This window comes from Oryza glaberrima, chromosome 2 (assembly GCF_000147395.1).
Source record: "Oryza glaberrima chromosome 2, OglaRS2, whole genome shotgun sequence".
NCBI classification, from domain to species: domain Eukaryota; kingdom Viridiplantae; phylum Streptophyta; class Magnoliopsida; order Poales; family Poaceae; genus Oryza; species Oryza glaberrima.
Genome location: NC_068327.1, coordinates 18,440,729 through 18,512,817, shown reverse-complemented (window position 1 = coordinate 18,512,817; position 72,089 = coordinate 18,440,729). Strand labels below are relative to the sequence as shown.

At 40.4% G+C, this 72,089-nt stretch overlaps 1 protein-coding gene and 1 pseudogene across 1 annotated transcript; both read right to left on the bottom strand.

Annotated features, from left to right (window-relative positions):
- Positions 1-11,193: 11,193 nt before the first annotated feature.
- Positions 11,194-12,034, bottom strand: LOC127762034 (uncharacterized; annotated as a pseudogene).
- Positions 12,035-40,380: 28,346 nt separating this feature from the next.
- Positions 40,381-46,750, bottom strand: LOC127762310 (protein PAT1 homolog 1-like). The gene is made up of 5 exons (XM_052286783.1): positions 46,449-46,750; positions 45,931-46,097; positions 44,533-44,589; positions 43,712-43,781; positions 40,381-43,136 (listed from the first exon to the last, which is right to left on the bottom strand). The coding sequence occupies exons 1-5, from the start codon at positions 46,516-46,518 to the stop codon at positions 41,053-41,055; spliced, it is 2,448 nt and encodes an 815-aa protein (XP_052142743.1). The 5' UTR covers positions 46,519-46,750; the 3' UTR covers positions 40,381-41,052.
- Between the last annotated feature and the right edge of the window lie 25,339 nt (positions 46,751-72,089).

The window sequence follows — 72,089 nt, the reverse complement described above, 5'->3', positions numbered from 1 at the left end:
GTGCCTACGGATACCGTCAGGAGAGATAGAGCGCTGTCTCAGATCTCGCCGGATGCGGATTCGAGGAGAAAGGTGTAGGGATACGCATAGGCTACGATAGCATAAATCAAAATTTTCTATCACGTAAACCAGGAACCATGCAAGTATTAGATCATAGATCGTTACCACTCAATGCGCTGCGCAGCGGAAGAAGACGCTGAGAAGTCGAAGGAACTCTCGCGAAGTAGCGCGCGTCGATGTAGAGGAAGTAGTCGATCGCACCGGCTCGACCTTCTCCTCCTCGTGTGTTCTCCTCGCCGTACTCCCACACCGATCAGCACCGCAAACCAGCGGCGCCTCTACCGGTATCCACACGTACAGGGACGGAACGCCACGCACAGATGTGCTAGCACCCGCGCGCAGCTAGGGTTTTGCTCGGGGAGGGAAGTGACGGCTAGGGTTTCTCACGTGATGCAATGCCTCCGCCGGTCACACCCCTCACGAATATATAGGATCCATCACTCGGACCTCCAAGGTCCGTAGGACTCCTATTCGGATCCCTATCCGAATTAAGCTCATATTGGATCTCCATCCAATCCCCTTATTCCGGCCCATTAAACGTGCGACCCTATAGGTTCATATATACTCAGCTACGACCCAAAAACTCCTTTTCGTTCCACGCGTCAACAGCGGCCCCTAGCAGAACGTATTGACCCACCGGGCATACATAAAGATCATATCAGCTGAACCTCTAGTGTATACTTGTATAAACCCCTTTGCCTCACGATATCGATTAAGCTCAAGGCTAGATATGTGCCATCCTCTAATAGCTCAATCATCCACTTGAATTTGTTGATAGATTATATAACTTGTGATTGACTCCTCAATCACCTTTGGCATGGCCATGCACTTCCATAATCTACAACATCGAGGGGCCCAGAGATATCTCTCCATAGGAGGGGCAAATCCCATCTTGACTATTCATATCCTACTACATGTTTCATAGCATACTCGAAAACTACTTTTATAACTACCCAATTACGGAGTAGCGTTTAGCAGTCCCTAAGTAAGCTACTACACATGTTGGGAACCATGATAATCTCAGGTCTAAGGATTCAACACCAACACTAAATAAGATCACTGATGACACAACACATACGGCTCTTGCAGTGTCTCATATTGGGACTATCCAACAACATGTTCCCCAACATGTGTCCACATTATTAATTTGGTATCTCTATACCATAATCCATAAGACATGATCATCAATTAATACATGTGCTGATCATCTGAACATATTTGTTCCACATATGATATTTGATCAGGGATCCTTTAGAAATAGCAACACACAACATAAAGAGTCTCATGAAAGAATCACATATTCATTAACCAATAATGACTTTATCTATTTCAAGGAACAAAGTCGGATAAATATGTAAACATAGTGTGTGATACAATCATCTCTATGATTGCCTCTAGGGCATACCCTATTGTCGACTACGAGTCAGACCTTCAGACCGCCATGTCGATAACAGTTAGATAGGCTACCCCAAATATTGTACTGGTGTGATTATGATGAATAAAAGCAACGGCCGGCTTCGGCCAACAGGATGTAGGGTTATTACCTAATAATTCAGGGGCCCGAACCTGTATAAAAATCCTCGTCTCCATCTCTTTTACTACAATCTCGCATATATCCTAGTACCAATGATCCCCATACTATGCAAATACTGGAATCACGACATCAAACGTCGACACATAGAGTAATATTTAGTAATGTAAGCACAATGCCTAGATTATTAGATATCATTAAGTGGTGCTAGTCACCACAGATGTGTAGAGGTAGGACGCTGATGGTGACAGCTCAGTACGGGTATTCCTCCACGTGCGTATATAGGTCTAATAAAGGTTCCCGGTGCAGGTACTCCTCCGTATCTATAACTGGTTGGATAGCCATGACGGATTGTCGTAACGAACTCAGCAATCAGGGGTGGTTTTTGGATATACCAGAAGGGTATAGTTAGGAGGTATTAGCCACATAGTTGTATATTAGCAAGCGTATACTAAAATGACTATATACTAGAAGTATAGAAACGATGCTTTTCTTATTTCTTCTTCACTAAGCCTAGACTTATTAATTAGTAAGAGTATTCTAAACTGTTCCTTCTATGTGTCAACCTATCCTTACCTTGACTTGATTAAACCCTACATTAGACTTTGTTTTGCATAAGTGTGATATGAATTTATAGCATAGTACTCTCTGACCATAACTTTCCTTGGGATTAAGTAAATACGATACCCTGGAAATACTTTCGGGTAAAATAATACAACGGTATATCCGTGCACTTGCGAATTTATATTTGTAAACCATAAGAATATCGTCTAATATTTCTGGCACCATTGCGGGGGATTATATTCCTAGTAACATCGTTCAGAAATATCAACAATTTTACACTTACATTTATATCAAAATACCGTGTTTGTCCTATTCCCACGTTTTCTCAATCCTGCGATTCAAAGGGCCTTAAGTTTCCTCCAAAATCTCTATAGGATTGTCCATTCCATAGGAATTTCAAATGAATGGATATAATTCAATCCTTTGATTCAAATGCATTCATAGGAATTTTTTCTATAGGATTGAAATGCTCCAAAATTCCTATGTTTTAAAGGGGCCCTAAACTTTAAAACCCAATATTCAACCTCCAAACTTTACACTTATAGTAAGATGATTTTTGTTTTTATCAAATTTGCATACATATTGAATGGACTTGACTATGTGATATACACATTGGGGTACATGTTAAAATCCCTACTTAAATATTTCATCTTTACCTCTTTTTCTCTCACCCACAAATGAGTGCAAACATATACTTGGCATTACTATATTGTATAAATTGAGGACGGAAGTTGACAATTTTATGTTATATTAGTTACTCCCTCAGTCCGAAAAAAATATAATATAGTTTTAACTAATCAAATACATAGTAACCAAGAGATTAAAAAGACTACTATGCCCTTTATTAATACGGAGAGAAAACAAGAATGGGAGAAAACAAGGAGAAACGAGTACTATTGGTTCAATGGTTACAAATGATAAGAAATGGTCAAGCACTATTAAAGAAGTGTAGTGAATCACTCTAAAACTACACCCTTCTATAGACAAATTTTTAAGGCAAAAAACGTTACTACATTCCTTTTAAGGACGGGGGGAGTATTCAAAACCCTTGTTGAAGCTTCGAAATATGTAAAACAACTATCCAAAACTACTTTAGAGATAATATGAACGGTTTTACATCAGGTTGTATGTCCGATCCGGTTTTGAAGTTAGGTGCTAAATAAAATTATGTGTAAAGTTTAAGGTTATATATTGACTTTTTCCTTAATAATTCAATGACACGTTTTTCAGGCTTCTTAATTGTGCAATTTTCAAAAAACTTTTTGCATATGATTTTTGAAAAAAAATACTTTTCAACTTTATAGTAAGTTAATTCGTTTGTGCGCTCAAAACGATATCACAAGATTGCTTCGCTATTCAGCCATTTAGCTATTTAGAAAAAAAAACCTAAATAAGCTTGCTTCCCCCTTTTAATCTCAGGTACTTGCTAATCCACTTCTAACACGGGTAATCATGCAATAGTCCTATATTAAATAAAGACATATAGTCACCTAGAAATAACGTGAAAGTTTACATAGCCGTATAAGATTGTATTCTATACCATACTTTTCCAATTTCTATTTGCTCGTTTTCTTTATACACATTTCCCGTTCGGTTAAAAGTACAATTTTTTAAAAAAAAGTTCTACCAAAAAGTTGCTTAAAATTATATTAATTATTTTTTAAAACTTTTAGCTAATACTTAATTAATTATTCGTCTCTTTGTTTTGTGTGTTGAGGAATGGTTCTCAACCCCCAAACGAACACAGAGCCTAATCCCTACCAGAAGCTCCTTTCGTTTTTTTTCTTTTCAAGAAATCACTATCATAATACCTCTAAAAAGAAATCATACATCGCAACAGCGCGTTTAAACTTGCTACGTAAATATAAATAAACCGTAGTGGTACTTGCAGGTAGAGCAGCAACCATTTCTTTCCATGAACAAGCAGCATTTGCGTGAAAGTGAAATGCTTTTGGCATGACATGACCTTTGCTCTCCTTCTTTCTCTCCCTACTCTGAGATCCTTGATTAAATGGAAGATAGCGTCTTAAGCAGGTAACTGAGCCTTGGATAATTTACTTTTACCGGGAACCTGGGACAACAATTAAAAACAATCAATAGGTAGCTCGATCAATCTGGGCAGTTACGAAATGGTAATCATGTGAAATATTCTTTTAATAAGGGAATTAATAAATGACAAACTTTGGCCACTGCAATATATTAATACAAGAAATGTATGTATTAATTAGTACTAAAACTTTGGTAAAGGAGATACCAGACATGCATGCATCTGGTTCGGCACCGAAACGAACACGCCAGCCTTCTGTAGTTGTTTGGACGACGAAAATATAACCGAATTTCAGCTAGGAAATTAAGTAAGTTTGAATATGCCTTTTTGAAAAACGGTTTAGATCAATAATCATTTTGTTTTCGGGGTAAGTTTATATAAAATCTTTGTTCGGTCCACGAGAGAAAGGAAGTGATTCGTAAAAACTTTGTGGGGGGTGATTTTTGAGAAAACACGATTTTTGAGGGAGTACCACATATAAGGATATATATTTGGGTGTGTTCGCACCTTTTGGTTGAGAGCACTCCCATCGGTACGAAAAACGGAGCAATCCACTAACGCATGATTAATTAAGTATTAGCTATTTTTTTGAAAGATGGATTAATATGATTTTTTTAAATAACTTTTGTATAGAAATTTTTTTTAAAAAACACACCGTTTAGTAGTTTAAAAAGCATGCACGTGAAAAATAAGAGAGATGAATTGGGAAAACTGTGATAAGAACACAGCCAAATATATCCTCGAGTGCCATCCAGTTGGAGGGGATATTAAAAAAAATAAAAAAAATTCTTGACTAGAGAAAGTACTCCATCACACTCCACACCATGATACACCCGTACATACGTAGAGGAGGAAGAACCAACTCCAGTTGGTTTTGGACTTGCCTGCAAGCATAGCATTTCGTGCGGAGTAATCCAAAGCTACCTAGCGCCCCCTGCCGCCCTCTCTCACAGATATAGGAGTAGACGTTTTGCTCTTCTTCTTCCTGTGCTGCACGCGTTTGCCGTCGTTGGAAGCATACTACGCACATACTCCTCCTCTTTTAGAGAAAACCCACTTCTAGATATAGAAGTGTATGTCCACGTTTAGAGTGTGTTTGATAAATAGATTATGAGAGGTGAGAATAGGAAAGAGAAATGAATGAATGGCTAGGATTAAATAAGATACGAAGAAGCTAGGATAGGTACTCTGTTTTCCCAACTCTCTCTCCTATGGTTTTCCGCGCGCACGCTTTTCAAAACTACTAAATGGTGCCTTTTTTTTAAAAAAAAGTTTCTATACGAAACTTGCTTAAAAATCATATTGATCTATTTTTGAAAAAAAAACTAATACATAATTAATTACGCGTTAATAGACCGTCCCGTTTTTCATGCATGGGAGATGGGTTCCCAACACCCACCTCCAAACACAGCCTTAGAGGGTGGGATATAATTTCTCTATCCCATTTACCAAACAAACCCTTAGGTCGTAAAGGGTTGGAACCTTTCCTCTCCAACATGTAAAACAAAACACATGTTAGCGTATGATTAACTAAAATAAACTTTAAAAAATAAATTAATATGATTTTTAAAGCAACTTTTCTTTAGAAAAAATATATAAAAAACACATCGTTGAATAGTTTGGAAAACGTAAGCACCGAAAACGAGAGAGGTGAGTTAGGAAAAGAGGGGAAGAACACATCCTTACATTTGGAAGTAAGTTTATTTTTATTTTATTTTATGAACGGAAGGAGTATCTCGCTGATCCATTCATATGCGCATGAAGGTGTGGTCCAGGACAACACTACACAGACGTTACTATAGTGATCCAAATGCATGGAGGATCGATGTAGCCAAGGTTTTTCTTTGATCTGTGGATTTCAGCGGAGACCTTGCTTTCGATCCGTTGATCTTGTCTCCGATCGCGCGAGACTCTACAGCGTGTTTTCGTCCTATCCGTTTTCTGGGCGATCCCAAGCAAGCAGGGGGTAAGTTCCTTTCAATATTGTTTTATAATGATTTCTACTAAAGGAGAAATCAATTTACAGTATGCTTTTTTATCTTTTCTAATTTAATACGTCATATCCATTTATACTACTTAGTAAAATAAATTTTCTACTAGCGGTAAAACTTACTGTACATCATCGATTGTGATCATTTAATAGTGATAATTAATATATTTGTTAAAGAATATTACAAGTAAAAAGACCACCTTAAATTATACTATTTTTTAATAAATATATGGTCACTGCGTACTCGTATGTAAGAAGCCATGATCACTTAATTATACTAGTACAAGTTTTCCAAGGGAAACCATAAAATGGACCTGAAAAAATGCGCATTCCCGTGAAGTTCCTTTTTCGAGTAATGGATAAACTGGCCGATGCATCCGAGCTACGAAGAAAAACCGAGTAAAACCCATCTTAATTGAACGGTAGTTTCTCGGAGAAATCATTTTAGCAGAATTGTGAGATCGGAGGAATCATGTTAGCAGAATTACTAGATGGATGGATTGTTTATCGCATTTTTTTACCGGGACTTCAACACTACTAAGAAATGATATTTGCAAATGGCTAAAAGCCATTTCACAAACGACTGAGCGGCTCGCCTCCCCCGATATCTATAAAAATAGAAAAATTTTCAATCAGACACTCATGCGAGAAAACCTATTCTCGCAGACGGTCAGTTAATCCACCCACCTACGAAAAAGAATTACTAAAAAGTTAAAAAATTCCAAAAGTTGAAACTTTAGGTAGCTCTGATCCACGCCGTTGCCGCCATCATCGTTGCCGTCGCCGCAGTGCGTTGCTCCCACCGTCGCCGCCAAGGCCCCGCAGCTCCTGAGGCCAGCGGCGGCGGATCTAACCCTCCCGAGGCCGGCGCCGCCGGATTAGCCGCCACAGAGCTCCTAAGCGCCGGAATCGCCATCGCCGAGCTCCCTGTCGTTTCCAAGCTCTTTGGCGTCGGATCCACCATTCCTATACATGGACACCGTTGTTGATTGTACCGTCGTTGTCGCCCAAAGCGACGCACCTCTCCTTCTAGCACTTGAAGCAGTTGCTATCACCGCCTCTGCAACCCTAAGCGTCTAATTTTTTGTATATAGGTCTCTTAAGCGGTCAATTGTGAAAATAAATCTATTTTCGCATGCGGGGCTCTTAAGAAGCTCGCATGTGAAATTCAATTTTTATAGGTGGGCCTTTACTAGACACTCCGAAAAATAAAGGGGTATCAGCAAAAACCATTTTTTATAGCGTGACTATAAATCCAAAATGTTATTTAATAGATTAAGTCTATTTTGTAAGGGGAACATATCCTATGCACACAAACTTCCCGTGCACACTATGTGTACACCAACTAGCAAATGTCACAAAAAATTCTATAAAAAAATGGACATTTACTGCTATTCGTATTACACATATCTACAAAGTCCCATATTCAAATTTCTTATATTTTAGCCGTAACAAAAAAAAATCTGACAGTTTTAAGGGTAAAAATCTGTTAAAATTTTATCTTTTTTATTACGGCTAAAATATAATAAATTTGAAGATAAGATTTCACATGTAGGTGTAATACTATTCAGAGTATGTGTAGAATTTTTTCTGATATTTGCTAGTTGGTGTGCACGGAAGTTTGTGTGAATATGATATGTTCCCTTTTGTAAGGAAAGGCATTATTGGCAAAGTTAACATATGAAAGGGACTAGCGGTTATTTCTCGAGTACGTGTTAGCTATGTTATTGTTTGTTGCATTCAGTTTATTAATACTTTTTTTTTGTTTCCGCTCATGCAACAATTTCTAAACTGCTTTGCTTTTTTCACTAATCTACTTTGTATTTTACTTTTCAAGCTAGGTAATTGTTGCATGCCTTTTGTGCTAACAGGGCTTGGCATGTTGGAAACGTAAGAGGATATTTTTTTTTTTTTGAAAAAAAAAATTGCTAGCTAGTGAAATGGATCGGAGATGATGCTTAAATTTCTCGTGGAACTCGTACACGATTCCGTTGTTGTTCTAAGCTAAAGGATGCATGGTCCAGGCTCTAGGGCGTTTAATTTTACGTCTCCTTTTCGTGTTGACAGATTCGGAGCTGTGGAAACAGATAAGCAGCTATAGTACTGCTACTATGCGCATGCATTGTCACCTTCAATCAATTTCATCCATAAATCTCCAACAGTTCGATTAATTTATGCATTTGCCAATGGCGAAAACGATCTTTTTTCTTTTTCTTATTATTATTTGCAGGTATGTCTATATATATATTTCTCTGACAGTGACGGGAAACTCAACAAGAATCATGTTTGTTTTGATGAACACCATGATGACAATATCAAGAGCATGACATGCCAACCATGTTATGTAGGAGTACATGGGAAGGACGGTTCGGAGATTTCCCACAGCTTTGGATGATTTTGAATTTTAGAATTTGGTTCTAGATTAATCTAGGGATTTTTTCTGGGGGGTCACTTTCGTTATCCAGCTTTATTTTCATGGTTGCTAAGATGATAGACAAAAGGCCTGTCTAAAATTGCTCTAACAAATATTAAAATTAGGAAATACTGGAAAACTTACTGACACCTAAAATAAGTAATATGTACCATAATCATCCAGAAATCAAAGATGATTCCTTAATCAAAAGGCCAGATCACACATAAATGATTTTTCCCCTTTAACATACACAAATGATGTGTCATCTGATCAAGAAGAGGAAAAAAAGGGAGCACACAATCACCAGATCTTGGCTTGGACAAGATACAGAAAACCATAACATACTTGAACAAGAATACAGAAAGCACACAATCACCTTCTCATGGCATATACTCCCTTCATCTACTTTTGATAGTCATATTTCATCTTGAAACACAGACCAAGGATAAGTAATTCTACTTATCATTCATTTAAGTATGCTACTAGTCATTCCTCATAAACAAGCGATTCATTAATATTTACATTTCTCAAAGCCCATGTAACCAATCATGTGTGGAAGAATGGAGAGTCACGCATTAAATTCGAGAAAATCATTAAAATGATAGGTTGTTGGATTGAAATATGCCTATCAAAAATAAAATTTTTAGATTTGGAAATATTACTATCAAAAATAGATGGAGGGAGTACTAATCAACTTGCTAGAATTAATCCCCTTGATACTATTAGTGGCACAATCCATTTATGATCCCAACCACTTAATCCACCCAATCAGAGAGAGTGCAAAATAATGTGGGGTCTTAGCTGTGGCACTGAACAAAGTGACAAACCAACAACCATCCCCTACCTGGCCTTTTCTAATTAAGCCACCCTATCTCTACACAGACACACACCATCTATCTACTTACATCTATCACCTCATGTTCTCACCTACTAATTGATTAATACTAATCCTGCAATTAAATACATATCCTATGCAAGATAGGCACTTGTTCCCTCATTTCTTTTCCATAAAGTAGGGCTTTGTGGGGGGATGGCAGAACAAAGAATCCATTGTAATTAGCGGCTGGTGGTTGAAGCCTGAAAGTGAGAAAAGAAAGATCCCTGTTGGTACAATTCTCTCCGGTTTCAGAACTGGAATGGATCAACGAGTTGTCAGTTGTCACTGTTTGCTGGGTGAGTTGCTTGCAAGTAATGAGATTTGATAATGCCAGATCAGGTTAGTAAGGAAAGAAAGATCCCTGTTGGGAGGAATTTTTTGTGTCATTCGCTCTCTTCTCTTGGGTATATGTGTTTTATGTGCACTGTGACTAAAAAGTGGGCTTGATAGGGAAAGTTGATCAAGTACGAGTCCTTTTGGATATACTAGTTGTTATATCTTTGATTTTACAGCATGGCTTTACCTGCTTGTTTAATTTGAGCATAAACATAATCTCAAATTTTTATCTTTGGTATTCTTACAATTTCAAGCAGACAATTGTGGCCCCCCTAACATAAGAATAACAATTTTAATGTCGGTGCGCAATTCTAACAATCTGGCATATGCAGGTAATCTATGTTGGCTTATTTGAATTGCGGCCTTTGCATTTCAGAACCTAATTTTAGATTGACATGGAGGCTTTTTCGTCGCTTTCTATTTTCAGTTTTGGCTTTTGGAGGCTAAAAGTAGTAGTATAAAAGTTTTATGCTAAAAACTACTACATTCGTCCTAAATATAATAACTTTTGGCTATAAATCTGGATACACAGTTATTCAAATAAGAAAAAAGTACGAATTACCCCCCTGAACTATCGCGGTCGTCCGATTTACCCCCTAAACTACAAAACCAGATATTTTCACCCCTAACTATGCAAACCGGACAAATTACCCCCCTCAACCCAATCCGCGGTGGTTTTGGTCTACGTGGCGTACACGTGGCAATCCAGTCAGCATTTTATTGTGGGGCCCACCTGTCATATATATACTTTATCTATCTCATGTTTCTCTCTCCCCCCCCTCTCTCTCTCACTGTCGGGCTCAAGGCGGTCGGCGCGCATGGCGCCGCGTGGGGACGGGTGGAGGGAGGCGGCGGCGGGTCGACGAGCTCGGTCGGCTCTGGTGGTAGTCGGCGCGGACGGCGGCGCCCGTGGCCGGAGCTGGGTCGGCGCGCCTCGCCGCCTGCCTCTCCGCCACGGCCCCGCCTCGCCGCCGCCTCCGGCCACCGTCCGCATCTCCACCACGGCCGCCAAACTAGCTTCCAGCCAACCAAGCTAGAGAGATTGAAGCATGGAGAACGCGGCTTAGAACCTCGTAAGCAACGTTGGTCAGTTGCTGACCGAGGAATACCGGCAGCTCAACGGCGTCGGTAGCAAGGTCGCCGAGCTGGCCACCATGAACACCCTCCACCGCATGCAATCCGAGGCCGACGATGGCACCGTGGACCACTTCGTCCTGGAGTGGATGAAGTAGCTCCGCGAGCTCACCTATGACTCGGAGGACTGCATCGACCAATACCGCTCGTCCAGCTACAGCATATGAAGAAGAAGGCCCACTCCAGCCCCCTCCTCCTTCTCCGCATGGCGGCAACGTCGCGTACAGCTCGTAGAGACCACCTACGTTTGCTGCTCCTCGGTCTCCTTCTCCAGGTGCAAGAGCGTCGTCATCTTCACGGGGAACTAACAAAAGGAAAGGAATTCGTTAGTGTTAGTATCAGACCACGATCAAGAAAATAACCAAATCTCACAAAAAAGAAATGCATGCCGAACTTAACACCACCTGCTTGCCACGCTCTTCCCGCGCCGCTGCCTCGCCGTCGCCATCAGCGAGCGCCACGCCCGCCACGGCGTCAACCGTGCCACGCCGTTCCCAGTCCCTGCCTCCCCGGTGATGGCGGCGTCCGCGTCACCCACGCAGCTGCTCCACCACGCCAACAATGGCGGCGCCGCCGCCAGGCACCAGCAGGTGGTCAGCATCTGGGATGTGGTGGACGCCCTGGTTGAGCGTCTCAAGGCGCGGGACCGCCCGCCCCCACGCGTCGCCGTCCGATGCCCACCGCCCGCTCCCACGCGCCGCCGTCCACCGTCCGCCGCCCGCCCCTCCGTGCAGCGGGCAACCGGTAGGCTGCGACGGCCGCGATGCTGAGGCGGGAGGCCGCCGGGATAGAAGGTGGGCGCGGAGGAAATGGCGAGCGGCGGTCGCGGGAACGACCTCCTCCTCCGTCGCCGCTGTCTCCCTCTTCCGCCTCTCTTGCTCCTCCTCCCCGTCCTCCTCCTGACGCCGCTCCAGCTCCCGACGCACGCCTCCGTCCGCCGTCCCCCGTCCTCCTCCCGACGCTTCCGGCCATGGCTCGCCTCTCCGCCATGGCCGCCAGCGCCCGCCTCTCCCCCATCCCCTCCACCTCCCCACGCGCCGCGTGCGCGCCGACCGCCAGCCTGCCCCCGCGTCGCTGCCCATCGCCCTTCCCCGCGCCACGCCATGCGTGCCGGCCGCCGGCGTGCGCGCCGCTGCCGCTGACCGATGAAGAGAGAGAAAGAGAGAGATAGAGGAAGAGAGAAAGTGGAGTTTGACATGTGGGTCCCACCATTAAAAAAACTAAAATGCTGACTGGACTGCCACGTGTACGCCACGTAGACCAAAACCACCGCGGATTGGGTCGAGGGGGGTAATTCGTCTGGTTTACATAGTTGGGGGGTGAAGAATGTCCTGATTTTATGGTTCGGGGGGTAATTCGTACTTTTTCCTTCAAATAAAATGCTTATATTTTGATATGGAGGAAGTATTTTATGCTGCTTCTATTAATATCGTGTGACTCGGCTTATAAACAGTGGACAGAAAAAAATAAAAGCGGCTCGAAAGTAAGGCATGATCCTAAAGATGGCACAGTAGTATTTTTCATATAGGACATCATGAAAAATATGGATATGCCTAGATGTTGACGGGTTATACCGCGACTACAATATTAGGAAGTATCGGGGTACGATGGTGCTAAGGTATACATGAGATTAATGTTAAAGTGTTGGGAGACAAAAAGTTTTAAACAGGTTTGTGCCCCCTTATATGACAGGTAATATCCCTACTCCTATTGGCCGAAGTCGATGTTGCCTTTATATATCAGTATCATACGAGTATAATATGTGGAATAACCTAATCTAGTCTCCATCCTCGATATGAACTCGATGAGATTGGAGGTAGCGCCAGATCCCTCATGTCGGTCTTTGTGGCGCCAGATTAGGTATGTCTAGGGTTATATTGTTGTTTAGATCCGTATTGACTTGTATTGGTGTGCCCCCCTCCTACTAGAGAGTCTTGTATTTATACCTTCATATTCCCTTTGTCCAAGTAGAAATATGGAGACAAGTATAGATACGATCTGAGTAGTCTCTGTAGTATCCAACTAAAACTATGCTTCTCCTTTCTTATCCAAAACACCTTCCGTATAGGAGGCATGATTCCGTATAACCCGTCAACATTGGTGAACCCAACCCAAAACTAGTGCGTATGCCTTATTTGTGACACTATCACTAGACACTTTACGAAAACGACGGTTATTTACATGCGCTTGGACACTCTATTTGATATATCCGTTTTCTAAATATGTCACAAGAACTATTTGGTAACAAAAAGAAATACGTATGCGAGTATGACATATGGGACTGACTTCTATGAAGGGAAATAATATGATCAACCCATCTTCCGTTCCTTCCTTCACCCAGGGTTAACAATCTCAACGAAAACCATTTGATTTTTTAAAACTTTAAGCTTCTTGAACCAAGCTAAAGTCAGTTCTCTAGGAGAACTTTGAATGTTTTTTGAGAAACCCAAATTTGAAATAGTTAATCTGATTGAAATTTCTTGGTGTTCGATATCCTTAACAAGATTCTAAACCCTGCTTTTGCCCGATTATCCGAACATATAATTTTAATAGACATAATGTATTATAGCAAACAGGCGGAACTATTTGTGACCGCAGGACAATAGCCGATTTTGCCCTCGCCAAAGGCGCTACTAATATTAATCGCGCGGAGAGGATAAAGGACCAATTTGCCCTCATATCTTGTTTGAGCCAATGCATGGAGACTGATGGACCCTTCCCTATCCATCCGAATAACGCTCAGCTTCGACAATTAATCAACATGGTCGATTCTCCTTTTGCATCATCATCATAATATATAATGTCAGGCGATGAGACGAGCTAGTGGCCCCCATCCAAAACGCATATGCCCAGGGCCCCAGAGGCAGGAGGGCAGCTTAGATAGAATTTGACCCAATTATTTGGCTGCATTATTGCTAACAATAATGTCTTAGCATGAGAGCTCGTATATACCCCATAATCCTCCATGCATTTTTGCTGAACTGGACTGTCAAGGCCATGTGTTGGCCACCTGAACCTGAACATGAACCCCCCCTGAATTTCACCTCCTCCCGTATTTAGGTCTTCAGTTCTCCCTTTTCGGAGTTATTTTTTTAGTATTTTTTTTCGAAGCTACTGCTACACCTGTGCTCATGGACTAAGGGTGTGTTTATTTCGTGAAAAAAAAATTTAGGTGTCACATCAGATATTTGATTGCATGTCGGAAGGGGTTTTCGGGCACGAATAAAAAAACTAATTTCATAACTCGCGAATAAAAAAACTAATTTCATAACTCGTCTGGAAACCGCGAGACGAATCTTTTGAGCTCAATTAAGCCGTCATTAGCACATGTGGGTTACTGTATCACTTATGGCTAATCATGGACTAATTATGCTCAAAAGATTCATCTCACGATTTTCATGCAAACTGTGCAATTAGTTTTTTTATCTATATTTAATGCTTCATGCATGTGCGAATGATTCGATGTGACCTTTTTTTGGAAAAGAATTTTGGGAAGTAAACCAGGCCTAAATTCATCTGGTCTTCCACTGGAGCGGTGGGTCCCGCAACTCACTGGGGAGGCCCGGCCCCACCATTAGAAGGACAAGGAAACAAAAAGTAGAAGAAACAGATAAAGAAGCAGCTACCGTTCAAAAGCCTTTTCCCCGCATCTCTCTACTTTTAACGAAGCAGATATGATTTTGTTTCTTCGTGCTGTACGGGAACCAATCGGCGGAATAAATTTATTTACAGCGTTCGACTACGAGGATGATTTTTTTTTTTTCTGAAGGGTGTGTACCTATTAATACGAGTATCGGTATTCCCCATAGCTTTGGTGCTTTCCCTTTACCAATTACCATGACTAGTTGGGCAATATACTATGCATACTCCCTTCGATTTCATTTTAATTAATGCTTTAGATAATGGTACGCTCTACGAGATATATCTTTGATCTTATTTTTCTATTATAATATATATAATAAATAAATGTTTTCAAAGACAAATCTATATATGTTTTTCTAGTTTCTTTAAACTAAATATTTTTAAAATTATTGATGGTCAAAGTTATAAAAGTTATAAAAGTTTAACCTGAATCTTGTCCTCCAAAAGTTAATTACTGTATAACCAGAGGGAGTATGAGATATTTTCTTTGCGACGCTCGTATTTCCATCAGTGCGGCTTAGAATATGCTGCGCATATGCTCAGCTAGCTAGCCTACAATTCCCATATCCCCGAAAATAAGGAAGGGCATGCTAGGAGGACTCTTACTGTTCTCAAAAAAGAAAAATATTTTTTTTCAAAAAAAAGGGCTTACTTTTCTTTTTTTTTAAAAAAAAATCTAGGAGGACTCTACCTTCAGCTTCATATCTTATAGAGTTTATACTTGCATATACCTTTATAATATTAAGAGCATTTCACTAATTTCAAAAGGTTCTTGATATGATCTTAGAGCGTTGCCGATTAAGCTCTAATGATTTTCATAATTGAAAAAAAATAACATGCTAGAATGCAGCTTCAATGGTAATATAGCTCTCGTACATGACACATATGGACGGTGGTTATGAGCGGTAGCCCGTGGCAACGAATTCGGTACACTAGTGTATTTCCTCTATTTCAAATTAATTAATTATCGTTCTGGCATATATTACATTAAACTAGAAAATATGATCACTGGTGGAGAAAAAGTTTTTACTCCCGGTTCTAACCCCATGTACGAATCCGGGACTAAAGATCGCTATCTTTAGTCCCGGGTGCAAAAACCGTGAGTAAAAATACAGGACTAAATATCAGTCCCGGTTGGTAACACCAACCGGGACTAAAGAGGCTAGCTCCTGTTGCTACTTTATTATATTCTTTTCTTCATTGTTTTTAATATATTGATTCACTCTATCCCATCCCAAAATCTCAAATCAATCATCCCCGAATAGTCTCCAAATTCTCAAATCAATATCTCTAAATACATCACAAAATCTTAAAAAAATTACATCACAACTTCTACAAAATTCATCACAAATACATCACATATTCACATCACACACAAATCAAATACATCACATATTCACATCACACACAAATCATCTCAGATCCGAATCACAGATTCTCAACCAAAAAAAAAGAAAGAAGACGAACGGCCCACTGCCGCGGCGGCCGCCACCTTGCCGGCCGCCGGAGCGCCGCCCGCCGCGTCCCCAGCTCCGCCGCGAGGCTGCTAGCCGCCAGCGCGCCGCCACGCCGTCTCGCCCGGCCCTCTGTGCGCCGCGCCACCGCGCGCCGCCCGGCGCGTCCCCGGCCGCCGCCGCGAGGCCGCCAGCCGCCAGCACGCTGCCGCGTCGCCTCGCCCGCCCTCCGCGCGCCGCGCCGGCCGGCCGGCACTCCGCGCCCCGCGCCGCCATGCGGGCCGGCCGGCACTCCGCGCCCCGCCGTTGTAGAGGGAGGTGGGGAGGTGGGAAGGAGGGAGGAGGGAGAGGAGGAGAGGAGGGGAGGAGGGAGAGGAAGAGATAAGAGTGTGACTGTGTGAGGAGATGAGTTAAAAAGGAGAGGAGGAGTTATATCGATCCGATCCACGTGCAACCACCCCGCTTATGTCAACTTTTTTCCCGGTTGGTGTTGACTAAAAATATATCTTTAGTCCCGGTTGGTAACATCAACCGGAAGTAAAGCTTATATCGATCTTTTTTTCTTGTTGGTGTTACCAACCAGGACTATAAATGGATCTTTAGTCCCGGTTGGTGTTACCAACCGCTACTAAAGATCAAAAAATTTCTCTAAGCATTCAAACCGGGACTAAAACATATTTAGTCTCGGTTTTTAATACAATCGGAACTATTTGTTAAATCTAGTGGACCGACCAAAGATGGTTTCTCCACCAGTGGATAGGAGTAAAATACAATTGCTATCCTCATTAAATTTAGTGTAGAAGGGTAGAAAGGGAAAGACATCTAAAGTGCTTTGCATGTGATAAGGATAAGTATTTTAACATAAATTTTAAATGCTAAAACGGTAAATAGTTTGAAGCAGATGGAGTACATTTTTTCGGTTGCTCTAATCAGTAACGCTTCATACCAAAATCTTGCAAAAATAAATTATACTATCACACTGTTAAACCACGCATCCGTAACAAGAACTTGTACTGCAAAATGGAGTACTGTGTACCTAGACAGTACGGTAGGATCTAGTTATCTACACTAAATTTTACTAGAAGGGAAAAGTGTACTAGTGATAGTAATTTAATGGTGAACATTAGGACCACATTTAGTCTAACCAATTGCCCATTACCAGTTGACCAATCTCCATGCTTAATAATGTGACTATATGTTTGTTGGGAAATCAACATTTCTAATTTTTAGTAATAATTAAACTAATAATATAGATACGTATTATCATGGATGTTATATCGTTACAGTCGTATTAATTTGAAAATAGTTTTATATGATGTTAGCTTCATAATTATTCATAATATAACCACAAACAAATTAATAACTATTAAAGTATAGTAGTGTTGATGAGCATGTAATTAAGAAAGAACTCCGTATACTATGCTTTATATTTTGGGGCATAAAAAAAAAACTCCCTCCGTATTTTAATGTATGACGCCGTTGACTTTTTAATCAACGTTTGATCCATCGTTTTATTCAAATCTTTTGTGCAAATATGAAAATATTTATGTCATGCTTAAAAATGTTAACATTTGATGATGAATCAAGTCACAATAAAATAAATTATAATTATATAAATTTTTTAAATAAGACGAATGGTCAAACGTTAGATAAAAAGTCAACGGCGTCATACATTAAAATATATATTTTAATGAAGATAGTATTCAGCAGACGAACACCACAGGAAGGTAAGAACCAAACCCCACTGACCTAATCCTTCGATTGTGTCGAAGTTTGTGTAAACAATTAATCGCTTTGCACAAGATGCAGTAGATTAATTAGTGATATTGAACTATAGTACGATTAGGTTAATCATCAATGATAGGATAAGACAAGATCCACTCGATTTCTTGTCAAAAGAAACAATAAGCATAGTACATGTGAGTGGCCGATCAAATTAAGTACTAAGTAGTCGTACTAGTACTACTACTCCCTCCGTTTCGAAATGTTTAACGCCGTTGAGTTTTTATCACATGTTTGATCGTTCGTCTAATTTAAAAAATTTAAGTAATTATTAATTATTTTCCTATCATTTGATTCATTGTTAAATATATTTTTATGTAGGCATATAATTTTACATATCTCATAAAAGTTTTTAATAAGACGAACGATCAAACATGTGCTAAAAAGTCAACGGTGTCAAACATTTCGAAACGGAGGGAGGGAGTAATTAGCAGTAGTACTAACTAACATCACCGCGAAAAAAATAATTAGTACTGTCATGGGAGAGAATGATCAAGCTGCTATGCTGCTTTGTTTTGTTTTTTTCTCTGTGTCTCTTTAGACAGCATTTTTTTTTCTGTCTTTAATTCCTTGCCAATCATTGTCCGGCCAGAATCTCATATAGGAGTAAGTAGCTGCGGTGGTAAAAGCATTCAAAAAATAAATAAATTCTGACGTGAAAGTTTTTCTTATACTACTTCTTCAGGTGTGAGGTGATGTTATGCAGATTAATTTATTTGTATCGTAAATATGTAGATGACGAATGTCGTTCTTCAAACTTTTTTATAATAGTCTCTTCGGTCGCAGAAATACGTTACTACTCCCTCCATTTCATAATGTAAGTCATTTTAGTATTTTCTACGTTTATATTAATGTTAATGTAATATCTGGTGTTCTAGATTATGGTTGGGTGAATTAGATTGAAGGGGGGAAGAATGTAATACCCCAACTTTACAATTTGTATATTTCGGGGAATATTAGAACAAACGTGCAAAATTTTAACTTTTCAAACCGTTGTTCGAATAGGCGATCAGGAACCGTGGATGCGTAGAGCTCGCCGAGTAGTGCAAAATAGACTATAAATTTATAGTAATCGGGGTCTGAACGAAATCCCAATGACCAAATTAATGTGGGTCATTCGATCTTCATTAGTCTTTCTCTATTTAACCAACAGAAGAAAAAAGAAAAAGAAAAAAAAAGCTAACCCTAGCCGCCACCGTCCCTGCGTGCGTGCTCCCTGTTGCCGGCGCCGCTTCTACGCCGCCGCTGCCACAGCCGTGGTTGGACCCCGCAGCCATTGTCATCCGCCGCCACCAGTGGTCCCTTTTCCGTTTTTCTCCTTCCCGGTGAGCTTGTTGCTGCTGTCGACCCAACCTTGCCTGCTGCCTGTCGACCTGTTGTTTTGGTTGGCTGCTGCTGCTACTGATGATTTCTTGCTGGCTGCTGCTGCGTGCTCAGAGGAGAAGGGTGCAGGAGAACAGGAGAACAGGAGGAAGAAGGGGGAGAGAAAGGCCAAGCAATTTTGGGGATTTCAGTGACTTTGTAACTAGTGCGTTTGTTCTCAAATTCTAGTATCTTTTGCTGCAACGGTACTTTTGTTTACCCTCTAGAAGTATAATATTCAAATAGAAATTTATTCGATAGCCGTTTGTACAATTTTTGAGGTTATTGATTATAGGCTGAAACCGTATTTTCAAATCTGGTATTAAACCGTCGGGATTCAGGTTATTTGTCCTAAATAAAGTTTGTAGCCATCGTTGATATCTTTCTAATGGCGCTGGTTTTGCTCGATTCCGATAAACGGTTTGGGAGAAACAACAAAAAAAACAGTACTGCTGACCGGGTCCGAAAATCAGGACAGCAATTCGTTTTCCTTAATCTGGGATTTCAGAGGCATAATCTGATTTTGTGCTCAACATGAAAGTGGTAGACAATTTTGTCTGGATGTCCGAAGTTGTATTATTTGCTAGGTTCCGTTAGACGGTTTGTGAGTTACGCATAAAACAGTAATAGAACAGCTATAGGTTATTTAATACAAATCGGTAAAAATTTGTATGAACTGGGTTTCGATTTTAGTAAATATCCTTGTAACTATCATTAGTTGGATATAGTAGTTTATACGTAGTTTTGGCTCCACAGGTGTGGAGGGTTCCAACGTTGGAGGAGTTGAGTCGGATTATCAAAGGAGTTAAGGCAAGTACAAGACGGACTTGTGTGATGAATAAACTGTGTTACTTTGTTTGGTTTCATTTACCCAATTATTATTCAAGCTTCCTATTATCAATTGTGTGGTGTTGGTATTATGCTACGTATTCATATTTCACTTCATGTTTAAGTTCACGACGTTATTCATGTTTCATTCTTCCGGAAGTTTTTGTTTACATTATTCAAGTACCATGCGTAGTCATGGGAGTGCAATTTGGATCTTTATTCATGATCCTTGAGAAGCACTGATGACGCTTGCTCGGCTTACCGGTAATGCTAAGAGGATATTCACACCTGCCTGGGAGGGAACTACTGCTTTTTGCCTCCTTCGTTTTAAATTAAAGGAAGTCAAATGTTTCATATTGGTTTTCTTATTGCATAAACCTGTGTATCTTTTACTAGTTCAATATTGTACTTGCTGAGTATTCTTTACTCACTCTTGTGTTTAATTTGGTTTTTAGGTACCTAATGACATTGATTGGCATGGGATAGGAGTAGCACCCCTGGACTATACATTATTATTGCACATTATTGGAATTTAGTTTTAGACTATGATTCTACTTAGCAAAGTTTTGCGTAGAACTTGTAGAGGTCATTTAAAGTTCTGGTCCTTATTTTCACATGGAACTTATGGAGCTAGGATGGTTTGGATTGTGTGGTTTATATTGTTATTGTGTTATCTTATAATTGCCTGTCATGGATGTCCGTATTTTTTAGGGAGACTCTGCCGAAATTTCTAATAATTTTGGGAGTTAGTGGTTTTGAGTGTAGTTTTGGTGTGCCACTCTAGGTACATGGTTACCTGGGGTGTTACAGTTAATGAATCTAGATCTACTCCATCCGTTTCACAATGTAAATCATTCTAGCATTTCCCACGTTCATATTGATGTTAATGAATCTAGATAATTGTGAAACGGAGGAAGTATGATATTGATGTGTGCTGCATACACTACCCCCCACCCCAATTCGCAGCTGATTTTATCTGTCTGATGTGGATATTAAAAATATTTATTTAAATTAAACATATTATAACAACATGGTTTTAACGGAGTATATCACTTATGATCAATTTAGGGACCAGGATCTCCTAATTTTAAAGTTACGTGATTTTGTCGCTAACATATGAGTCCAAAAAAACCTAAATTTGCATGTTAATAATAAAATCACAGTGACTTTAAGGTTAGAAGAACCTGATCTCTGGTCTACAAAGTAAAGGGTGAGGGTATGTTGGTGATGACATCTTTGTCGCCATTTAGCATGGTATCATCATAAAAAATTTAGCTAGAAGCGAGAAATGATAAAAGAAAAACATGTTATCTCTTATGTTGGAGACAGTACCATGTAAAACATTAGAAGGTTATTTTTTTCTCTCCACCAATATTTCTCTACAATTATTAAAAATTGAAAATGTTTTTGCTGGTTTTTTGTACACCGTCCGTATTTTAGTCGGTTTTTAAGCTTGTTTGCTTTTAGAAATACATATCCATATTTGAGTCGGTTTTTAAGATCATTCACTTTTGGTAATACAGAAGGAATCATATAAGAAATATGTTTAAAAAAACTCACATGCTAACTTGAGACAATCGGACTCCTAACTGCAGCTCATGATTTTCTAAAAGTATATATATTTAAGTGAACTCCCATAGTGAATTTTATCTTAAAATAGACTTCACCCGTTGCAATGCACGGGCATTTTTTCTGGTTAAGAACAAACCGATACTTAGCTATTTGCAAAAAATGAGTCCTTAATTTGGCAATGAGTAAAATTTTCACTTGAATATTACCATGTCAATACATGTAGCATGACAGAGGCCTACAATGTACTCTCTCCATCTCTCCATCCGAAAGTGTAAGATATATTTCTTTTATTATCAAGACTAAGGAAAAAATAATCTCACATGTAAATAAACACCAAGAAATTGTATCATGCATGAGACCATCGAGTATTACAACAACTTCTCAGGTTCCATCAACAATTTAATCTAACACTAAAACAAAAAGATAATATATTCATTTAAGTCTTGGATGCATGAAAACTATAAATATGATTATTTTTTTTAAAAAATAAAATATGCTTGAGATAGAATGAATATAAAAGAAATCAACACTTACATAGATTCCAATTCCATGTACCACACTCTTCCATGCCTACTGGGAGGATGATATGGCAGAGCCTTCTACATCCTTAACCCTCTATTCTTCCACGCCACCTTCCAATCCTTAGAGCATCCCTAGTAGCTCATCTAAATTTCATCCTCCATACTCCCATTTAGATAGTCATCCAGAAAGATTCATAATCCATATTACTTTTCATTTCAACAGATTATCTATATTACATCCTCCATATATCAACATCCTATATTTTACTAATATTTTACAACTACCACATATTTATACTCACCCTTCACAACTCTAAAAAAAAAATCTCCCCACCTTTCTCTCTCTTCTACTGCCGAGAGGATGGGGAGGACGAGAGCTAACCGGCAGGGTGGCGCAGTCGGAGGAGTAGGCGGGCGGAGGGGCGGCGCAGTCGGAGGAGCGGCACGGGCGGCGGTGCGGTCGAAGGAGTGGTGCGGGCGGCGCAAGGGACGGAGGAGCGGCGCAAGAGGCGGGCGCAAGTGGCCGACGGCGGGAGTGGCCGGCGAAGGTGGCCACCGGCGCATCCTCTCTCCTCTCTCTACCTTCACCCTCCATGGCTCAATCCGGATGGAGGTGGCTGGCGGGTGTGGAAGTGGAAGCGGCGGCGGCGGGAGGGCGCGGAGGAGGTAGGCAGTGGCCGGCGGACACGGATGCAAGCGGTGACACTGTCCTTCCGATATGCCTCTCTTTCTCCACCCTCCTCCCGGCGAGTCCATCTCCCTCCTCCTCCCGCCGATGGCCCACCGCCACCACCACCCAGTCTCTGAGAGGAGTCGATTCGGATGGGGCAAGGTTGGGATGGGGCATTTATCTGGATGGGGGCGGTAATTTGGTCTGGGTGCTGGCAGTTGCGGGATAGCGTGAGGAGAGAGGAACGCCAAATTTGGCACTTTTCACTGCCAGATAGAGGATGCGTTAAATTTGTATGGTGGGATGGAGTATCTGCTGGAGGGCGTTTTTCTTCTCCTAACCGCTATTTTCTCGATGGATGTTTGGATGGCATATCTGTTGAGGATGCTCTTACTCTGCTCCATTTCTTCTATCTTCAGCCGGCTCTGTTTCGAGAACCTTTGGAAGTTATAGCTATTTCAAAAATCTCTAGCTTAGCTTCATGAAACAATCTATGTTCTTATTTCAAAATGTAATAAGTTTAGTGAATTTTTTTAGGGGGTGAATAACTAATACGGTCCCTGATATTTCATTTCGGGCTCAGGTTAGTCCTTGAGATTTCAAATCGTCCAAACAAATCCCCCAAATTAATTATTTGGGTAAATATAGTCCTTTGACCCACAAAAAATGCCACGTGAGCACGCTAAGTCATCCTCGCATACAGCAGAATGAATGAAATGACCATTTTACACTTATATACCATATAGAAAAGAAGAAAAGACACAAACAGAAAAAGTAACATGCCAGCCCAGGCCCAGCATTGTTGCAGATGGGTGGCCGACAAATGAATTTACATGATCAGTCCTAAGTGACAGTTCCAAAATGATCATACACATGTGAAACATTTATCTTCTTACTTTTCTTTCTTTTCTATATGGTATATAAGGGTAGAATGGTCATTTCATTCATGCCGCTACATGAGAGAATGACTTAGCATGCTCACGTGGCATTTTTTGTGGGTCCAAGGACTATATTAACCCAAATGATTAATTTGGTGGACTTGTTTGGACGATTTGAAACATCAAGGACTAAACTGAGCCCAAAGCGAAAATTTAGGGACCGTATTGGCTATTCACCCTTTTTAAGGTAAACCTCAAAATAGGACAGGGAGCGCTTGCTTTTATTTAAGAAGAAGAGACTTGGTCCAATTTTTGAAGGAAAACCCGTCCAAAAAAAACCTCACAAATACACGTTAATTGGGGAAAATCGGCTAAAGGCCCACACGAGGAACAGAACAGGATGCATGCGGCGGCACAACTGAAGTTCAAGACACAAGTTAACATTGCTAACCTCAAAAGAGCAGCTCTGACTTCTTAAGAACAAACCACGAACTAGATGACCAAAACAACCAAGAAAACGTAGGGTAGGGTCTTCTAGACGAAGCCTCCAAGGAGGAAGAAAGCATCCAAAACGCAAACAATGTCCATATGAGCATCAGAACAAGGTTTTCACCCGAATAAAAATTAGAGGAAAGTGACGACGCGTTCATGAAGAAAACGGCACCCATAGGTGTCGATGTCGTTAGCTCTAGTCAAAGACCAAGCAGAACTTTCGCCCAGACTCTCGCTCCCTTCCAACCACAAAACCAAGGCCATTATAGCACTGCCAAGATGAAAGTGGAAGAGGGTTGTCGTTGCCGAGTTTGCCATCCCTTGCAAACAGCTCCGACTCCATCCCAACACACCAACGCACAATGACGTCAGGAGGCCACCTGCACACAACACCTTAGACGCTTCCAAGATGAAAGATAAGGGTTATCATTACCGAGCTTGCCATACCTGGCCAATCAGATCCGACTCCATCCGAACTCATCAACCAAAGGTTATGCCACAGGAGCTTCATGCACCACCAACCTAAAAGACCACACACCTCGCTACCACAAAGACTTTCAAAGCACAAACAGAGTTGACAACATCCTAATTTCTACCAAGCAGAACCCTCCAACAGAACCTGCGTCTCTCTCCTTATCATGGGGGCACCCCTTGACTGGAGTCTAGAAACAGACTAGTCAAAGAAGGGAAGGGGTTCCAAGGAACAGGAGAAGAGAACTTCAGCCGGTTATGGGGATCCCTTGCCGTCGACCAGGTCACTGACCACACATTTGTTCATCGTGTCCTGCGGCTTTCCAAACAAGCAAAATTGCAACAACGAACGATCGATCAGCCAAAGAACGGCCTCTCCATGTGGCAACTCCACCTACCGGCACCTACTGCACCCCGTCGACCACCTCGCCAGCCTCCTCCTGCCAGTGCCAAATTGTGTGCCTTGCCTCTTGCACCTCCTAAACCGCTGGGCCTGTCTTTGCTTCTCCACCTCTTCTGGCCACCAACACATTGCCTTCCAAGGCTCTATTTCCACCTCCGTCGGCCCTGCACTCGTTGGCCAACTCTACCTCGAGCAGCACCTCTCCACCTCATCAATCCCCCTTTATTTCCACCTCTACCGTGCCCCAACTCGCCAGTCAACTATAACTCCACCTCCCCCGTCCTTACAACTCCTCCACTGCCAGCCCTACAACTCCACCTCCACCAGCCCTACCACTCCTCCTCCACTGGCCACCCCCATCGCTTGCTCACCGGCCACCTCCATCTAGGACAGGGGTGGCCAGATCTGGGAATAGGGGGCCGATTTGGCCGTCACCCCCTTCCAACTTTGACCGATAACACCCTCACGCCGCCTTGCCTTGCCTTACCGATGGCACATTCCGTCGTCGCCTCCACCCTGCAGTTGTCGCCGAATCATCTCGCTGCTAGATCGCTGCGGTCACCACCACGCGTCGGCTCCTTCTCCCCCATGCAGATCTAGGCCCGCCGCTACGGCCGTCTGCCTCGCCGCCGTCATCCTTGCTTGCCCCACCGAAGCCCGGCTGCTTGCTCTGGGGGCGGAGGGGGGAGAAGGTGGCGGCACTACGGTTTCTCTTTTTCGCTTGGGTCGCTCATGCAGGGAGGCGATGCTGGGGTCTTCACTATCTCCAGATTAAGATTTATCTAGGTACACAAATAGATAGCCAAAAGATGAGAAACTCTGTCTTTTCATTCTCATCAGGCGTCAGTAGATCAATACATCTCGGTGCTGGCTAATGAGCCTCGGTGACAACTGACAAGTCAAATACTATGAACAAGTTGTCTAAGCAAGTACAGTAGAAGAAACCTTTTTTTATTTGTTTTATTTTTTAATGCATGGAGCAAAAAAAAATGTAGTAATAATTTGGTAAATAATCTTTTTAGAATTGGGCTTTAGGTCTCAGTTGGATCCAAGAAATTTTAGAGAACTTTCATTGGAATTAAACTAAAAATGTTGAATCTGTGTAAAATTCTGGTCTGAAGGAATGTAACCCAGCATTCGTTCAAGATATGAAGCCCGGTATAACTTGGGCCAATTCCTAATGTGGCATGACCCAAGCATGTCATGTCAAAATCTAGTAGTTATGCTAATTAATGATCAGGACAGATAATGGTAACCTAGCAATGGTGGTGCCAAAGATATGTATAAAAATATCTTCCATTCGAAGTATTTGGAAAAACAACGGACGGAGAATATCCCCATTCCGATCCTTTCTATTTGATTTTTATTTTTGAGGCCACCAATAGTACCTCCTCTCTCTCTCATACTATATATCTTTTTAGCCCAGAATTTTTAGTTGGTGTTGATGAATTCTTTCTGGTGCTATTTAGTATATATATTTGTAGCACCATGCTTTTTATATAAAAAAATAAAAAATTACTAGAAAGTGTTTTACACTGTAAATTTCATATCTAATGCAAAACAAAAAAGAAAGATAAGAGTATACTCCCTCTGTTTCTAAATTTAAGTATTTCTAGGTTGTTTAGTAAAGATTAAAGTTGAGGGGGGAAAATCCATCAAACTCACCTCACTTGTCAAATTTAGAATTATGAAATGGTTAGAATCACTTTCTAAGCATATGATTGGCATTTTAAACATGTCTAAATTCCTATGCATTAGTATCAGTATCACATAAATGCTTTTGTTGTGTAAAAAAGTTAAATCCTATAAATATTTATATTTGTGATCCAATGGAGGACAAATATACTGCCCATGATATAAAGTATAATCATATTGTGAAGATACAAATATTGTTTTTTTTATATAGCTGCAATTGTATTTTTTCAAGATATAGTCATGACTCATGAAAACAGTGGTGAAGCCAGAATTTGAGTACGACAGGGTCAACTTAACGAATGATTATGATTAAAAGAAAGATAGTGTAAAAATATATGCAAATTTAAAGGTTTTTCATATATGATACATCATATGAATGCAAACAAATGATAATATTTTCCTTTTAGATAATGGATTATTTGCCTGTCAAAATTTATTAAGAAAGAATGTAGCCGTTTACAAAGGGGCACAACAAATGCAATAGCCACTAGCCAGTCGACCACGCAAAACACTGTCATCACTCATCAGCCTACAAAATTTAGGAAACTGATACAGAAACTCAAACACATACTCATATACATCTATCACGGTAGTCATAATTAGGAAACTGATAATATATTATTACTACATAGATACTAACAATATTTTAGATAATTAACATATAAACAGGCATTTGCTTCAACTAAACCTATATACCAACACTTATTACAAAAATTTAACTCCAAGTCTAAACACAAAATACTATGAATACACTTATCAATGGGTTTCATTACCCCATCCCCATACCCACACTATGGGCCGAAAACTTTTAGACTTGCGTTCACATTACAAAATATTATCTAATTTGACTAAAATTCAGAGGAATGATTTATTATGTAGAAAGAGCAACTTTATATAAATTTTAGTAGTCCATTTCTACGAGTGGAACCCATATAGGAGTATGTTTTTTCTTTTATTCGTTGGGTTAGGATAATACTCATTTGATTTAGGTATGGGTAAGTAAATAATTTTTGGAAATAGGGATGAATAAATTTTGGTTACACGATACCCTCCAAGTGGCATGGTTAGTCATGTATAGCCAAAAGTTTTAATGCGTCACATCGGATATACGGATACACATTTAAAGTACTAAACGTAGTCTAATAACAAAACAAATTACATATTCCATCTGTAACCCGCGAGATGAATTTATTAAGCCTAATTAATTCGTCATTAGCAAATGTTTACTGTAGCACCATATTGTCAAATCATGGCGCAATTAAGTTTAAAAGATTCGTCTCGCAATTTACACGTAATCTATGTAATTAGTTATTTTTTCTATATTTAATACTTTATGTATGTGTACAAATATTTGATGTAACGGGATGAAATTTTTTGCGTGGGAACAGGGCCACAGTAGTAGTAAAACTGTAAAAGGCGAGACAAAACAAAAGGTAAGAGCATGAAACCAGGGAAACTGAAACTGCCTGGTCTGGGCCTCTGAGGACGGACGATACGGCGATGGATGAATGGATGGAGTTGGAGTGGACCCGTCTGGTGCTGGTATTGGTAATGTCCCTCCGCTTTGATGATGTGACGTGACGTACTCACTCTCTCTCAACTCTCAACTGGCCCCTATAGATCCCCTGCGGCTTGCTCACTCAACTGATGTTTGCTTAAGGGCCTGTTTAGTTCAAATATTCGATTTAACAGGATGGAAAAACTTGCCATGGAATCTAAACAGACCCTAAAATACTAAATGATGTGTATTTTACAAAAAGAAAATTCTATATATAAGTTGTTTAAAAAAATTCAAATAAATTCATTTCTCAACCGGCCTCCTCTAACTTTCTCTCTCTTTCTTTCTTGCTCACCCTGCTGTGTTCTTGACTAAATGTTCTTTTAAGTGAAGATAACTCTCTTATTTTCACGTGTATGTTTTTCGAACTACTAAATAATATATTTTTATTAAAACTTTATAGAACAGTTACAGTAAAAATATATTAATTTAATTTTTAATTTTTTATTTAATATTTAATTAATTATATGCTAATAAGTTAGTTCTGTTTGACCGATTTATTCTCAACCATAGGTAACTAACACTGCCACAGGTCAATCTTGGCTAACCCTGTACTGTGTAGTCTTGGCCTGTCTTATACTCCTCCTTTACATTTCAACTCCTTTCGTCCCTAAATATAAATAATTTTAATTGGATATAACATATCCTAGTATAACGAATCTGGACAGGCGTCATGTCTAAATTCATTGTACTAGAATACATCATATCTAACCAAAATCCCTTATATTTAGGGACGGAGGGAGTAATAGAAAATTTCTTTTACCGTATTTTGCTTACACTGATTATTTTAACCTACTCCTTTCATCTCTAAATATAACCACTTCAAGAGCTTTCTCTCCAAGAGAGGGGGTAAAATTAGTTACGACTAGTCCAGATGAGAGGTAGATAGAGAAATTAAATAAGAGATATTTGTAACTAGTTGAGATGTTGCACTCTATTGTTTGCTCTTTATTTATTTGTAGTTAAAATTTATTTTTAAAGCTTAAGTTTAGAGTTGATTTTTGTTAGTGTCAAGGATAATAGATATCTCCTATAAGCGGACTTATGGAATATGACAACACCATATAACCAATTGTTTACGGGAATGCATCCTTTCATTAAGGAAATACTACAAATAGAAAGGAAATTATTTTTCTGGAATAGAATGTTTCAGAATCTTATTCGAAAAAGATTAGGTCTCCTCCGACCCGTATCCTATTTTATCTCTTCGAGTTCTACTTGAAGAAAAAGATAAATCTATACTATGAATAGTGAATACAAGGTCTCCTAATTCAGAGAAGGGAATCGAGTTACAAGCGGTAACCAGAGCCACATTGAGAAGCAATCCGGGAGAAGCCATAGTCGTATTTGCCGAATAGATCTCGTCGGGCCATTGTCGACAGCTTCTAGTTGATGGTTTGTTTATTCGTCTTACACCCCATTGTAATCTTTGTGCTATTTCCATCTATAAATCAATATAAACTAGACTAGGATTATTAATCTTCTTGAGGGCTCAAACTAGTATAAATCTTTGCGTTCTTGTCTGCTTAATACAGTCTCGCGTATACCCTGGTTACAACAATCCCCATACTTATAAATCCCGTCTACGGGTATAGCTCGTCAACAATTTTGAAGTTTGCTGATTGCATGTTATTTCAGTATTAATTTTAAGTTACTAATAATACACACATATACATAAATAAAAGTTTCACCCACAAATTAAATTTGGTTGCTAGCAAGCATTACAACTTATAATCAACTGTACACAAAACATACAAAAGCAAAAGGTTGAGAGAATTGATTTTTCTGGACGAAACCCATTTTAAACTTAAACTGTATGTGGGTCATAAGCGCTCCTGCCTGCAAAGGAGTGGGGACGGCAAGGTGGTGGACGACCACAACGATGGATCTCGAGCTACGGGGCCTCGGCAACGGCAGCGGTGACAACGAGCAACGACAGACTAAGAGCTAGCTAGGCTTTCGGGTTTCAATTTTTGGGATTTTTTTCGTGATTTTTCTTTTCGCAAGCGGGCGACATAAGCACCCACCCGCGAAAAATGGATTTTCGTGTGCAGGAGCTCCACCCGCGTGGAAAAATAGCGACTTTTACATACGCCTTCGGGCATACTGAGAGTCCAACTGAATGGAAATATAGATTTTGACCACATGCATAAATACTTTTTTAATAGTGTGATAGAGGAGGCTAAGAAGTAGCTATAGTTTAAAACCAAATTAACATCAGAAAGCAACCATATTTCGGGACAAAATGAGTATTTGTTAAGTTTATTTATTAATTTATTACTTTATCATATAATTAAGTAGTTAATCTATAAATGAATATTTTATTCACTAGAAAAATTATTCGTGCGTTGCAATAGGGAAGGCTATTTTAATTTTATTATTGTTATACGGTTTAGTTAAGGTGAAATTCACCGTGAGAATTCGCTTGGATATATTTTGTTTAGAAAATCATGAACTGCAATTAAGAGTCCGATCATCTCAAGTTAGCATGTAAGTTTTTCTAAAGAGATTTATTATAGGACTGCTCCTGTATTTCCAAAAGCGAACAAACTCAAAACCCGACTTAAAAATAGATATTTATTTCCTAAAGCGAACAAACTTAAAAACCGACTCATACATAGATGATGTACCAAAGTACCGGTAAAAACATCTTTAATTTTTATAATAGTTTCATTGTAAGAATTCACTTGGATATATATTTTTCTAGAAAATCATAAGTTGTAATTAGGAGTCTGATCATCTTATATTAGCATGCAAGTCTTTTTTAAAGAGATTTCTTATACGACTCTTCGTGTATTTCCTAAAACGAACGAATTTAAAAACCAACTGAAATACAAATATATATTTCCAAAAGCGAACAAACTTAAAACCGACTCATACACAGATAACCTATCAAAGTACCGGAAAAATATCTTTAATTTTTATAATAGTAGAGAAGAGAAATGCTGGTGCTGTCGTATAATTTTTATAATAGTAGAGAAGTGAAATGCTTGTGCTGTCGTACGTGGCACCATCGTACGGCCACGTCTCCGTGGCAAAGTATGGTTGAATAAGTTGTGTGCCAGATAGAAGTGAGATCACGGTCACATGTTAGGAAAATATGTGGTGGAAATAAATATTGTCAAACTTGAAAACTATCGTTAGATAAAAAAATAGACATCCCAGATTTATCTATATCATCACGAGTAAAAATAGTATAATTTTTACTCATGAGTAAATCCGTGAGTAAAATTTCTGCTTGTGATGACGTGGATGAATCTTGAAAGTCTATTGTCCACTGCATATGTGATTTTCACTGCATATTTTCCCTCACATCTTGACATTCATGTGTTCTATCCCAATTTTTTTTTCAGTCGAACCGGGGTATAGATACTGCAGGTGCATGATATTGATAACCTCACGTATCCTAACCTCATAATTTTTAGCAAATTCATCATATACTAAGGGGCTGTTTGGGATAGCTCCAACTCCTAAATATTATTTCAGGAGTTGAGTCTGGAGTAGAGTTGTGGAGCTGACTAAACCCAGCTCCACAACTCTAGTACTTTTTGTGAGAGAGCTCCACCCAACTCCACTCCCAGTTTTGGTGGAGCTGAAACTGTTTGGCTGAGCTCCAGCTTTAGGAGAGGTGGAGCTGAAGCTAGAGCTGTGTCAAACAGACCCTAACTTGGTGTAATACTGTATTTGCTCTCGCCTATCCTTCCCGCGAATCTCGGCTTAAGCGGACTAGCTGTTTTTACTCCTATACCAAAAGGTTAACTTTGCTACATAGGGTCTCATCCTTTACCAAAAGCTTATAAACCACCGTTAAATTTTAAATTTTAAAAATTTGATTTTGACGATTTTAACAAAGTTTTTTTAATTATCTTTTAAATCGTTAAAAACATATATGTAAAAGTTTTATCCATACACTATTATTTTATCACTAATCACGATGTGTGCCTAAGGCCATAAATGTTATTCCCTCCGTATTTTAATGTATGACGCAATTGACTTTTTGATCAACATTTGACCATTCGTTTTATTTAAATTTTTTGTGCAAATATAAAAATATATATCATGCTTAAAAAACATTTAATAATGAATCAAGTCACAATAAAATAAATAACAATTATATAACTTTTTTTTAAATAAGATGAATGGTCAAACGTTAAAAAAAAGTCAACGACATCGTACGTTAAAATATGGAGTTAGTATTTAGGAATTTTATTCTTTTTCCCCTACCGTCTTGAGAGTGCCAGCCAATATATGGCCTCCTCTCCAGCAAGGAACTAATTATACCATCTGTTAATTAAGTCTATCATTAAGCTGTGCAGTGGGATGATGGGCATACAGAATCCGGGGCCTAATCAATCACGGGATCAATCATGCTGTGTTGCTGTGCTCCACCCCAAACGAAGGACAACAGGATAAGGATCATACTAGGAGAGAGGAGTTATATATCGGTGTGCCTTCCTGTCATCCTGTGTGCGCGTGCGTGTGTGTGTGCATTATTTAATGGAGGGGAGGAGGGGTGGCGTGTGCAACAGCGCAAGGCTACAAAAGCCTTGCTCAGAAGTCAGGGCCTCGCACCGTACGTGCTGTTTCATCGGTTTTCAGAGCACCTCCGGCCGGAATTACCGAATAGCCGGTAGGGATGAAAACGGTTGGAAACGATACCTTTATTTTGTTTTTTTGTTTTTTTCAAAAAAAAGCGGGTGAAAATAGTTGGAAAATTTTCATATTTATGAATTAAACTATATATTATCAACTTCGGTATCACGTTGACATGAATTGAAAAAAACTAATTTTTGACAACAAGAACCGTCGGTAAATATATTATCACTATTAATTTTACGGAAACGGTATCGGTACGGTCGGGAAATTTTCATACCATTTTCACCCTTAGTCGGAATCCTTCCCACCCGCTGCTTATGAAAAATATGATTTGTAAAACGTAAAAATGATCAAACAAATACCTCCCTCCTAAAAATATACAAGGAGTAAGAAGTTTTAAGAATTAGATCGTAGTGCTAAAAAAGTAAGTGAAATTAAACAGAAAAAAAGATTATGTTTTTGAAAGAGTAGTATAGGTGAAGAATTTAAATGGTTGAAGGTTATGATTGGTTGAGAATAGAATATAGGTGAAGAAGTTATTATATTTTAAAATAAATTTTGAATGCTATATGTCATAATATTTTCGGTATAAATTAAGAACTCTAGAAGTAGTAAGGGTGCATTCTATATAGCTTTTCACAACAGCTATTTCATCGTTCTCTGTGAACACATTTTCCAAACTAGTTCTATTTTTGTTCTAAAATATAATGGGATATTTTCTGGGTCTATTTTGGAGGGAGTAGAAGTTATTCCTATTTATCTGTTTTTTTTTTCACAGAGTCCAAATCTTTTGTCTGCACAATTGGACTGGACCCAGTGTAGGGAATTTTTTTCATTTTTAAATTTATATTTTTTAATACATACAGAAATATTATACCAGCGAAAATATTAACAAAAATAGACTCTGCCGCCCTCCCCGGAATAGAAGTTATTCCTATTTCTATGTTTTTTTTCAAATAGCCCAAATCTTTTGTCCTCACGACTGGACTGGACCCGGTGTAGGGAATTTTTTTCATTTTTAAATTTATATTTTTAATATTTATAGAAATATTATACCGGCAAAAATATTTAAAAAATAGACACTGCCGCCCTCGGGCAGGGTGACTTGTGTGACCAGATGCTAGAGGCCACTGAGCGGGCATGCGAATTTTGCATGCGGCGAAAATTACATTTACCCCCTTGCCGGCAAGGGACCTCAACGCAAAATATGCACACGGCGCCTTGTGCCACGTGACCTTGATGCCCTCTACTTGGGCGGCCGGGTCTATATAAATATTTTCGTCGGTATAATATTTCTGTAAATATTAAAAAAATAAAAATTTAAAAATGAAAAAAATTCAGTGTAGAAGGCTCTTGTTTCCTATGGGATCAGCCCAAAAACTTGATGCACAGCCTTGTTACTGCTGGGCTTTGTTTTCGGTGGATCTGGCTTCGATCTACACTGCAGCCCACGAGATACACTACAGGGTGAAAGCAAAATTTGTGCCACCATCCCATGGGCAACTCAATTCGAAAGGAGTCTATGTTGTCTCTCTTATAGCATCCCAACAGCTCATCCAAATTTAAATCTTCATATCCCTATATGGATTATTATAGAAAACGATTCTCTCTACATATTCCTCTTCACTTCAACAACAGATCATCCATATACCTTCATATCACAATTTTCTATATGTTGTTAATATCTTCTGACCATCCATATATTTGTATTATTTTTTATAACCATATTTGTAAAGCTAACTGAAAAATCCAAATTTATTGTATTCTAAGACAACTAAGGGTGTGTTCGGATATCCCTTTTCCCAACTCCTCTCCTCTCGTTTTCCGCTCACACTCTTTTCAAACTGCTAAACAGTGTGTTTTTTGTAAAAAGTTTCTATACAAAAGTTGCTTAAAAAAATCAAATTAATCTATTTTGAAAAAAAAAATCTAGCTAATACTTAATTAATCATGCACTAATGGATCGCTCCGTTTTCCGTGCTCACTGTGCTAATGGGAACCAGAACCAGCGAACTCACCCTAATACTAACTCTATCCAAGCATATTTCTCTCCCTCTCTCCTCTATACCTGCCAATAGCCAGGAGAGTGACAGAAGAGGGGAAGGATGAGTGGAAGGGCGAAGGAGGAGGGCTGATGGCAGACAGCGGACAGCACGGCCGAAGGTGCAAGTGGATGATGGGTGGCGCAAGCGGAGAGATGCGAGCGGCTGGGATGGCGATGCGAGTGTGGGTAGCGGGGACGACAGGAGTTGTGGGCAGAGAAGCTTCGGATAGCGCAGGCAGTGGCATGGCACGAGCGGCGGGGTGCTCCAGCGATCTCTCTACCAGATCCAGCGCTTCTCTGTCTTCACTCTGGCAAATTTCCACCACCAAATCCGGTATGCAGCTCCTCTCTACTGTTACTCCCCCCATGGTATGCAGTCCGGATGGTGGCGTGAGTTTGATTGGGAGCTCGACACTTGGGGTATGGTGTGAGGTTTCTGCTCGGATAACACCCAAGCTATTTTTGGATGCCCGGATGGAGTATCTGTTGGAGACTGACTTTCATTTCCAATAAGCCATTTTCAGGATGATGGGATGGAGTATTTGGTGAGGATGCTCTTATGGTCTCAAAACCATTCCGTCCCTCAACTGTAGAACTGTTTGATTTGTATCCCCTAACTTTTAAAATCGTTCAATTTTTTATCCATCATCTTAAATTTGGTGGATCTAGTATTTAGGCCTTCTGGAAAATCAAAATAAGAAAAGGATTACACATATTTCGATGCAAATCTTTCGCTAAACAAAGAAAAGGAAAGTAAGCTGGTGTGGTCATTTGGCTGTAGGAGAACCGGTCAAAGTAACAAATACTCTCTCCTTGAGTCCATTAAAAAAGATAAAAACTTGAGTCTTTCATGGAGATTAAAGATAAGGTAAAATTAAATGATTAGGTGACTAATCAATTAAGATAAAATAGTAGGTAAGAAAATTAAATAAGAGATGTTATAATTAGTTGAGGAATAGATGGAAAATTAAATTACGGATGGTTGTAGGTGAAGTAAGGTTCCATTCTATATCTTTTTCTCAACTTTCACTATCTCATTTTTCATGTGTACATCTCTTGATCTACTAAACGATGTTTTTTAAATAAAAGTTTCTTTAAAAAGTGTATTAGTAGATATTTTTAAAATTTTCGTGCTAATATTTAATTAATCACGTGCTAATGAGTACTTCATTTTGCTTGCCGCTAATAAACCACACCGTTTTGCTTGTCAAGACGATTGGTTTTCAACATGCCATGCAACTATATTTTGGAATGGATCTAGTAGAGAATTGACGGGGCCCACTTTCATCCTACTGAAAATCAAATAGGAGTAGTCATTTGCATTGCAAATGGGATCGCTGTTATAGACTGTTAAGACTCAAAATTCAAAATGCTGCCATGAAAATTGATATTGGCTTCTTTCGAATGCAAGAATCACATGATGTAGCTTAATTTCCATAAAATTCCCACGAATTCCTCCATTCAAATGATCACTCGAGGTTAACTGCAACTACTTCATTCAAATGATCCAGTTTAAGGCTGCAACAAATAACTACTGTACACAAACTTACAACAAAGGCAGGCAGCCTTTATCCTGGTAAAAAGTATATGATGCAACCAGAGTTCCCCCCTAAAAAATTGTTTTTGAGCAAAGAATAAGCCAACATTTATAGTAACCTCAAAGTACCAGAACCTGTACAACCACTGCTGCTAAACCCACTAGTCTTGGATGTCTTCTTCACTGGGAGCATATGAATGTTATGTTAAAAGCTAAAATTCGCCCCAACATAGTGTTACAACAGTGCATGTACATATGCATATCAGGTGGGTGCTATATAAATGACCCACCGAAAGGAGATTGTTGGTCTATGAAATTAATCTGAAGCCTAAAGTCACAATCTGAAGAAGGCTAATTTTTCCTGAGCAAATGGAACTTTCTCCAAGCTCACGACAACCTTAGAGCGGTATAATAACCGACTATTAGCCAGCTATAAACATATTTTAATGAGATAAAAAATAAGAGAGAAGAGTAGCGGGCTACAGATCTATAGCCACCTGCAGCACGGACTTCAAAACATAATATATGTATGACAGGTGGGACGATATATTAATAGTATAGTAAACAACTATTGTATGAATTGGCTATTAGATCGGCTATAAATGAATTGAAACTAGTAGTGGGCTATACTATTAAACTTGCTCTATTGAAGGGGTTATGCATGTCTCCAAGATATAAAAGAATTACCATCAGCAGACAAGCACATTTAAGCATTGACAATCTACAGTATTTTGGGGGAGGTTGGGCATCAGCTCTCGTTGACTCTCACCTTGCTGCCGCAGCAAGCGCGCCCCTCGCCGGCGCCGCGGGAGCGCCGTCGGTGGTGGTGCGGTTGAGGAGCTCGCGGTTCTCCTTCCAGACCTCACCGTCGTCGTACAACTCCTTCTTCCAGATGGGCACGGACGCCTTGACCTCGTCGATGACGTAGCGGCACGCCTCCATCGCGTCGGCGCGGTGCACCGCGGACGCCGCCACGAACACGCTCGCCTCCCCCGCGGGGACCGCCCCGAGCCGGTGCGCCACGGCGAGCCGCCGCAGCAGCAGGGGCGGCGCGGGCCTCGCGGACGGTGGCGGACAGCCGGCGCCGTCGTGGCACGCTTTTCAAAGTACTAAACGATACGTTTCGTGGAAAAACTTTCTATATGAAAGTTGTTCTAAAATATTAAATTAATCCATTTTTCAAGTTTGTAATAATTAAAACCAAATTAGTCACATGTTATTACTACCTCGTTTTGCGTGAAACATTTAATATTTATCTTCATCTTCAGGAGATTCAAACACCACCTTAGACTCATGCATGGAATATTAAATATAGATAAAAAAACTAATTACATAGATTGCGTGTAAATTACGAGGAGAATCTTTTAAGCCTAATTGCGCCATGATTTGACAATGTAGTGCTATCATAAACATTTGCTAATGACGGATTAATTAAGTTTAATAAATTTGTCTCGCAGTTTACAGACGGAATCTGTAATTTGTTTTGTTATTAGTCTACGTTTAATACTTAAAATGTGTGTCCGTATATTCAATGTGACACGCCAAACATTTTCGTTCGTGAACTAAATAGCCCCTAAACATTCACTACAAACTTTAAGGGGATAAACTTTAGATGTGTAAATTTTAGGTGTATAAACTTACTAAAAGAGGAAAAATATAAAATTTTTGAATTCAAATTTGAATTTAAATCGGGTATATAAACTTTTGACTTATAACATTAGCTTTACAAGCTTTAGGTGGATAAACTTTAGATGTGTAAACTTTAGGGGTATAAACTTACTAAAAGAAGAAAAGAAAAAAAACGATCGCTGGCAGCGACTGAACGCTCGTCAGGAATTTCACCAACTACTAGCTCCAAATCATTTATAGTCAATGTAATAGTTAATTTATACAATAGTTGCTTACTATACTATTAATATCTGGTCCCATCTGTCATACACATATTACATCTTAAAGTTCGTGCTATAGCTGACTATATATCTCTAGCCCGCTGTTGTTCTCTCTTCTTTTATCTATTTAAAATATATTTATAGCTGGCTTATAGTGTGCTATTATACCTGCTCAGTAGTAGGATGATGAGCATACAGAATCCAGGACGTAATCAATTACGGGACATAATCAATTACGGGATCAATAATGCTGTTGCTGTGCTCCACCCCCAAGGAAGGACAACAGGATAAGGATCATTGGAGGAAGGATATCCGGTGTGCCTTCCTGTGTGTGTTGTGTGTATCTGAAGTATTTAATGGAGAGGAGGAGGGGTGGCGTGTGCAACAAGGTAACAAAAATTAGTGAGGATTGTCTATAGTACTGCCGATGCAGTAGCAAACATTAACATATGAGTTTGGACCTATATGTCAACCATTTTTACTGTATTAGCAGTACTGCAAAATAATCTTTTGCATCCGCTAAGAAGCTCACCTCCTCGCTCAGAGCCTCGCACCGTACTGTGCTGTTTCATCGGGTTTTCAGACTCCGGCCAGAATCGTCCCCATCCGCTCCTTAGGAAAAATCATGATTTGTAAACGTGAAAACGATCAAACAACTACTGTTCTCGTCTCAGTATATTTGAAGTTTCGGACTTAGATATGGGTATTAAGAAAATATTAAAACTTAAATAGGAGAAATTTGTATTTTTTAGAAGGGTAGTTAGGTGGAAAAATAAGTTTCGGAGTATAATAAGTCTCGGTGCCAATCCAGCACAACTCGGTGCAAAATGGAACATTGGACTGGAGTCAAGGCTCTTGTTTTCTATGGGATCAGCCCAAATACCTCATGCACAACCTTGTTACTGCTAGGCTTCGATCTGCACAGCAGCCCACAAGATACGTACACTACTTGGTGAAAGCAAAAGTTTGTGCCACCATCCCATGGGCATCTCAATTCGAATAGAAGTCCATATTATCCTTAAACAATTTTTGTCCCTCAACTGTTGAACTGTTTGATTTTCATCCCTCAACATTTGGAACTGTTCGTTTCATCCATCGCCTTAATTTCGGTGGATCTAGTTTGTGCCTTCTCGAAAATCAAAACAAGAAAAGAAAATGATTACACATATTTTGATGAAAACCTGTCGCTAGACAAAGAAAAGGAAAGCAAGGAAAGCAAGCTGGTGTGGTCATTTGGCTGTAGGGGGGACCTGTCAAAGTAACAAATGCTCTCTCCATTCAAAATATAGGAACTTGAGTTTTTCATGGTGATTAAAGACAAGGTAAAATTAAATGATTAGGTGACTCACGGTTAAGATAAGAAAGTAGGTAAGAAAATTAAATAAGAGATATTTTTATTAGTTGAGAAAAATATGTGAAGAAATTAATTATGGATGGTTGTAGTTAAGTAATTTACTACAAGCATCCAGGGGTTGTCTGCAGTACTGCAGATCTCAATTGCTAAAATATGGTTGTAGTATACTAATGATGCTAGAAGCAACTATATTTCGGAGTTTTGGAACGTATGGAATAGTTGAGAATTGATTGGGGGAGGGGGCACCTTTTTTTTTGCTGGTATGGATTGTTAAGACTCAACGATGTTGCCATGAAAATAACATAACTTCATAAACCGAGAACTGTTGTCACACATTGATATTGGCTTCTTCCGAATGCAAGAATCGCATAATGTACAGCTTAATTTCCATAAAATTTCCATGAATTCGTCCAATCCAGAAGAGGCTAACATTTGCTCAGGGTTTCATGCAGAATTACTGATACATCTAACCATCACACGAGGTTAACTGCAACTACTTCATTCAAATGATCCAGTTTAAGGCTGCAACTAATAACTACTGTACACAAACTTACAACAAAGGCAGGCAGCTTTAATCCTGGTAAAAAGTATATGATGCAACCAGAGTTTCCCCCTAAAAAAATGTTTTTGAGCAAAGAATAAGCCAAACATTTAGAGTAACCTGGAGGCAAGAAATAAAATGACAACAAATTGTAACCATGTATAAATAAGAGATAATATAGCCCCAGTTTCCAGTATCCTCACTATAGTGTCAGTAGGTACCTGGAAACACTGGCCATCTCCATGACATTTTAAATATCTTTCCAGAAACCTAACAAACATCACCACTTCATTATCCCCAACACACTTTTGATCCTAATTAAAACATGATAAGACCAGACTACTACGCACTTGACGCTAGGAACCTTCCACACTAGTAAAAAGACAGACAGGAAGGCCTCAAAGTACCAGAGCCTGTACAACCACTGCTGCTAAACCCACTAGTCTTGGATGTCTTCTTCACTGGGAGTATATGAATGTTATGTTAAAAGCTAATATTCGCCCCAACGAGACGGCTAGTTCATCCCTGCATAGTGTTACAACAGTGCATGTACATATGCATATCAGGTGGGTGCTATATAAATGACCCACAGAAAGGAGATTGTTGGTCTATGAGATTAATCTGAAGCCTAAAGTCACAATCTGAAGGCTAATTTTTCCTGAGCAAATGGAACTTTCTCCAAGCTCACACAACCTTACCTTATGAAGGGGTTATGCATGTCTCCAGATATAAAAGAATTATCATCCAAAGACAAGCACATTTAAGTCCTTTAAGCATTGACAATCTACACTTTTTGGCATCTTGAGCTAAATCAACCAGGAACAGACTCAGAGGTGATGTGCCCACCATTTGCACCGCTGGCATTAAAACCAGTCACTGGCATGGTTCGCTGAGCAAAATCAAGCAGCAGCTGGCGTTGCTGATCGTTTGTATGAGGGAGGCTTGCACGTAGCAACTCAACCGGCATCTCCCTGCTGGTTGCTTTGGAGACCTCAGATCCAATTACAGAGCCTGGTGACTGCATGGTAAACATCTGCCTAATACTTTCATACTTGCTGAGACAGTATTTTGTCAGAAGTCCAAAGAAAGCATCAAATGATGCCTGCCAGAGAGTCCGGTTTGACACCGTATAGCTGGCTGCGGCATGCTGGTCAGTCAGTAACTCAGTTGCTCGATCCAGTACTGATTTAATAATAAGAGAAGCCCCATCACCAGCAGAGCTAGCTAGAGGACGCAGAGGTGGCTGCTCAGGTGAACAGACCACAGCAGCAAGGCAAGCACTAAGAGCACCTAGTTCCATATAGCGCACACAAGATGAAACAGTCTTTGCAAGAGTAACTGTTGTTTCTGCTGCACTAGAATCCGATGGTAAACCCCCGAACAAGTACCTCAGATGTCGAAAAATAGCCATGCATACTATACGGGTCAACTCACTTCCAGGGGTAAGAAGTCGAAGGTAACGTGACAAAAACTTGCGTCCTTTAGGAAGAGAAACAATGCGAAGAAAAACAAGATCATCCTTAGCAGCCAATCCAGATGAATGGCCTGATGTGCTCGGCCCGAGGGGGTCAACAAGCTGAAGTGATGCAGCTAAACCTTCAAGGAGGACCTGCCGTCTTCGCCTTAGTTGGAAACTGTTATCCTGTGCCTGACTAGACTGCAACAGACGGTCAATATCATCCACCTCAAGAAGAAGGCAGAGGGCATCTTCAACAGTGACTCTAGCGGCCAGCATTGGTTCTTTCTCCAATGGTCTCAGAGAAGACTTCTGATCATGAGAACCATCACTTGATGAAGGAAGGTCAACTTCAAGAAGAGAACGAGGCCTACGTATGGAAGAGAAGGAAACTCTTCCTACGGCATCAACCTGAAGATATGCATGATGGTCACCACTGGATCGGGACTTGGAAGGCAAGTCTTTCATTGACGTTGGGGCAAAATTGGCCTTTGGCCTAGAATTGGCACCCCTTTTCGCGATGCAAGCTTGGTGGTAATAATCAACCACATAAGGATCACTGCTGTGACTTGCTGAATGTTGCATTCTTAAGATAGATTCGATCTCTTCAGATGACATGTACTTAGATCTGAATTTTATTCCTCCACTATCACCATTTTGATTACCAGTATCAGGCAATGGTTGAGAAAAACGTATGTTGTGTTTTCCTCTTCCTGACCTTGATCTCTTGTCTCTTGATGAAGGAACACTGCTAACAGAATCAAATCTTCCTGTTAATTCTGGGGAGTGATGTTGGTAAAATATGTGAGGTGGTAAATTTAGGTAATTCTGATGGGATGGTTGGACTTGAACTTGTGCCAATCTCTGCTGCTGTTGAGAAAATAACAGTGATGACATCGGGCTATTTGGAAGTGATATTTGTTTCTGTAACATGTTCGGCAGTAGATTAAATTGCTCCCCAGCATAAAGATTGGCTTGGCTTGGCCAATCATTTTGCATTGGATTGTTTACAGGCAGATTTGAAGTGCCGAAGGACATGCTCCCTCCATACGGTAGTCCATGAGATAGTCCAGCTATATGATATGGAGAACTTGGAAGGGACATGCTTGGAGAACCCATTTGCAGGCCAGCACCAAGTGATGGAATGCTCCCATGGCGTGTAAGGCCTTGAGAAGTATAAGGTGATCTACCACCTGGCGGTGGAAAGGACGTAAATGAAGGAGATTTTGGTGGAATGATAGGTTCACTTGCCCGGTGCTGCAGTGGTTGCTGAGGATAGGAAGATGTTCGGCTCAATGGTTTGGCATCCCCTTGCTGCACCAGAGTGTGTGACTGTGACCACCATCTTTTACTTTCCTGAAATTCCTCATCCTCTAAAATGTCTTGATCTACCCAGTTAGGAAATTCTACATCTTCAGCCCAATCAACAGTTAGAGAACCTGAAAAGGGCATTTACATAGTTCAGTAACAAGTCGAGCCTTCAGGCATTAATTTGACTTTGGCTACATCCCAGAGTTCCAAAAGAATAGTTGTTTTTCAACAAAAGGGTGTAATAGACACAAAATAGCCTCCTTCTGGTCGACATTGATGGCATTAAAGTTTTGGAAACATGTGCAGTAATGCAGAATGGAAGCATTTCATAAGTGAGATTATATATAGCTTTCAACAAAGATGCATACAAAAGCTGCCATATTTCTCTTGGTGAAAATAGTTTTGTACAATTCTCTTCTCTTTTTTTTTACAATAGTCTATTGACATGAGTGATACAAATCCACAACTGTGTATAGCAAGTCAAAATTATACCAGTAATTAGCAGTGAAACGCAAAATGGCCGACTTCAACATATTTAAAAAAGGAACTACATGCACAAAAGATGATGCATATGTTAACATTTTTAGTCAACAATCTTTTAAAAACAAAGATTGGGCATCACATTTTATAAGGATATACACAAAACAAACTCCATAACACTCATCACGACTAGTTTTGTATTGGGACACAAAGATTGACTTACTTCCTCTTGAGATGGATCGTCTGTCACCAATAACACCAGGATTCCGTGTTCCACTAATGGTTCGGTTCAACTGACATTAAAAGATATAAATAAATCAGTGTGCGACAGCAGAACGAACGCATACAACAAAAACATAAGTTTTTAAGGCTAGAACAAAATATTATGAAGTTACGGTTCCATATGCAAGCAATTTGTAAGGTATAGATAAAAGTTGAGGCCTCATTAGTGATTATCCTGAATTCCTAATCCATTGGTTGCATGGGCTTCAACTAAGCAATATGATATAAAATATACTTAGAAAAAGAACAACAGCCAAGCTAATCAATCCAAAACAACTTCAGACATTACAGATGTATCTAGATCTATGTACAATTGGGCCTTAGATGGGGCAAAATACTTGCAGATTGCAAAACAGATTATTGCAATGCCAGAAGAAGCTAGATTCAGCCAAAGGACTTGACTAACCATGTGTCATTTATCCCGTACATGCTTGGCAGCAGGCAGGACTAGTAGTAGTGGAAATAGGCAGATAGCTACAACTACAAATGAATAAAATGTGCACTTGATGTTTTAAGTTAGCTTAGCCTTGTGGGGTGGAAGGTGGGGGGATTAGTGACATGCAGCCTGAAGGTGCAACCTTTCTGGGGAAAACATTTCTTGATACGAGAATGGATTACGGAAGAATTAGAGTAACCACTTAGCCAACAATGGTAAAGCATAAGTATCCTTAACATATCTAATACTTCCAAGGGTTACTGCAAAAGCATTTTTTTTTTAATAATGGAACCTCAATTTAAAACAGTGGAGCTTGTGAAACAAACCTTTGCAAAAGTGCTCGCAAGATCATCAATATCGGACAAGTTACTCAGATTATCAATCTGCAGAACATAGTAAATTGAATCAGAATAACTCCACAACACTGAAAATGATAGTAAATCTATAATCTAAGGAGGGAAGTAGAAATTGAAAGTGCTACAAAATAAAAAAAAAAGGGCATGTATAGAATGCAGGGTGCTCAAACATGCATGAATCCATAACTCCTTGTAGAGCCTGAGCAGTTCAAAGATTGATGGCCAATTGCAATGTAATATTAAACATAAATTTTGCCCATCACAATAAACTCCAATTGGCTATTTAGACAAGCACATTAACTATTTCAATTCAACCCCCCAAAAACCTTTTAATCCAACCAACAAAAATATAAAAGTTATAAATTGCAATCGCTCAAAGCTAGAAGTGTTAACCTGTAAGCTTAGGCTTACATGGCATGACATGGACAATAAAAACCATCATTTGATCCATAGAAGGTCCAAATTTCCTCAAGAAAATTTTAAGTCTGCTAAATAGTAATCATTGGCAATGCAATCTATCAACAATGCAGCGGAGAATGCGAGAGCAACTCAAGCATTTAAGAAATGGCAATACAGCCAACAGTTGAAGCAGTGCAGCATTTTGTAACGAACTAGATTATATGGTTTTTGCCCAATTATGCTATTGATCCCAAAATGCAGTAATAGTTCTCTTTGAGTTCCAGAGCAAATGAGCGTTGGGCCAAGCAACACAAGGAAAAGTGTGCTAGAAAACTAACCAAACCAAAGATTCCATAGCCAGAAGCTATACAGCTATAGCTTGATGAACTATCAAAAGGAATTATAATTGGACTTAAACAAGCAAAGAATAGGCTTTTGACGAAGCAGCCAAAGGCTACCTTGAACATTATCGATTTCACTGTCATATCCTGATGAAACATTCATAGTCACTATCAATTATCAAAAGAAGCATGCACTGTTCTAGTGATTCTCAACTCTACATGTAGCAACAGGATGGTCGCAGCAAAGATTCGTCTTCCATCCCTGTCTCATGAAATTCTACCGTTGCAATGGAACCTTTTAGCTATCAAACAACTGATAAACACCATCATTCAACACACATCGATCTGCCTATAATTGAAGCACAAAAACATTCCAACATAGCCACTTCCCGGACACTACTGATGTGAACCTCAGCTCCACTAGTAAGACCCTAGAGGCCCACATGGACATTTATTCTTGATTCCTCCTAGCACTAAGCCTCCACTATCGCTTGCCGCCATGCCGAAAGGACTGTGTTATCGAGAAAAAGAGCTAAAGCATGCATGTGAACCCACAAACGAATAGCACGACGATAGTTCACAACAAAGACGGCAATCTATGGGCATGAAGGCTCCTGAATCCTCGCACCTCTTCTCCAACAGAGGAGAGCCGGTACAGCCCTTCTTCTGCTCCTCCACTGAATCCACCGCCATTGGCATCACCACCGCCGCCGCCGCCATCCTCCAAGCAACTGAGCTCGAGCCCCTCCAGTGGCTCCTTCCCGAAGAAGGAGTACTGCGCGGCATCGAAATTATCTGCATCGAGAAAAAAGCGTCAGATGGCGCAGATCATACTAATCGTACGCAGTAAAAACCCACATCTTTTACCCCCAAAATTACAACCGAGAACAAAGAACAACAGCAAGAACATCACGAAACACCAATCAAGCCAACAAAAAAAGAAAACCAACAGACATCCTTTCCTAGTTGAAATTCGAGCAATTCTCCGTCGATAACCCAACGATTCGCATCGGGAAGAGACAGCAAAACAGATCAAGGCGCCGACTTTTCCCGCAAACCAAATTCAACACCAACACAGCACCCCAAACTACTCGCAGCAGCAGCAGCTACCAGATCAAGAAGCCGCAAGAAAAAAAAAAGCCTCACCTGGAGCGGCCGCGGAGGAGGAGGAGGAGAAAGGCGCGCCGCCGCCGCCATCCGACTCGACGCCCCGCATCTCCGTACAAGAACCCTAGCAGCAGCAGCAGCAAGCGGCGGTGCGCATCTAGGGGGGGCTAGGGCTTCGTTTCTTGGCACCGCGATTCCTCCCTCCCTCCCCCGCGCGCGGCTTTGGATCTGAGCGCGGCTGCGCGAGGAGGAGGAGGAAAGAGAGGAAGGATAGTAGATGATAGATAGATGGATAGATAGATAGCTCCGGCCTCACTGTTGTTTAATTACTTCTCCCTCTTTTCCTTTTCTCCTCCCCTCCCCTGCCTTAAATAAATATATATTAAAAAAATAGTTTTTGGGATATCCAACTACAAATAAATATAAAAAAAAGTTTTTGGGATATCCAAGTACTGTACTAGTGTACTCCTGGAGGAGGAGAATTTAGCAATCCCAAAAATAAGAATGACATAAGTAAATTAGCAAAACGATATATTTTTTTTCTTTTTTTAAGTAGGAGACTTGTTAGGGTTGCACTTGGAAGGCACACAAATAAGGAGAGAGAGGGGATTAGCAAGGGGTAGGCATAGGAGAGAGAAGAAAGACTTTAGCTTTGGCTTGTTTGTTACTCAATCTATATTTATTTTCTTTTTGTGCTTGCTTTCTTTCCCACCTTTTCTCTCTTTTCATGGTGCATTTTTTAGGCCCTGATGCTTAAATTTATTCTAGTGTTACTGCTAATCCTTATCTTTCTTCTCTCTCTTCTATGATTATCTGTTGCACTGAAGAAGGTCTTGGGGTGGATTTTGGCACTCGGTTAGCAATTGGTTAGTGGTGAATAGAGGAATTGTTAATTGCCAGTGGTGGTGGTAGGTTTCCAATGTACTCGAGGATATTTGGGGGCAGGATCCTATGTAGTATGTGGTTCTAACTAAGTTTTCACATTATTTATATAGCTATAAAATAAAGCATATAAATCACTAATGCATCTATATCCATTCTAATACAAGTAGATAACAAGCGTAAAATTTGATGATCGTTTTGTGCTCTTTATTTTATTCAGAAAGGGCTACGTGGAGATTTAGAGACTATGGATGCGTTCGCTATTCCTGGTTCCCAGCTGGAACCGTCTGCACGGAAAACGAAGCGTTCCATTAGCGCGTGATTAATTAAGTATTAGCTATTTTTTAAAAAATTAATTAATTTGATTTTTTAAGCAACTCTCGTATAGAAACTTTTTTTAAAAAATGCACCGTTTAGCCGTTTGAAAAGCGTGCACGCGGAAAATGAGGGAGAGGGGTTGGGAAGAGGGGATGCCGAACACAGCCTATGGCAGCTCTATGTTTAAGGTCAATCAGTTAAAGTCAACCTATATATACATTTTACTCCCACCGTTTAAAAAAAGAACATCCCTAGCATCCTAATGCACGTTTAGTAGAGAGCATATGACTAAATGTACATTTTGTTTCAGTCAATTAAATGGTTCGAAATATCAAAAAAAATGGCTTTAGATATTTTTTTTCCAGTAAAATATCGCAGCCTGCAGATACACCCCTGTAATTCCACACAAAACCAATATTTGGAATCTTCTCATGCAATATTTCCAGTCACTCACATAGGGTAAAAAAAAAAGTGCAGCTACAACAGAGAAGAACATCGTTTTCAACAGAAGACGCGAGTGGGGAACCTTGTTCACTACTGTTTCATCGGTCCATTTGGGGTTTGACGTTGTTAGCCATCAGCGTCTCACACCAAACGCCATAACCTACCAACAGGCAAACAGCCCAGTTGATCATTTCAGTTGTTCATTGTTTTTGTTTCTGAAGACATTTCATTTGTTCATGTACTTTTCCTTTCCTTTTTTTCCCTCCAAACAAATAAATATGCCACTGGCCTCTTGCCCTTCTCCAATTGTTCAGCCTTCTCCAATTTTTTTTTAATTTTCTCAAAAGCTTCCTGTGCTGAAACGCCGTCTAGAAGAAGCTGTCACTGGCCGGTACCAAACATGTCAAAAGGAACACGCATTTTTTTTCTGAAAGGATCAAAAGCTGCATTGTGCGGATAGAAGTATTCGGTTCCGTTTGCTTTCGTCCTGCTTTAGTTCCTAACTTTTTTTTAAAACTTTTAACATTTTCATCACATCAAAACTTTCCTACACACACAAAGGTTGTGTTTAGATGGTGGAAAAGTTAGAAAGTTAGGAGAAAGTTGGTAGTTTGGAAAAAAAGTTGGTAGTTTATGTGTGTAGGAAAGTTTTCGATGTGATGTGATGGAATGGAAAGTTGGGAATTTGGGGGGAAATAAACACGGCCAAACTTCTAACTTTTTCGTCACATTGTTCTAATTTCAATCAAACTTCCAATTTTGGCGTGAAGTAAAAAACACCCTTCGTTTTAGAGAGCGCTTTGCAGGACCACTTTTGTATTTCTTCGTGTGGGATAAATCCCTATTACACCTCTCTATTTATTAAAAAAAATTATCAACTATAAAACTAGATATTTTACGTCCCTTGACAATCATATGAAATGATGTGAATACTCGAGGATATTTGAGGGCAGGATCCTATGTAGCATGTGGTTCTAACTAAGTTTTCACATTATTTATATAGCTATAAAATGAAGCATATAAATCACTAATGCGTTTATATACATTCTAATACAAGTAGATAATATAATATAGAATACAAACTTGTTTCATATCGTGCTTTTTATGATTCTGAAATTCAAAAGGTGTTCTTTTTACAATTGATGAGTAGTTAAATGCAAGTAAAACACGTATATTTGGATGTCAAATCATGAAAACCACTTAGTATAAGTGAGGTTGTATTGCACTAGGGTTTTTTTTCTTCTTACCAGTTTTTGATACTTAAGGATGTAAAATTATGTTTGATTGTTGATGGGTGTTTGCTGCACAAACTAGATACTCCTCCCATCTTAAAATCTATCAATTTTTAGCATTCGGCACAAGTATTAAGAAAAGATGTTAAAAATCAACTATTACATTTACTAGGTTGCTATATTTTGGATAAAAAATTAATTGAAGAAGTTGTTATATTTTAGAACTGATGGGGCAGTTAATTGTTTGGTTTCCTTTTTAGCTACCATGCATACGAGACTTTTATAGAATTATTGGTGGACAGAATATTCTTTGTCATGGGGATGGCTGGGAGGAATATGTTCCAAGGAGCTTGGTTAATCATCCCATACTCTTAAAGCGTAAGGCCCTGTTTAGTTTTCACGCGAAAACTTTTATACTGTCACATCAAATGTTTGACACATGCACGGAGTATTAAATGTAGAAAAAAAACCAATTACACATATTGCGTATAAATTGTGAGACAAATCTTTTAAGCCTAATTGCGCTATGATTTGACAATGTGGCGCTATAGTAAATATTTACTAATGATGGATTAATTAAGCTTAATAAATTCGTCTCGCAGTTTACGTGCGAAATCTATAATTTGTTTTGTTATTAGACTATGTTTAATACTTCAAACGCTAAGGCTAAATTTTTTTTTTGCCAACTAAACAGGGCCTTAATTCTGGAGCAAACACAAAACCTTAGTCTGGCTGCCCCAGAGCCCAGGAATCTGCATACGGCAATGGCGAGAGTGATGTGAGCTTCCGCTATTACGAATCAACATTGACTTCTACTCCAACATTGCTTTCGGACCCGTTTGTTAGAGCTCTAACTTTAAAATTTAACTCCAGAATTTAGATTTGGGGGGATGTTGTGAAATAGCCTAACATAGCTCCACCTCTTTAGTTTATTTTGTGAGAGCGCTCTATCCGGCTACACTCTTATTTTAGGTGGAGCTGAAAATGTTTGGCTGAGCTCCAGCTCCAATAGAAGTGGAGCTACTGGAGCTGGAGAGCCAAACATGCCCTTCCTCTAGCTACACAAGTGAAGTACGTATGATAGTAAGGGCCCATTTGTTTTGAAGGGAAATCATAGGAATTTTATAGAATTCTAATCCTATAAAACTTTTTCCTACATGACCCTTTGAAACAAAGGATTGAAAACTATTAAATACTATAAAATTTCTAAGAAATGTCTCAATCCATATGAGTTTTGGAGAATTTTAACATGAGATCCAAACTCATGGAAAGTTTATTATAAGCCTATCTCTCTTATCTAATTCCTACGATTTTCCGATGGTTCAATTAAATGATCATTCATATATTTTTTTCTACGTTTTACAATCCTCTAATTTTTATAGAATTCCTATCAAAAAAAAATTATGTTTTTCATATTCCTCCCTTTTCTCAATCCTTCGATTCAGAGGCCCTGAAAGTTTATACCTTGTAGATATACTCCCTTCGTAAAAAAAAATACTTGGCTGCTGCAATACGGCAAGGGGATTAAGGCTGTGTTTAGATCTAAAGTTTTTTTTTCAAACTTCCAACTTTTCCATCACATCAAAACTTTTCTACACATAAACTTCCAATTTTGACGTTAACTAAACACAGCCTAATTACTTGGCTTGTTTTGGCTCAGGAGTTGTACCAGCAACATGTACTACTAGTGTACTATATTACTGGAAGCTAGTACGACTATCTTGTAGTTGTAGCTACAGTGAGCTTATGCTACACGTGACAGTTCCCTTTCGAGCTAAGCATTAACTTGATGAACATTAGTTAACTTCTTCATAAAGTTAATTAATATTTGTCTCCAAGAAACCTAAACCCCACAAATTAAATCTCCACAAAGATAGTAAAGTGCACAATACCTACTACGGAGAACCCGGTCAAAAAAAAAAAAACCTACTACGGAGTATCTAGTAGCACGCCATCCTTTAATATAAACAATTGCAGCAATTACATTAAACTCTATAAACCTAGTAATGCCAGCCAAATATTTAATACAACTTCAAACAACATACCATCGGATCTAGTAATGCCCCCATTTAAATTACTTATCATTTTAGTTTGGCCTAACCATTAATGTTTCGAAATCAGTACAATTTAATTACAAATAAATTAGAGTAAATTTCATAAACTACATATACTTTGCACGATTTATCACAAAACTACATATTTAAGAATTTGTTTCACAAAACCACAGATTTAGTGTCTTCGTTTATCATAAAACTACATGTACTTGGCACAATATATCACAAAACTACATATTTAAGAACTTGTTTCACAAAACTACAGATTTAATATCTCCATCATCACAAAACTACTACAGGTTTTAGCAATGAAGACACTATATGTGTAGTTCTGTGATAAATGAATACACTGAATCTATAGTTCTGTGAAACAAGTTCTTAAATCTACAGTATTATGATAGATTGTACAAAGTATATCTAGTTTTGTGATAAACAGAGACACTAAATCTGTAGTTTTGTGAAATAAGCTCTTAAACTTGTAGTTTCGTGATAAATTGTGCAAAATACCTATAGTTTTGTAAAATTTACTCTTATATAATAGAAATATATTTCTTATGATAAATATAAATTATAAATCTAAAACAAACTGTACGAATATATAGAGATTAATGGTCAAATATCGAAATATCCATGCAGCCACGCCAAGTCCCAAATTCTTGTCTTAGAGTGTGTTTGGCACCCCTTGCTCCCAACATAAACAGTGTGTACGGAAAATGGAGCGATTCATTAACGCATGATTAATTAAGTATTAGCTATTTTTTTAAAAAAATAGATTAATTTGATTTTTTAAGCAACTTTTGTATAGAAACTTTTTAAAAAACATACCATTTAGCAGTTTGAAAAGCGTGCGCGCGGAAAACGAACGAAAGGGGTTGGGAATTAGGGGTGCCAAACATGGTTTACATTACCGTCCGTATACCGGCCTTACCGCAGGGGTAGGGTAATAGAAAAACCGCTGTAACCTCCTTAAATTCAAATAAATTTAAAAAATAATTTAAATTTTTGATAAATTTTACACGAAACAGCTTTCACTGCCGAACACACCCTTAAGCTACATCGCCAACCTTAATGTTCGTAGTTGCCGTGAAGAGAGGTTTGTCAGATCAGTGTCGTCCCATGTCATTTTCATGCCCGCCCATGTCTTATCTGCCAATCTCCATTCACGCCACAACCACCTTATTCATGGTGCTGTTGCGAATTCCCTTCCTCGTAAAGTTAATAAATATCTAGCTCCAAGAAACAATATTAATAACTTTTAGTTAAACGCCCCAAACCTCCCCTAAAATAAAAAAGTCCAAATTTCCCCTAAACTATTATGGCAGTATAAATTATCCCTCTCAATTTAAAAACCAGAAATTTTTCATCTTCAACTTTCATATCGAACGAATTATCCCCTGACCCACTCTGAAACGGTTTTGGTCCTACATGATACACATGTGACATTCTAGTTAACATATAAAATAAAAAATGCTAAGACTCAATTGTCAGTTCTACCTCTTCTCTCGGTCACTACATATAGGCCCTACCTTATATTTTTATGCTACCTGAACGGCCACGTGTACGTAGGGCCAAAATCGCTCAGGAGACCAGTAGCGAAGTATTTCAACCTTATAAAAAGTTAAGGGTGAGAATGTCTGGTTTTTGAATTGATCGAGTAATTCTTGTTGCTACAACAGTCTATAATAGTTTAGGGGTAATTCGAACTTTTTACTTTTTTTACTGAGGACCACCCCATATCAATTTTTCAATTTCTCTCTTCTCTTCCGGTTTCCCACTGCACCCAAGCCGCCATGTTCTTCCACAATTAAGTTGGTGGCGACCGAGGTCATTGAGCTGCATGATAACAACACGCTCGACGCTGCTGCACAGGCCATCACGGCTAGCCCAAAAGGGTCGTGCTGGTGCCTACAGGCGACACTCCACGATCTGTCCCGTGACATTTGTTGCCGCTGCTGGCACTAGTGATCAAGCCATGATCACCATGGTCGAGGAGGAGAAGAGAGATGGAGAGGGGGTGATCCAAAATAATAATAAAAAAGAGTAAAGATATCTAGCTTTATATGAAAATAGGTAAAAATAGGTAACTATATGAACGTTTGGTAGATACATATACCAGCCAAATATTCGATGCATAATTCAGACAAATTAAAATATCATCTAGTGTAAGTAGGTAGCCATTTTTTTATAATCAAGCTTAATACCGACTGATCGTGAGGACGCAATTACAAAACCGGATACGTTAACGTAACTCGTGTGACTCTACATACCATTTTTATTACTACTATCTAAGAAAAATTGCGGCTTTCGCTTTTAGACGGGTCACCAACGAGAACGACGAGACCGCGGTTGTACGTACTCTCCCCATGTGTACAGCCCAAAAATCGGTGACACGTAGCAGTAGCAAAACCCACGTTTTGTTGGGCTACCGGGGAACGTTTTAGACGCATGCGGCTGACGACTGACGACGATGGGATGGAGATGGACGGTGATGGATGCTCTCTTTGTTACTACTTCTTTTGTAAAAAAAAATAAAACTACTGCCTATACTCAGATACATAAATGGAAGTTATGTTTTCTTTAAGACGAAGAAAATAGTATTTTGGACAACACACGGCACGTACGGACGGTCCATACTAGTCTCGTACTCTTAACCAAGCAGATGTGTTGGATGCTGTAGTACCCCCGTTCTTTTTTTACTATAATTCGACTTCTGTTAACATGTTTTTCAAACCGCACTAGAACTTTCTATGTAGAAATTACTTTAAAATATTAATTAAATCTATTTTTAAAATTGATAATATTTAAAACTTGATTATTTTTATACGTTGATAATTACTTTTTTTATAATATTTTAAAATTTATAATATTTTTACACGTTGATAATTTTTCCCTTAACTCTCATTTTTTTTAATCAGTTGCGAACAGGGCACCGGATGGCAAAATAGTAGATCGATCGTACGATCTATCATATATCGATCAGGCCATATGCACGCTTGCCCAGCTAGGGACGTGTGACCGGTAGCGGGCTCCGGCCTCCGCGGTCTTGGGCTGTGTCCACTGTCCACCGCCTCGCCATGGATCCGGATCGGCCGGCTGCTTGTGCCGCGCGCATCGTCTTGCCGGGGAGCTGACCACCGGCTCTGGGGACTGGGAAGGGCAGATCAACGAGAAGTGAACAGCGTGAAGAGAAAAACTGTTTTCGTCAACAAAAGATGCATTTTGGAGGGTCCAGTAGCTTTTAGATACTGTGGTGGTACCTGCCAAAAACGATAATATTATTGCGGTATGACAAAATATAAAACAATCTGGGAATCTTTCCAAGTGAAAAGGGAATCTCAAAACATCATCTTATTGATCCACATAAAATAAAAATTCTAGACCATCAGATAGAGAAAAGGAGGGTGAAAGCGGCCGTTGGATTGGATTAGTAAAAAAACCAATGAAACGCTATCTAGAGCTTTCTAGCCTTCTTTCTTGCAGGGGGAGAGAGAGAGTGCACATCAGGCAACGATTATAGCTGGACGGGCTGGCTTGGCCGCTCATAAATAAATATAATAATTCAAGCCCAAAGATCGAAAACATAGCTTCAAGAGCAAGTTTAATAGTTGCTCTTAATATATGGTAAAAACATAAGATCGAAAACATAGCCCACTATTAACTCCAATTCATCTCTAGCCAATCTAATAGCTAATTCATACAATAGTTGTTTATTATACTATTAGTATGTGGTCCCACCTGTCATACACACATTACGTCTTCGAGTCCGTGCTGCAGCTGGCTATAAATCTATAGCCCGCTGTTCTTTTCTCTCATCATTTATCTTATTAAAATATGTTTATAGCTAGCTAACAGTCTGCTATTGTACCTGCTCTAATTGACCAAATGGTAAAAGAAGAAAAGATAAAAATATGATTACACACTGAGTAACCATCATGATGCTTAAAGGTAAAATCTCCAATGACAATAAAATATCAATAAGACGCATGCATGCTCGACGAAACATTTGATAGTGCAATTAATGGGTGTTTTTCTAACATTATTGGTGAGTAAACATGTCAATCCATTTTACTACTTCAAATCGGACAACAATATTTCAAAACAATAAAAGAAAAAAAACATCTTAACTTACTATTATGATGCTATGCTCAAACGTAGACCTATAATATTTAGCAACGAAGGGAGTAATAAAATTAGTATTTATTTTCATGTTAACATTTATTTATTACATACAAGATAGATATATTTGTATTGTATGTATAGATTTTTGGTCAAATAAGTTTTCCGAACACCTATTAAGTACATAAAAATAATATGAGAATGGTAGGGTCATACAAAAATGCAAACGATGATCGGTGGCAATTAGGCGGCTAAACTGCTAAAGCAAAAGCTAAAAAGATGATTAGGGAGGGAGAAATGGCAGCATAGAAGACAAATACAAAACCCAACCCTGTCCGCTACAACAATCCTAAAACTCTATTCTGCATATAAATTCTTTAAAAAACATACAAATAAGCCTACTTCTCATATTTATAAACCACGAATCCACTGTCGCCGATAAGTATAGCTATAGACTAAGTATAATTTATCAGTACAAACAACGTGTAAATGTAAACACGTTTAGTACATAAAGAGGTTAAAGTCGTGCGAACGTATGACTGTATACGCTAGTTAATCATGAAAGTGGGATAATGTAACCGCAATTCGGTTGGAAAATGCTATAATAATCAGTATAAATTTATATAAATTTCCACAGCAACATAAAGAAAATAATAATAATCGTGTTTGTAGAATAATCTGAGTCAACGCACATGTGACACCGTGAAAATTCTCTATACGATCAAAAGGGTACAGACAAGGTTGTCAGTATCCCGATACATATCCTAGTATCTTACGATACTACGATCCTACCAAGCCGAAACGATACCAATCCCACCTAGTATCCTAATTTTCATAGTATCTCGATCCTACTACTCATTACTACATAATCCTACGAAATCTTAGGTGCTATCCCGATTCTACGATTCCTACGATACTACAAAATATTATTTAAAATAACATGGTTTGAAAATAATATAAATAAATATGCTCAAATTTTTATAAAAATCAGTTAAATATATCAAAACCAACATGGTTTCTCTTGATAAATGTCTCTATTTGCATGACATATATCATTACTATATTTTTATATAGAATGACTATATATATAATTAATATAAATATTAATTAAACTTAAAAAAAGAAAATCTTATAGTATCCCGATACTACGATACGATCCTACGATACGATATTACTTTGAGCAAGACGATACTATCCCGCTCCTGACAACCCTGGTATAGGAATAGGAAAGTGCAGTAAATCGCCTGTGGTAGGTGGGTGGGGGGGGGGGGGGGGGGGGCGCAACAATACTAATCTACCGTCCCACCCACGCGTGCGTTGGTTGGTGCCATAAGCAAACGCGGCGGGAAAAGGAGTAGCGTCACGCACGCCAAGCCATGCTGCTCTTCTCCGGCCGTGGGACGTGTGCATGTTTGACGTGCACGTTTGATTGGATCGGATCGACGAGCGGGACGTGGAAAGGGCGGAGGCCTCTCTCCGTCTCCGCGGCGGCCAAGCACGAGGACTAGTACGAGCTCCACGCGGGCGTCAGCTCAGCTCAGCGCAGCGAGGCGACCGGAGGGAACGCGTGCGCCGCCGCCGCACTACGGAGGCGACGACACGTAGCCGCGCTTCTCCATACCGTCTGGGCCGGTGTTTCTCTACTTCTGGGGGGGCTTTTCGATCGGCAATCGATGACCGATGAAAGTGGGCCACGGCGACATGGGCTGCATGGCTCTGATCAATGGCCGGCTTGGACGAGTTGTAGGAAAAAGTACGCCAAAGGTCCCTCAACTTGTCATCGAGTTACAAAATCGTTCCCCAACCGCAAAACCAGATATATCACATCCCTCAACTTACAAAACCGTTTACTTTAGTTCCCTAGATGGTTTTCTTCCCGGTTTTGTCTAATGTGGCAGCTGAGTCAGCGTAAGACCCACGTGACAGGGTGTCCACGTCACCCCTCTCTCTCTCTCTCTCTTTCCCCTCTCTCCTTCCTCTCTCATTTTTCGCCTTGATGTGGATGGCGGCAGCGTCTTCGACGCGACGGGGAAGAGGGCTGGCGTGGCTGGCGGCTGGCAGGGGAGGAGCGCTGCGGAGAGGAGGGCCGATGTGACGGGCAGCGCCACCAATGCCTGCTGTCGCGCGGATGGCCGCGACGGTCGTCCCCCTCAACCGTCGGCCTCGACGCGGCCCAGCAATCTGCTCCCGTCCACACTCCTCTCCGTGCACCTCCGCGCCGGGGACAAGCGGCGCGGGTACGTGGAGCTGTGCTGGTGCCATGGGGAGATGCGCGGCCATGTCTGGCTCGACGAGCAGCCGGTGGGGCCCTGGCTCGCTGGCGTCGTCGTTGTGCGCGGCGGCGCTAAACTTGGCCTAGCGGCGGCGCTTGACGGCGCACTTGGTGACGCGCGTGCGCACGACCTCACGGACGCGGGTGGTGGTGGTCACCTTCACCGCTTTCCCATCCTCGTTGAAGCGGTACTCGACGGATCCTGTTCTCGTCCGGCCGGATGACCACGCGCGGTGGGAGTAGGGTGCTGAGGTCACCGCCGTCGCCGTAGTCGTCGTCCTCGTCGAGGTAGCTCCACCGCATCGTCTGGAGCTTATTTGTCGTCGTCGCCGCAGCCATGATTTCGTTCCGGGGTGCTCTTCCGATGGTTGTGCGACGTGATACGATGCACTGGGAGTGATGGGTGGTTCGTGATGGGTGACGACGACACGGTGTTCTTCCCGGACAACATGGTGGCTGTGTTGAACAAGTTCGACCACGTGAAGACGTACTACATCGGGGCGCCGTCAGAGAGCGTGGAGCAGGACGTGATGCACTCGTACAGCATGGCGTTCGGCGGCGGCGGGTTCGCCATCAGCTACCCCGCTGCGTGAGGCGGATGGGCGGCGCGTGCGCGACCACGGACCGACCCCGCGCTCATCGCCACCACCCACGGGTACGCCGCATCTCAGCAGAGTATCAGAAGCGCGCGGCGGAGACGGCAAGGAGGTCTACGAGCGGCGACCGGAAGTCGAACACCCGCGCGGCCGCGCCTGCGTGACGACGACATCCACGAACGACGCGTCCCCGGCGCGGAGGTGCGCACGGAGAGGAGTGTGGACGGGAGCGGATTGCTGGGCCGCGTCGAGGCCGACGGTTGAGGGGGACGACCGCCGTGGCCATCCGCGCGACAGTAGCCATCGGCGGCGGCGCCCGTCACATCGGCCCTCCTCTCCGCAGCGCTCCTCCCCTGCCAGCCGCCAGCCACGCCAGCCCTCTTCCCCGTCGCGTCGAAGACGCTGCCGCCATCCACATCAAGGCGAAAAATGAGAGAGGAAGGAGAGAGGGGAAAGAGAGAGAGAGAGGGGTGACGTGGACACCCTGTCACGTGGGGCCCACGTGGGTCCCACGCTGACTTAGCTGCCACGTCAGACAAAACCGGGGTGAAAACCACCTAGGGAACTAAAGTGAACGGTTTTATAAGTTGAGGGATGTGATATATCTGGTTTTGTGGTTGTGCGGTTGAGGGACGATTTTGTAACTCGATGATAAGTTGAGGGAACTTCGGCGTACTTTTTCCTTATCTTAATTAAAGCCATAATAAGCCGGGCCGAGCTCACCAGCAGGCTTGATATTCAGCCCTAACAAAGGCGACCGCAGGCTTGATCGGTTGGAGGTTTTGGTTGGCTGGGCTAGGCCAGTTCCGAGTAGAAGCTACAAGGAATAAGTTCACCGGAGGTTCCTCAACTTAACAGAGAGATTTTCTGAGGTTCCTCAGCCACAAAATCAGAAACATTTACCGGTATCATGGCAGTATTTACATCCAGTTTTGCTCACGTGACATCCTAGTCGGTAAAAAATAAAAAAATAAAAATCTGAGGCCTACATGTAAGTGAGATAAAATGGAGAGAGACGGCTGGCGCGATTGCGAGCTCGACGGCGGAGAGTAGCGGCGCGCGGTGCGGCAGCGGGGGAGAGGAGCGGCAGGAGAGGGGGAACACCGGCCGTCCTCCATCGTGATGGCGTGCAGCACGTGCTTGTCCTCCAGCGACGCCGGCGTGCCGACGTCGGACCACGACCAGGCGAACCATCGCAATTAACAAATCACACCATGTAGTATATGCCGAATTTGCGTGATTTTGCTTAATATTGCGGCAAACCTAAGGGGACGGAAATAAATATTCCGAAAGACATAATCAAAATTTCTCAAAAAAAAAAAACAGGGAGTAGTCATCGATTTCCTAGGCTAAAAGAGCAAAATTATCGAGTACCACGACATGAATAGCGCTCAAAATAGGGGTGCAAGCGGGCCGACCCACGAGTTTAAATAAATAATTATTTATGGGTTTTCGCGTCCCGGCCCGGCTTGCTGCATCTAAATATACAAGTGGATCGATCTATAAACCTATTTATAAGTCAAATTCATAGTTAACCCGCTAGTCAAACCGGCGGGTTACGCACTATTTTTGCCTATAAACGGGTTTACGGGTAAACCCACTTGCTCCCCTATCTAAAAAGAGGGAAAATTTCAGAGTAGAACATGAAATTTCCCATCCGGACATAACGAATCGAGAAAGCCGCAGTCATGGAGGAGCCCCAGAAGCCACGTACTAGGGCGCCCAAACCCCATCACACAGATCACACCCACCCCCCCCCCACAACGCACGCGCCGCGCGGCGCAGGAGGAGAAGGAAGCAAACGAAGCAGGAGAGGGAAGGAAGCAAGCAAGGAAGTGAGCGAGCATGAGTGAGTTGAGTGACCTGAGGACGTTGACACGGAGGTTGAAGGAGAGATGGAGGAAGAGCTGGTAGAGGTGCCCGAGGTCAGCAGCGTTGCCGTGGGAGTAGAGCAACGTGGTGGCGGCGTCCAGGTGGCGGACGTACACCGCCACCACGGTGTTCCACCGCCGCGTCCGGAGGTGGAGCACCTTGATGTTCTCCCTGTGTGGTTGGCCCATCATGGTGGTCACCCCCGCCGGGTGGTCATCCACCAGCGCGTACGATGGCGGCGTCGGCGGGAAGAAGGCATCTTCGCTGCCACGCTCGACGTCACCCCTCCCATCCCCCCGCACCCGCCCCGGTGCCCCCGCTTCCGCTCGCGTGGTGGTGGTGGGGTCTCCCCTTCTCCCACCCCCGCCGCCCCTGCTTTGCCGCCGGCCGCCTCACGCAAAGTCTACCGCCGTGCCTGCTCGAGAGAAGAGAAGAGAAAAAGAAAGGCAAGAAAGGAGAGTTGTGGGCCTACACCATTTTCTCTCACTTACATATGGGCCCCACATATTTATTTATTTATTTATTTTACTTACTAGGATGCCACATCATAAAAACCGGGCGCAAATACTGCCTTGGTACCTGCTTTGCATGGTTTGAGTGAGTTTAGGGGTGAATATTTCTGATTTTGTGGTTGAGGGATCTAGAAATCTCGCTGTTAAGTTGAGGGACCTCCGGTGAACTTATTCCAAGCTACAACTAGTGGCAGTCGAGTCAGGTGAGATGGACCGAAAGGTGTGTAGTTTATGTTGGGCTTAAATTTGTTTCTACACATTTTGTGCCTAATAACTGGTTGTGCCAGGCTTAATTTGGGTTTGGTCTAGAATGTACCGAACATACGCCTGTATATATAGTACGCACTAAAGCGAGTACAGAGGCTCTTTACACACTATCAACGTATATAGTACTACCGTGGGGGAGCAAATGTACATTATCGAAACGCGCGGACTCGAACTTTAAATTCGTTTTGTAACAATATAGAAAAGATTCAGGTTTATACGTGCCAGATATTAGTTGATTTAGCATGAATAATTTTTTTTATCAAACCACAACAGGTGAGGCCCCGCGGTCTAAATTTTACTACTTCCTCCGCCCCAAAATATTACTCACTCCATCTATCTTTGATAGTCATATTTCATCTTGACACATAAACCAAGGATAAGTGATTCTACTTATCATCTATTTAAATATGCTACTAGTTATTCCTCGTAAACAAGCGACTCATTAATATTTACATTTCTCGATGCCCATGTAGCCAATCTTGTGTGGAAGAATGGAGAGTCACGCATTAAATATAAGAAAACTATTAAGATGATAAGTTGTTGGATTGAAATATGCCTATCAAAAATAAAATTTTCAGATTTGGAAATATGACTATCAAAAATAGATGGAGGGAGTAGCATTTTTTGACCCTCACACGGTCTCCGGTATGCTACTTTGACTAACAATATCTATAAAAGTAAGACGTTTTAAATAAAAATAGTTGTATCTTATGATAGTTTGTTTAATGATAAATCTAATAACATCAACTTTATATGATTGATCTTTTTTATTTTTTTTATTAATTGTTAAAGTTAAAAATGTTTGACTTGTCACTATGCTAAAAATGCTTATATTTTGGAACGGAGGGAGTATCTCATCAAGTCTTAAAACCTCATTAAAAGGAGTAAATCTCATAAAACCTCACATATCAAAGCACAACAGGTGAGGCCCCGAGGTCTAAATTTCACTATCTCATTAAGTCTTAAAACCTCATTTAAAAGGAGTAAATCTCGTAAAACCTCACATATTATGGTTCAAGTTATACAAAACCACATAAATTGTGACATGTGATACATAAACCCAAATATTGTGGCCTAAAAGTTTCACAAAATCATACCATTAACCAATTTGACGTACTCCTATATCAAAAATTTTAAAATATACTTGCATACATGTAGCATTTATATGTGAATAAAAAGAAAACAAATCTCATATAGGAGTGTAGAACTTAAAAGTGTGGTAGATCAAAGTTAAAATGATCAATAATATGGTTTTGTGAAACTTTATAGCCATAATACATGGGTTGTGTGTCATGTACCAAAACTCTTATAGGGCTTGTTTAGGGGAGTTTCTAGCAGTCTAGCTTTTAGTTCAGATTCTGATAATCTTTAGTTGTAGAATATAAAAAATGAACTAGAAGCCAGAAGCTGAGAAACTCAGCCTTTTAGATTCTCAGAAGCTGGCTACCAACCAAATCCTTCTCAGAATCTTAACCTCACCAAATAGACCCATAGTTTTATGTAACTTATTCGACCATAATAGCTACGGTCATAGGAAACTTACTCTGAAATTAAAGATGTAGTTAAATCTTTAAATAATCTGAAGGTCTTTAACTATATATTTATCTCACTCATTAAGTCTAAAAAGAAGTAAAATGAGGCCAGTCTTGAGAATAAACCTCCAAGAAGAAGAAAAAGGCTTTTCATCGAAAATGTAGCTGTTTCTTATCTTCCAGATGTTACACGCAGTTGGCAAACGTTTCTCCAGAAGCAATCACCTCTTGATACCGCCTTTTTGGCTTCCCTCATATCATCATATCAATTTTTTTTGTCAAGTCCCATATGATCCCAACTGAGGCCCAACATGAAATGGGGCATTCAAAGAAGAGATGCATCATTGTCTCTATCACCCCCTTGATTACAGAGAACACAAGATAACTCATTGTCTAGTGGAGCACAATTCTTATGGTCCAACATATATCTTGTCTTAAGTCTGTCCATGAGCAATAGCCATCCAAATGTACCTTTACTTTTGAAGTACATTTATTTGTCCACGGCCGAATGAAGGGTGAGGAAGGTTGCGTAGTGCTAAAAAATTGAGGGTACAAAATATATCTTACACTCTCCCAGACACATGACCATTGTTCATGTTCTCGAGTTAAAGCCAAATGAGCAACTATATTGTCTAGTTGCAAGAACTCCGTATAAGCTTGTTATTAGGATAGGGGCGGCTGGAAATTATCATCCAAATGATTTAGAGTGAATATTGTTTCAATCATTACATGTTGTGAGTGTATACATGAAACAAGCTAGGTTTAAATCCTAGGCCAGCAGGATAGGAAAAACACCACAGAAAAAACACAGAAATTAAAGTTTCAGTTTTTCCAATCCTGCATGACTTGAAAATGCATGAAATAAGAAGAGAATCCGTTTGATTGCACAAAAAGAAATTAAGCCAAAAGTAAGTTTTACAAGAGGTCTAATCTCTAATCTCTTACTCGTATTCCTATAGATCATAGAAATGCAATTATGTAGAAAATTTTCTATCTTCTTCCTATGAATCAAAGGTTCCATAGGAAAAAAAAGATCCTTAGAAGAAATTGAATTCTCTAAAGTTGTTTGCCAATCCATTTCAAAGGGCCCCTATACACGCGTGTGCACTTCGGTTATAGGAATTTAAGTAAAATGATCACGTTAGTTCTCAATGTCTTGAACATGTATTAATCGTGCATATACTAGTGTGTGTCTATATATAGCGTGTGCTCGTGGGGTGGTGTATATATACTCCTTCCCCCGTTTCATATTATATATACTTATAAGTCGTTTGATTTTTTTTCCAAGTTCTTTAGGTTTGATTAAGTTTATATAAAAATTAGCAACATCTACAATATCAAATTAGTTTTATTAAATCTAACATTGAATATATTCTGATAATATATGTTTGCTTTGTATTAAAAATGTTAGTATATTTTTCTACAGTCTTGATCAAATTTAAAGGTATTTGATTAAGAAAAAAAGTAAAACGACTTATAATATGAAATATGGGAGTATTTATGTGTTAATAGAAAAAAAAGCAGTGTCCGATTGATGGCTGGATAGCTAATCCCTCCACCATATATGCAGCCACGCACCGATAGAGTACCCTATCTTAGCTGTGGGTGGCACTAATCCACCCACGAATTAATCATTCCCAAATCGAGTACACAAGATCCCCTAGAGCACTTGCTCGTGTCCTAATTGTGCTCAGCTTTGGAATATGTCAATCCATCGATCATCTCCTCCTCCGATCTCCACTCCCATATGGATGTGAATACAACACTGCACACTAGCTTATAAATTGCGCCATTCTCTCTCTCGCGCGTTGTGTCCCCACACGTAATGGGGGACAATTTTTTTATTCTAAGCCCCTATATATCTGAAAAAAATATAACACAGTTCTAGGCCTTTAATAGCTTTTTCCAAAATCTCCCGAGGTTCTCTAAATGGTCCAAATTTATTTAACCAATAGATAAGTAAAAGCTGAAAAACACATCTCTTCTAGATGTTTTTAAGAATCTCCGGCAATCTTCCAAACAAGATCTAATTGTGAATGGACTAACACGTGGTGGTTAATCACTATGTTACAATATTGATCATGATGTGTCATTAATTTAGCAATTGATACAGTAACATACAAGTATAGATGCATATGGATATATATGCCTCCAGCAGCAACAGTAGTGGATGACATTAAGCAGTATATTTAGCTGAGTTAATTAATTGTATAGTGGTCAAGAGGTGCGATTAATTAAGAGGATACGTGGCAATTTTTTAATTAGCTACTCTGATGACATGCTTCATGCATTAGCGTTACGTATACGTGCGGTCGTTGCATCAACAAGAGCGTCATCCTTACGTATACGTACAATGGTCACACAGCGCCACTCGCCATGTGTACATTTTTGTAAAATCAAAGGTGTTTTTGGTTATTATTCTGTGATGAACAATTGGCATTTGAGATTATTGGTTTTGTTATTTGAAATTTATTCATGAAGTGGTTTTAGAGATGATTGGATTTCATAGGTGATCGCAGGATTCGTCATTTTATGTGACCGTTCAGACCGGGCTCTGGTAGCCAGTCAGACCGGCGTGTAATGCGCGGTCAGACCGGCGCAGCCCGCGGTCTGACCGGCCGACGCTGTGTCAGTTTTGGTTTCGGGTTGTTTGTTTGGATATCCGTGATTATTTCATGATTATGACTTCTAGATGGATACTATACGTATGTAATACTATTGTTTGCTACTAATGAGTTAAGTTGGAGATAGCTTGGTCTCGGAATATGGTTTCTTTGTTTATTTCATGTGTAGGTGACTCAATGCCTCGGGAGAGTATTTGCGGTGATGGATCGGGAGTCGGCTTGGGGATAAGACGACGTCCGTGGTGGTCAGAGATCATGCGGAATACTTAGGCTAGAGTTGATGCACGTGGTTGATGGAGATTCCATATGGCATACGATGGAGGTATTGTGTGCGTATGGGATGCGGAGTTGAATTTGGAAGGAGTCCAAATTTGGTACGATTGGTTATGTAAAGTTTCTTTCTTGTACTAGAGGGTTTCCTAAGGTGTTTAGAACTCCTAGTATGAGTTTGGTTCGTGGCTTTAGGCTGCCTGCCTCATGTATAAATAGAGGGAGAGCGTGAGGCTTTCCGGTATCGCTTTGGAGAGCAATTGAGTTGAGTTTTGAGTTAGGGTTTCGAGTTTAGTCGAAATTTTTGTAAGGAGTGCTGTTGGTGCACTTTGTAAACACAGAGAGAATCAATAAAGTCATCATCCACTTTTAGAGTTTTTCGATTTGTGTTTCACCGGGTTTCGGCGGTCTAACCGGGTAACTTTAATTTCCGCTTGTCGAGGGGTGATCCTCTCTAGCGGGAGATCGTGAGACCCCCCTTTCGTGAGTTCGACCGGGGGAAGAAGCTCGCCTCTAGAAATCGCGTATCCGTCCCCAAGGCTCCTAGCTAGCTCGCACACAACCAAATTATACAGGATCGGGCCGCTATCAAGCGTAATACCCTACTCCTGTGTATGGGATTTAGACTGAGAGTTACAAGGGTTCCTAAACTCGGCAGAACACTCTTACTTCCCTCCTCCACAAGCTCAGGTTTTCTGAGAGTCGTCCTCTCTCTCGGTGGGCAAAGTCCTCCTTTTATACCTCAAGGGGATACCACATGCACCGCCTCTACCTACTCTTCTTTCGGGTGGGGACCCACCCTATCTTGACTGGAACTCGACCCGTGCCTTCGCCTGGAAGCTAAACCACAGTTTGTCCTTGAGCGGGGCCCAGCGCCGTCCCTCGCCTGACATGGGGGACAGCCCTGTCATTCCCTCATTAATAGGTGAAGACTTGTGGTGGCCGCCGCCCGAATGACCCTCCGATGGGACGGGTCATACCTACCTCCACTCCGCCGGAAGCAAATGCGACGTGGGAGCACGGTTGTCCGTCCAGTCAGACGTGACCGGCGTCAGGCCGGTTACAGACCGGTCATTCTTGACCATCGCGCGTCAGTTTAGCACGCCACACGTCTGCTCCACTTCATTAAATGCGACAGGGGGCAGTTGGGGCACTGTGCGCATTAAAGGAAGTTCAGCCTGGGCCCCCTCCTCGCTTGCTCCCCCTGCCAAACGGCGGCTGGGCGAGGGCCTCGGGGCAAAGCAGTGCAAGGGCCCGAGGGGCATGACGTGGAACCCCGAGGCCCCGACCCCCCGGCCGCTCCTGCGGTTCGCGGAATGCGGGGACAGGACCAGGCTGTAGGGACACGTGGCAGGATGGGAAGGTAGATTCCCCTCACTTCGCATACCCCCGGGCCCATATCTCCGACACCGCTAAAAGTTTTCGGTTTTTGGGTATACCAACCATTCACCCCTTCCTCTGGTTGTCTTAGTTCTTGTGTATCAATCCTACAAGTGGTATCAGAGCCTTGTTTTCTTTTTTGAATTTTTATCGATCTAGAGTTTTTGCCATGGCTACTCCTGCTAGGTTTTCAACTAAGCCTCATGTTTTCGATGGAACGGATTTTTCTCATTGGTGTAGTAGGATGCAATCTTACATTATGGCTGAAGATTATGATATTTAGAGAAAAGTTTCTCATCCTTATGTGATTCCTGAACAGATTAATACTGCTGCTTTAAAAACTGAGTTTGAACAAAATTGCAAAGCTCGCAACATTCTTTTGAGTGGTATTTCTCTTTCTAATTATGATCGTGTTGCGCACTTCCGAACTGCTCACGAAATTTGGAAAGCTTTGAGTAACTTTCATCAAGGAACAGATAACATTAAAGAACTTCGTCGTGATATTTTCAAAAAGGAGTATATTAAATTTGAGATGAAACATGGAGAAGCTTTGGATTACTATCTTTCTAGGTTTAATAAAATTTTGAGTGATCTTAGATCTGTTGATTCTTCTTATGATACTAATTATCCACAATCTGATATTTCTCGTCACTTTTTGAATGGTCTTGACATGTCTATTTGGGAGATGAAAGTTACATCTATTCAGGAGTCTGTTAATATGTCTACTTTGACTTTGGATTCACTTTACACAAAATTGAAAACACATGAGATGAATGTTCTTTCTCGGGAAGTTGATTCTAAGTCGAGTGCTTTGGTTTCTTCTTCTTCTTCTTTGGATGTTGATGCTTCTTCATCTAAGCCTTCTTTTCTTGCTGTTTTTAATGCCACATCCAATGATCAACTCGAACAAATCGAGGAGGAGAATTTGGCTTTGGTTGCTAACAGAATTGCTTGAGCTATGAATAATGCCAGGAACAGGAAAAGAGGTGGTCCAAATCGTTGCTTTGAGTGTGGTTCAATTGATCATCTTCGTTCGCATTGTCCTAAGCTTGGGAGAGGCAAAAGAGAAGACAAAGATGGTGAGAATACCAACAACAACAACAAGCCGAAGGGTTCATCCCAAGGGAGGAAGCTAGAGAATCTCAGGAAGGCTTTTCAACAAGTTTGCGCCGCCTTCGAGCCACTAAGTGATGTAGATGGTGAAAGTGGAGATGATGATAAGGGAAAGAGCATCTCCGATGTTTGCTTCATGGCGCGTGGTGAATCTGACACAGAGTATGAAGATAATGAGGTAAGTGCTTTTGAGGAAGCTATTAATATTTTGAGTGAAAAGAATAAGAAGTGTGAGAAGATGTCTAGAAAACAGAAATTTATCATTGAATCTCTTAAATCTGAAATTGCTAGATTAAAATCTCTTATTCCTAATGATGATGATTACGAAAATTGTGAGGTTTAATGAATGAGATTTCAAAAATTAGAGATATTAATGCTGCACATGATTTGAAAAATAGATCTTCTCTTGCTTGTAGTTTTGCTTTGCACACACGCACTTTGGATGAGTTATTTTTAACTAAAAAGTTGTTGCAAAAATATCAAATTGCTTTTCATGCTAGTTTGATGTTTAACATGATTTCTATTAAAAAGTTAAAACAACCTCATGATATTTTGGATTGCTCAACATGTAATTTGAATAAGTTGAAATTGAAAGGTGCTTTGGTCGTGTTGAGTTCATGGAAGATGTTGTGAAAAACAATGAAGTGCTTTCTTGCCCTAAATGTCATAAAAGCAAATGTGTCATGGTAGATTGTGAAAATTGTGCTAATTTGGATAAAGAGGTTTCTTATTTGAAAAATTCTTTACTAAGACTTTCTGATGGTAAAAAGAACCTCAACATGATTTTGGATCAATCAAAGGTTAGCACACATAACCGTGGTTTAGGTTTTAATCCTTATGCTTATAATTCTAGACATCCTCCTGTTGTGTTAGGTGTTGGTGCTAGAAGTGGTGAGATTTTGGTTAAACCTAATACTAACAAAACTGTGTTTAAATCTGCTGGTATCATGTCTACTATGAGTGCATCTTCTTCAAAATCCAATGTTGTGCATGCAAAACCTCCTATTGTTGCTAGTGTTGCTAAATCTTCTAATGCTACCAATGTGTCTAATCATCGTGAAAAATATACTTGTTCTTTTTGTGGAAAAGGTGGACATATTGTTGGTTTTGGTTTCAGATTAGCCCATAAACAGAAAAAGGAGAGAGAAATTGCTTTTGCAAAATCAAAGTGGCAAAAATCGGGTTTTCCCTCGAGGAAACCGGTCAGACCGCAGTGGGTCCCGTGGTCAGACCGGCGACCGGTCAGACCGGCTACTGAGCGTTAGTCAGACCGGGCACCGGTCAGACCGGTGGTATAGAAGCGGTCAGACCGGCCACTGTACTTCGGTCAGACCGGCCTCGGAGGAATTTTTCTGAAAATTCTAAAATTGATTTTGCATGTGGATATATGCTTATTGGATCTTCTGGTCGTGTGTTTCAGTACTGGATTCCTAAATTTTTATTATCATCTAACCCCAGTACTGAGGCTTCGACTTCTGCTTGTGTGTAGGCTTTGGTGGCAAGGAAGGAGAACGTGTGGATCGTGGATTCCGGTTGTTCGCGGCACATGACTGGTGATAAAAATTGGTTCTCCTCACTCAAGAAGGCATCCAAGACTGAATCGATTATCTTTGGTGATGCTTCTACAAGTGTCGTTCTCGCTATAGGTTTGGTTAAGGTAAATGAAAAATTTGAATTAAAGAATGTAGCTTTGGTTGAGAACTTAAAGTACAATTTGCTTTCGGTTTCACAAATTGTTGATGAAAAATTTGAGGTTCACTTTAAGAAAACTGGAAGTAAAGTTTTTGATTCTTGTGGTGATTCTGTGTTGAATATTTCTCGCTATGGAAGAGTGTTTAAAGCTGATTTTGAAAATCCTGGTTCACCTGTGATAACATGTTTGGTTGCTAAGTTTGATAAAGATGTGATGTTTTGGCATCGTAGACTTGGACATATTGGTTTTGATCATCTCACTAGGTTAAGTGGTTTGGATCTTGTTCGTGGTTTGCCTAAACTTAAGAAAGATCTTCATTTGGTTTGTACACCGTGTCGTCATGCTAAGATGGTTGCTTCTTCACATGCTCCTATTGTTTCTGTGATGACGGATGCACCGGGACAGCTATTACACATGGACACTGTTGGTCCAGCTAGAGTGCAATCAGTTGGAGGAAAGTGGTATGTGTTGGTTATTGTTGACGATTTTTCTCGATATTCTTGGGTTTTCCTTATGGCAACTAAGGACGAAGCTTTTCAACACTTTCGTGGTTTGTTTCTTCGATTGGATCTTGAATTTCCTGGTTCTTTGAAAAGAATTCGAAGTGATAATGGTGGTGAATTTAAAAATGCTTCTTTTGAATAATTTTGCAATGAAAGAGGTCTTGAACATGAATTTTCTTCTCCTCGTGTTCCTCAACAAAACGATGTTGTTGAAAGGAAAAATCGTGTTTTGGTTGAGATGGCTAGAACGATGTTGGGTGAGTATAAAACTCCTAGAAAATTTTGGGCTGAGGCGATTAACACTACTTGTTATATTTCAAATCGGGTTTTCTTGAAATCAAAACTTGGAAAAACTTCTTATGAACTTCGATTTGGACATTAACCCAAAGTTTCACATTTGCGTGTTTTTGGTTGCAAATGCTTTGTCTTGAAATCTGGAAATTTGGATAAGTTTGAGGCACGTTTTACCGATGGATTATTTCTTGGTTACCCCGCACACACTCGTGGCTATCGTGTACTTATTTTGGAGACTAACAAAATTGTTGAGACTTGCGAAGTTTCTTTTGATGAGGCTAGTCCAGGTACTAGACCTGATATTGCAGGTACACTGTCACAGGTTCAGGAGGAGGATGGTCGTATTTTTGAAGACGAGAGCGACGACAACGACGACGAGGAGGTCGGCTCGGCTAGTCAGACCGGGCGCCATGCCGGTCAGACCGCCGGCACACCTCCGGTCAGACCGGCACAGGAGGTGCGGGCAGACCGGCCAGGGTCGTCGGCTGAGGGTTCTGTTGATGTTGTTCGAGATGCTCCTTTGCACATTCAATGACGACATCCGCCGGAACAAATCATTGGTAATATAGGTGAGCGGACTACAAGGTCTAAGGTAACGACTCATGATGTTTGTGCAAATTCTGCATTTGTTGCTTCTTTTGAACCCAAAGATGTGTCACATGCATTAACCGATGAATCGTGGATTAACGCCATTCATGAAGAACTTGAAAATTTTGAGAGAAACAAAGTTTGGACTTTAGTTGAACCACCTTCTGGACATAATATTATTGGAACCAAGTGTGTTTTCAGAAATAAACAAAACGAGGATGGTTTGATTGTGAGAAATAAAGCTAGACTTGTTGCTCAAGGTTTTACTCAAGTTGAGGGTTTGGATTTTGATGAAACTTTTGCTCTTGTTGCTAGAATTGAGGCAATTAGACTTTTGTTGGCTTTTGCTGCTTCAAAAGGTTTTAAATTGTATCAAATGGATGTGAAAAGTGCTTTTCTAAATGGTTTTATACAGGAGGAAGTTTATGTCAAACAATCGCCAGGTTTTGAAAATCCTGATTTTCCCAACCATGTTTTTAAATTGTCTAAAGCTTTGTATGGTTTGAAACAAGCTCCTAGAGCATGGTATGATAGTCTTAAGAACTTTTTGCTTGCGAAAGGTTTTACAATGGGAAAGGTTGACAAAACACTTTTTGTTTTTAAGCATGGTGATAATCAACTTTTTGTTCAGATTTATGTGGATGATATCATCTTTGGTTGTTCGACTCACGCTTTGGTTGTAGATTTTGCTGAGACTATGCGCAAGGAATTTGAGATGAGCATGATGGGTGAGTTATCGTACTTTTTGGGATTGCAAATTAAGCAAACACCTCAAGGTACTTTTGTGCATCAAATGAAGTATACAAAGGATCTTTTGAGATGGTTCAAGATGGAGAATTGCAAGCCAATTTCAACACCAATTGGTTCTACAGCTGTGTTGGATCCTGATGAAGATAGTGAAGCTGTTGATCAAAAGGAATATAGAAGTATGATTGGATCTTTGTTGTATCTAACTGCTTCTAGGCCAGACATACAATTTGTTGTGTGTTTGTGTGCACGCTTTCAAGCTTTTCCTCGTGCTTCACATCGTCAAGCGGTCAAGCGAATAATGAGGTATTTGAATCATACACTTAAGTTTGGAATTTGGTATTCTACTTCATCTTCTATATACTTAAGTG

What these genes read in the sequence shown, in the direction of transcription:
- LOC127762310 (XM_052286783.1), bottom strand. Translation starts at nt 46,518, where the DNA reads ATGCGGGGCGTCGAGTCGGATGGCGGCGGCGGCGCGCCTTTCTCCTCC. An exon ending in TCTCCTCTGTTGGAGAAGAG is followed by an intron (nt 44,590 to 45,930) that starts GTGCGAGGATTC and finishes TATGTTCTGCAG; the next exon opens with ATTGATAATCTGAGTAACTT. An exon ending in TTGCGAGCACTTTTGCAAAG is followed by an intron (nt 43,782 to 44,532) that starts GTTTGTTTCACA and finishes TTTTAATGTCAG; the next exon opens with TTGAACCGAACCATTAGTGG.